This window comes from Bombyx mandarina, chromosome 03, assembly GCF_030267445.1.
Source record: "Bombyx mandarina strain Sakado chromosome 03, ASM3026744v2".
Classification (NCBI taxonomy): Eukaryota; Metazoa; Arthropoda; class Insecta; order Lepidoptera; family Bombycidae; genus Bombyx; species Bombyx mandarina.
Window position 1 is genome coordinate 10,107,953 of NC_143210.1, and position 57,869 is coordinate 10,165,821.

At 38.0% G+C, this 57,869-nt stretch overlaps 2 protein-coding genes across 3 annotated transcripts; both read right to left on the reverse strand.

Annotated features, from left to right (window-relative positions):
- Window positions 1–27,732: 27,732 nt before the first annotated feature.
- On the reverse strand, window positions 27,733–29,499 carry LOC149503300 (uncharacterized). The gene has a single exon (XM_089738765.1). The coding sequence runs from the start codon at window positions 29,497–29,499 to the stop codon at window positions 27,733–27,735; it is 1,767 nt and encodes a 588-aa protein (XP_089594891.1).
- Window positions 29,500–33,892: 4,393 nt separating this feature from the next.
- LOC114242370 (uncharacterized) lies at window positions 33,893–56,624 on the reverse strand. Of its 2 annotated transcripts, none has more exons than XM_089740082.1 (3): window positions 56,489–56,624; window positions 35,086–35,272; window positions 33,893–34,606 (listed from the first exon to the last, which is right to left on the reverse strand). In XM_089740082.1, the coding sequence occupies exons 1-3, from the start codon at window positions 56,527–56,529 to the stop codon at window positions 34,247–34,249; spliced, it is 588 nt and encodes a 195-aa protein (XP_089596208.1). In that variant the 5' UTR covers window positions 56,530–56,624; the 3' UTR covers window positions 33,893–34,246. The 2 variants fall into 2 exon arrangements, with proteins under 2 accessions (XP_089596208.1, XP_028029299.1); XM_028173498.2 differs by lacking the exon at window positions 56,489–56,624 and adding an exon at window positions 36,622–36,903.
- Between the last annotated feature and the right edge of the window lie 1,245 nt (window positions 56,625–57,869).

The following is a 57,869-nucleotide window of genomic DNA, read 5'->3' on the forward strand; positions in this document are numbered from 1 at the left end:
TTATCCACAGGATTTCACTACCTGTAACTATTTTACAGGATTATACAAAGGCCATTCTTATTGCACTGTGTACTGCTTACTTTTACTTGTTTTTGTTTTTAATGCAGAAACACATAAAAAGCGTTTCTTGGAAAATGTCAAGTAATTTTTAAATGTCAAACTAGCCAGAAGCGAATTGTAACGGTATCTTAATTGTACCGTGTACTATGGGCACACACAAATGCAATATATTCACTTCCTTATCATTGAAAAAATTCATTCATCTGAATATAAATATGCGGTTTATGGGTTGGCGATAATTTTTTTTTTTTGGGAATGTCAAAATCTTAAGGTAAGAGAATGTGTTGGTTTTATTAATTTATCTTCAAAAAAAATTAAACACTATGAGCTTTCGAGAAATGTCATATGAATTTCCAAACAGTTATAAGGCGGTTGAAGGTCGCGTCTTGGTCGTATAATTATGGAAGTAATTGCAGTACTAGGTCCGTAAATATCACACACAGCATTTACGTTCGAAGCAGTAAGGTTCAATTTCGATTATACCAAAATAATTGGGTGTTCAAGTAATAATACCATTATTGACGATAATTTTGCTGTATCGATTACAAGTCACATTGGATTGTAGATGATGGTTTAATTTATATAAAAAAAAACTTTGTGCAGTACCTGTTTAATTAAAAAAAAAAAGCTGTTGTTTATTTACGGCCATTGGTTATCTGCCGTTATAGTTTTTCTCAGTTTTGCTAATAATATTTAATAATAACTTGGCGGGAATTTTTAAAAACTGCAATAGAATTTTTTTTAAGGTCCAGAGAAGCTACGTCCAGTATTCGTGTTCTGTTTCTCTTCACTCGTTATGTCTAAGCTTGAATCATAAACGTGAACATAATAATATACAAAATTGACAAATTACAAACAAACAACACAATATCACAATTTAGGTTCCCGCTAAAATTTTCGTTCAAATGTGTTTTACGAAAATAGCAAAATTTTCGCTTATTTATTCGGCTGTGCATTATATTTAATTTGAAGTTTTCTTTAAACATGCCAAATAACAATGTTAATAAATGTATTTTACTTAACTACCAGTGGTATAGCGATCATCTTGAAACTGGGAAAAAGTATTAATTAACCTTAATAACGCCAATGTAACACCATTTTGTAAGTTCAAGGAATATTTTTTTCAAACTTATGTTTCAATATTCGGTGCTCAGAGCAAGTAATTATATGTATTACAATTTAGGGGGATTAATTAACTTGACATAGCCTTAAACGTAGACAATCGTTCATATTCCATATCAGAAAACGACTATAATAATTTACACACACAAAAAAATATATAAAAAAGATGGTCATACGTTTTCGTGACATTCAATTTAATCGCAAATCAAATAATGGCACAAGATCGTGACTCAGTATTTAAAATTCGAACCCGTTTCCCGCAAAAAAAAAAAAAAACTCCGTGGCCCGATAACCGAGCCGCACCAAAAAAGTAAACAGTATCATTAAGCACACAAAATATGTTTTCCATTTGCACAGACGGTTCGAGTCGCTTATAATTTTGTATACGAGTGTTTACTCAGCAAGAAGTGCTGCGGATCGGCAACACCTGCCGTATTTTCCCACGAAAGCGTTCGGATGTCTTCGGGCACACTCGGGTAACTTCGAGTGCCCTGACGTAAACGATCTAAAAGATTAAAGAAAACGGTCGTTAATTATTACACTGACAGTGTAAATTCAACTTTATTGCATACATTTGAGATATCATTTAACGAATCAAGAAATGTCTGTTACGACTTTTAACAAGGAAAATGCGTGATTATGCATGCGTGTTTATTATTATCGTCACGCGTACAAATCAGTGTGGCACGACCCTAAACTATTTATTTTCAACTTACCGAAATATTCGTGAATAGTAATTGAATATTAGATCTATTTATTATTATAATATTGACACATATTATTCGATAATTTGACAAGTTTTAATATTAATAATACTTTAAATCATTGAAGTCGTTATTGATTTTGAGTTCATAAAATACACAGAAAGTTTAGTGAATTGCTTTTTTATGTGTAGTGTTAATTTGGTGAAACAAACCATACAATTTTATAGGAATGTCGTGGATTTGTATTTTATGTAAATCTAAAATTTAATATCCATTGCCATATGTATGACGGGGCAACACTTTGAAAATGTCTTCACTGATTGGGCTGCTTAAATTTTTGTGACTTAGATTTTTTTTGCGTACATACTGCCTGCTACCTAAAGAGCTTATACAAGCTTCATTTGAACTAGTTAGAATAGTTCCGTGGGGTCATCGCGTCCCCTTGCGGGGGCGCGGGCCTCCGGGGGGTCATGTAACTCCCTCCTTATCGAGGTAGGGGTGATGAAATTGCTGGTATAGTTCAATATGTGCAGGTTTGAGCATCAAGTGGCATGCTGAGATGGAGGTGAGGACGTATACCTCTTCCTCTTCTTTCTTCCCTCCATCTCTTCATCTCTCCATCCCCATCTTCACTCTAAACAGAAAGAGTTTTTTATACATTTTCTTTTTGGTCAGGAGGAAATCGCCAGACTTCCGCCCTCCACTAGGGATGGCGGGCGGGGCATAACAGAGTCAAACCGACTAAAAACCTCCGGTCGCTCAACGATCCACGTCTGAACCTCGCATGAGACAGAACTAATCAAAAATAAAAGGGGGGAAAGTGAAGCGTTTAGTGCGGAGCACATCTCCGCCATCACCTTCCCCTCTTTTTTTAAACCATAATTAATATTTCATGAGGTTTCAGATAGGATACAGATACCGGTTAAGTACTCTATTTTAAGATTTTTAATAGTACATTTATTGAATTGTAAAACGAAAATTGTATTTACCACATCTCATCTTAAATATCGCCAGATAATATCATATCATAAAGTTACAATATTATCTAGATACGTTTTAATTTACAATCATTAAATTATTGTAAACGGTTAATAGTTCTAAAAAACAAAAAAACGCCCGAGGTACTGTTTCGCTACAGATAGCAACACCAAAAAAAAAAAAAAACTTGCATCAGCTTATTTCAAGATCTCGAGGCAGTAATGAAGATCAATTTAAAAAAAAAACGCGCACACACACAAAACAATGAAGTTAATGTGATATTTATAAAACTAAAGTACGATCCGTTATGATAAATAAATAAATAAAAAAGCGCTTGAATTGAAAAAAGTTTACTGTCGTCCGACCAGCTCGCCTTGTGGACTGAAATAAACGGCCATTAAATAAATAAAATGACGGTAACCGTTACTATTAACGGTGGTATTACGGTGAGCGTTCCCGCTGCCGAGGCTCGCCCACTCAAAGGATCGACACGAGTCGGCTAATTAATTAATTATCTGTAATTTCGTATCGCTTTACGCGGTGTCCCGTACGATTTTATCTATTTATAGTTTTATTAAACTAGTAATCGTAAATGGATGTGTTCTTTTTAAATCAAACGCTCTGGTAGATCGACATTTTTAGCATACGTATCTAGCTGTATTGTTTTATATGATAATTGCGTTGAATTGTCGAATTAGCTCAATAATGGTGAGTAAGAGGTTGCAACTTGAACTCCGATTCACACTTTGAGGCCGATATCTCAATCGTGTTTCGTAATTGTCTCACACACTTCAAGTCGAATATTTATTGTTTCACTGTTTTTGTTTTAAATTACTTTTATGGATTAATTTAGGGTTTTTCGTTATGGTCATTATTTTATTTGCGACGATTCGGATACTTTACAATTTACATGGTCACAGACGACAAAAAAATGTAAAGTAAAATAGAAATAATGTAATGACAATACTCCTCCTTGCATCGATAATCGTCAATGCTGAGGGTCGTGGCCTCCTCTAATAAACTCCTCGTGGATTATGAAAAAAAAGCGGAATTAAATCGTAAAAGTTGTTTTAAATATTTATGTCCAAAATTCGCGAACATCGAAGAAAATAGTAATATATCTATCAGTTAAAGTTAATAAATATGTACCAATAAAAATGCTTACTTTCCGAAAAAAAAAATCAGTGCCATTTTGTTGCACTGAGTGAAATAAATAAACGACCTTATTAACAAAACGCATCGCAACTGGCTACCGAAGCATAGAGCATTCTAGAAAATATATTACAAAAAAAAAAAAACACCTGTTTATTGTCTATAGTAACGTGACCACTTCCCATAACGCTTTTCAACTTATTTTCCGCGCGCTAATTAAAAACCAATATCGGGCACGCAAAAACTTAACGGCGCACCTTCCCGCCTACAACATCACCTGCCGTCTTCTCCCACGGTACGGAACTTACGCCATTACGACTCCGAGTTAAGCTTTTTGCAATAAAAAAAAAAATGTTTTCCTTACTTCAAGTAATTTTTGAACTCGTTTTATGAAGAGCTTTTAACGATGCTGTTCTTGATAAGCGTCCACGCTTATTTTATGTGCGACCGAGGCGCCGGCAGTAGCTGTTACGCTTAAAATAATATATTGATAAGGATGTGTGTTTTATTACGTTGCGGTGCGAATATAGTTTGTAGTTAATTAACAATTTTTAGATAACGTTATGTTTATTTAGACTGATTGATTGAATTTTGATTTATGATGCATTCAACACTTGAGATATGGTGATGGGTACTTTAAGATACATATTATACGTGTTACGTATATTAATACGTGAAGTAAAAACTTTGAACCGCTTTTTACGAAAACTGCGCGGCCGGAGGTGTATGAAATTTCCCACACTTATAGAGAAGATAGAGAAGAAATACAGAATGTTCATATTTTTTCAAATTATGCATAAACAATATATTAAATGAATAAAGAAAACATTATACACACACTACCATGTATTTAATATAACACGCATGCATACTATTTGTGTATGGTGTAACTTTTCTTGTTGTTTATAGTCTGTGGTCAAATTGAGAATATATTAAATATTATTTGTCCAAAGTGTTATCTTGGCGAAATCCGTGATTATAGAACTTCAATAGTGTTTGATAATAGAACCATAATAGTGCACAAAATTATCATTTCACTTAATTATAGTCGAGTACTGGGGGACCACTAGTAATATTAACGCGTTTAATTTTGTATTGACGATTTTGTTATGGCGTAACTCAAAAGCCGTTGCTTTGAGATTTTGTTTTTGGCTATCTATCTGCCGGTAGTCTCGAGGGGCTATTGTGACTACACCCTGAGTAGTCGGAGTCACGGGGCTCAGTCCGGAAGAATTTGCTAACATTTGCCATGGCAAAAGCGGCGCTTTGCTGAATCTAACAAGGGATCTAACACTGAGAAGATTCGGCGAGAAACTCGATGAGTAAAACCGAGTTAAATCAATTTTTGTTATCTTATACTTAGTTGTTACTGGCGACTTCTGCCATATGGTTGAGGAAGAGTATCTGTGTAATTTTTCCCTTAGTATTGAATGTTTTTTAACCTAATACTATCAACTACTATGTTAAATAATAATGTCGATCCTTTATTTCTTTTCGACCTGTGAGAAGGACGCACAAACAAACATTTTTCACATTTATAGTATTAATAATTAAATTAGCATGGAAGTGTGGTTATTGCAGACCTTTCACGTTTAATCAAGAAAGGCAGCGTAAGTCCCGTCACGTACTTGTGACGTAACATCAACAAACGTCTCAATTACATAGTATTAAGTAATTCTAAATAGATAGGATCATTGGGGTCGTTTACGAGACAGGTTGACACAGATCATACTATCCATATGTAGCATGCTAATGCTAAATACTATTTGCTTATATATAAAAAAAGCTTAGACTTTTTACTACAACAAAATCGCAGGGTTGTGACTGATCGAACAAAGAAAATGCTTAATGCTTATTAGGCAGCGAGTAGAACATTAGAACATCTGAAATTTGTAGGGCGAAATCTTTCAAAAATCAGCGAATGAATCTTAAAGTTCACGAGGATTTAAAATATCGAGCATGTAATAGTATAATGATTCACACAAGTTCCCTCCCCATTCCCATTATTCGACTAAGATCTCGAAAAGCAACTGAGTTATCGAAAACATTATTAATTGCACCCCACCATGATCTAACAAGGCCAATAAGAAAGGGCAAAAAAAGCGAAGGTATACAAAAAAAAATTTGGAAATTTGTGACAGGTGTCGTATTGTAGTCCTTAAAATATGCATCGGTTTCGTTATACTCTTTGTGTTGAAAAGGGCCAAAGGAAAAACGTAATACGAAATTTGCCCCAATTTTTTTTTTCCAAATCTTTTGTTACTATACCTGACACTATGATGTCTTTTGGCCATAATCCTTGGACATACATTGTCATGTCTGTTTTTTACGAATATACGTGAGCCTTTGATTATAAGGCTTGACGTAAACCTTTAGGTTTTAAATAGATTGAAAGTTTTTTAAGGCGTATTTTTTGCGATCGTTCTTTAAAATGGAATCAAATTGATTTATATAACAGTCTGGTCACACAGTATTTTGACGTTATATGTGTTGACTTAGAAACATGTAGAACTATACCTATTCTGTTCCTGTGTCCGTATTATCATGGAAAAATGACCGAAGTCAATATCGCGCTAACAATAATTTCAAGAAATCACTTTTCCCCGCTAAATGTTGAGCATAATGTATTTTCGTTAAATTATTCCTTAGTGATAGTATTCTATGGCAGATTTCAATGCTTAATACAAAAAAAAAACAGTTTTCCGTGTAATTTTCTTCAAATTAATCCGCGAAAACCATCACGCCTAGCTTTGGGTCGGCCAACGATTGGCGTCCGACTGACCAATAGAATCGTTTGTTTCGTATGGCGGGCGTTTGCGTTCGCACGCCTCCTTCTATTTTTGAATTTGAATAGAACCAAACGAACGAGTTTCTATTTTAAAACCGTTATTGTGTTTCGCACGTCCGACCTTGCGTCATAAGCGTTTAGAATAGAACTAGTACAAACTGCTATTTGTTTACTAACTTCTATCATTAGTGACAGGCTATTTTAGTCCAGTGTGGGACATAAACCTTTTCCAAGGCACGCTACTCGATCAGACCCTGGGTATTTCGTGTCCACCTACTGCCGGCTTTTCTGCTTATATAACTAACTAAGTAACTTCTATAACGCTATTTGTTCGATAAATACTAGTGTGTTCTTTACTTAAAAACATGAAGCTAATACATTCGAATCATAAAAAATGCATACATACATACATACGCCTCGCTTCTGAAACTGTAATTTATTATTGATTTCTCCACTATTTAATGGATGTTGTTGTATATATAAACCTTCCTCTACAATCACTCTATCTATTAAAAAAAACCGCATCAAAATCCGTTGCGTAGTTTTAAAGATTTAAGCATACATAGGGACAGTCGGACAGAGAAAGCGACTTTGTTTTATACTATGTAGTGATGATACTACAAAAAATATTGTTATTTTAGAAGATTCGCTTAAACGGTAATAAAATTACTTTTAAACTACCTTTTGTAAAGTCTCACCATCAGCCTTTCTTTCGACATTGTGCTTTTGTTATAAGTACTTATAACTTTTTATTTTCACCAATTATTCAAACGATAGTCGAGTGTATGTTTTGTTGGAGCAAACAATACGATTTAATTAAGACAACCTAGTTGCTTCCAAGGTGTTTCAGTTTCGAAGTGTCATCACGTCATCCTCTTCTTGCCAATAACTTGCCAGTTCTAACGTATTGCTCTAGTAACACACTCCAGTCTGACAGCGTCAATTTTCTCTTCGTCGTTTGAAATCTGAAAATTGAGAATCAAACAATTATTTTTCTCTTCAACAACTTCTTAGATTTAATACAATAACTTTGTACTTGTGGAAGATATGGTTCGGAATATGTCGTGATGTGAAATTCGGTTTGAAAGTGCGTTTCGGTTTGAAAGGTAGGGCAGCCGTTGTATACTATACTTGAGACCTTAGAACTTATGTCTCAAGATGGGTGGCGCATTTACGTTGTAGATGTCTATGGGCTCTAGTAACCACTTAATACCAGGTGGGCTGTGAGTTCGTCCACCCAACGAAGCAATAAAAAAATAAAAATAAAAAATTGTAAATTAATAATGCAAAACAATATGGAGATATTATTAATTTATTAATGAGGCATTATTAATTTACAAAAACAATATTTCGCACTATAATCCAATTACCCGAATGTTCCGCATCTATAACCATAGATAATACACTTAAATTAGTTAGGTATAGATAAGCAACTCAAGCACTCAACAAAAACGTTTACGGGCGTCGGCCACTAGGTGGCTTCGCTTCGATTAGTTTCTCATTGCTCCTGTAGATAGCAGTAACATATTACCTATCCTATATTTTATTTTTAATGAAGGATTTTGTAAATTTTCAGGAACCACCAATTGATAAAATTTAATCAATTTGACTATAACAAATAAAGACTTGTATAATTTATTATTTTTTATCTTCTGTGTTTAATATATAAGTTTAGGGGCATTCGCTACAAGATGTCGCTAGTTTCCATACAAAAAAATATTTGTCTTAAAGTATCGCGGTTTCAGGACCCTGTCCATAAAGAACTGACAACTTTTTCCTTAGATTATAAGTTAGGTTAGTTTTCGTTATCGTGTTGTTTTGTCCTATATATTTTGTAAGCAACATTGTGTACTTAGCACATTCGTCTTGATTAATAGTGCGCACATGGCTTATGTTACAAGCTAGATTTTTTACTTGTTGTTATTTATTGTGTATCTTTATTTAACTTGTAATGTGTATTGTGTGCCTAATGAGTAAATAAATAAAAATATTTGCCCCTCGAGAAATCGACGTAATCCTATGGATGTCATACAAACTCAATTCCCCACTTAAAAAAAAAGAAGTAAAGAATATATATTCAAAATTTTAATCTTATTAATTTATAATTAATTTAAATTTTAATTAAAAAAAAAATTGAGTTAAAACAAAAAAAATGCCCCCTGAGTTTGTTTCGCCGGTTCTTCTCAGGACTGTGGCTTTTTTTGGAACCGGTGGTAGAGTTAACATTGTTATTTATATTTTGACATTCAACAAGTGTGTTGTACTGACATCTAAGTTGAAATAAATGATTTTGAATTTGAATTTGAATGACTTCAATCAAACAGGAATTTGTAGATTTAAATGAGTTTTTATCTATCGAGATTACAATCTGTATTTATTTGAACGGAAGCTAATTCCAATTAGAGATGTTATCGATCTAATATAAGCATGTCCTAATATAATAACTTATAAAGTTATGGACTGTGAGCTATTGGGTAGGTTTGAATAAATAAATATTGTGTGTTAATGTAATTGACCAATAAAAAACTTTTATTTTTATTTTTATTGCTTAGATGGTTGGACGAGCTCACAGCCCACCTGGTGTTATGTGGTTACTGGAGCCCATAGACATCTACAACGTAAATGCGCCACCCACCTTGAGATATGTTCTAAGGTCTCAAGTATAGTTACAACGGCTGCCCCACCCTTCAAACCGAAACGCATTACTGCTTCACGGCACAAATAGGCAGGGTGGTGGTACCTACACGCGCAGACTCTCAAGAGGTCCTACCACCAGTAATACTTGTAAGTACTACGCCATTAGATAATATTGTTTTGTTAAATCTTTTACCCCTTTCGGTAGGCAGAGGCTTGGCTCTGCCCCTGTCATTGCTGAAGTCCATGAGCGATGGTAACCACTCACCATCAAGTAGGCCGTATGATCATCTGCCTAAAAGAGCAATAAAAAAAAATTCATACTCCTCGTGAATTTTCCGAAAAAGTTAACAAATAGTCATTTCATTTCACAGCGCTGTCTTGGGAATAAGCACATAAAAATACTTCTAGCAAAATATTTTAAGCGGCTCCATTTGTTTGTGTTGCTAAATAAAATGTAGTAAGGAGTGGGATCGCGATGCCACTAAAATGGTGAAACGTTTAAAATCTAATGGAGAAGAGCCTTTGCACAATTAGACTGAGACTTCGAGCTCCCATGGTGGGTGGTGGGAATCGCGTGATGACTATACCCATCTACAGTTACTTATTTATTTATACTTTATGCACAAAACAAAACTTGTACACAGGCGGACTTATGCCATGGGCATTCTCTTCCAGTCGACCATAGGGTGGTGCAGAGATAATGCATGGTAGGTGCATTAACAAAAGAATAACAAACAACAACAACAAAACAAAAAAAGAAAAAACTCAAAACAAAAATCATCCCTAAAATAACATCTCAGTATTATAGAATACACATAATGTTAAATATAGGTTCTTATATAGATTACATATGACTTTGTATGTATAAATAAACATACTATAATTTAATATACCTATGTATAAAATAGTAAAATACATACATACACATAATTACACACAATATAATATATATGTAAAGTAATAATATACTTACTGTATTATGTATGTGTATAGTTACTGTATTATGTTGTAGGATATCCCGTGACTCTAGATAACAAATCGGACAGACTAATTATTTTCTATACTAATATTATAAAGAGGAAAGATTTGTTTGTTTGTTTGTTTCGAATAGGCTCCGAAACTACTGGACCGATTTCAAAAATTCTTTTTCCATTAGAAGCCGACATTGTCCCTGATGAACATAGGCTACTTTTTTGATAATTTTTTTTATTTCATTTTTTTTGGTTTCATGTGTGTTTTAATGTTTCCGAAGCGAAGCGAGGGCGGGTCGCTAGTTACTAATAATTTAGATTAAATCAACTACTAACCAAAAAAATACTGTCAAATCATGCGACTCCATTAGACTAAAACCTAAACCACATTTGTTCGTAGCAAAAGTTTTCGAAAACAACTCTTTATGGAATTATGAAAACATTCTCGTTAGAGCATCGGCATGTCTATAAAACATTCATCGGATGTCACGATGTTTGATAATAAAATCACTATAGTTATTAATACACAGACATTCTATAATACTTGCGATGGTCAGAAATAATGAATGTTATTTATAAAAATAAGCGGCGTCGCATCTTACGTAACTTGCCGAACGACGCTTCTTTACGTATGACGTCATTTGAGGCCAAAATAACTGAGATCCTGAATTGCGTAATTGTTTTAGAATTATTAGATTTTATTCAGTGAAACAGAGTGTGTTGACCGCAGTTATTTATTTTGAACACAAAGAGTACTTTGATTCAAGTATTTAAATAAATGTAGCCGACTTAACCTAATATGTGTAATTATTCTAAGACCTAATAGGTGTATGGCTCTAATAAAGAATTAAAAAAAAATGTAATGAAGTTGATATCGAGTACATCATTAGGTTTATTACGTTACATTATTGTCATAATTAAAGTATTTTCAAATTTAATTCTTCACTCAAAGATTAACAAATCTTAGTTTAGGTAAACAAACTTTTTTTAAACGTATGAATGTTTGTTTACTAAAACTAGCGTCATCTAGTGTAAAAGAAAAGAACGACAATGGTTTCGAAAAAGCACCCGCTAGTGCTTTGAAGCGCTAGTGTCGCTCGATGCCTCACATCCCTGCAAATGAATTATTGTGATGAACAATAATATAAAATAGATAAAACGTTCAAGCCAATGAAAACCTGATAGAAATAATGTGATTATTATGTACTACACTATTTTTGGGCTTGTAATGGGAAAAATATTTTTCCGAATTAACGCTTAAAATATGTAAACCTTTATTTTATTTTATTTGCACAATCACATAGCAAAGGTTCAAAGTTGTCCAAAAAAAAATTGCTTACATTTAGAGATCATCTAAGACCTATTGAAGTTTTAAAAAAAATTGCCTGAAAGTCCTTAAAATAACGCCCTCTCACGACGGAACACGTAAAGAATGAATCGTAAGCTATGAACGCCACGAGCCAAACTAATACCTCTATCTTTTTCCCTCTTTTGAATTTTGTACTTGCTTCTCTTTTACTCATGCAGCTTATCGCTTCGATCATTGATCTTTGAAATTCGAATGCGGTAAGTTGCGCGCGCGCAGGCGCACGTCCACCGAGGCCGTCCCGCTCGCACGTACTAGCCACGCTTACCGTTGTCTCGTGTTTCTTTTATTGCCGTTTTATTATTTCTTGTAGATGATCACGCGATCGCGAGCTGTCGCTTGGCGCGCACACGTCATGTCTTCTGTCTCCGTTCGACTTGTAAGTTACAGTATGACTGTGTTTCTTTCTGTTCGGCGCATGTCGGTTCGCTGCCGTGCGTCGATGTTTTGGGAAGTGCACCCGCCCGGCGTTCCCACGGTTCACCTTCGGCCGACTTCCTTACGAAAAAAACAAACAAGAGCACTTTGTTGAAGAAAATCGACGTCTGCCGGTCGCGCTGAATGATTAATACAATTATGAGCGCGCACGCTGCTACCTACTCGACTCGATATTAATAATAATAGATCTTGGTAGGGACACGTGGTTAAAATCGGACTTAGTTAAGCAATTAACGGACTGAGTTTTTTGATAATTTAATGTGACACGATAGTAAAATTGTAATTTAAAATTTTATGAAATTTTTGTTTTTTGAGTTTATGTATTAAGGTGACCGTGTCCGTTCATGTTATGAAACTGTTTATATTAATGTTCATTATTAGAAACAAAAACAAATGTATTCGACGTTTAGCAAAATTCCAAATTTATTTATGCATAAAATTTTCTTATTTGTTGATATTTTGGAATAATAAATGGTTATTTCGAATTAAGACGACACAACATCGATATATTACCATAAGGTAATACCATACGGTAATATATCGTTTTGTTGTTGTATTGAATCGATATATTACCATACGGTAATATATCGATATATATACGAATTGATAATTGAATATTGAATCGATATATTACCATACGGTAATATATCGATTCAATACAACAACAAAACTCGTCATTACGTAAAAACAACTATAGGGAATCCGTTGACATAGAGATCTATTACCTAATTCTTGTATTAATGTCTATTTCTATATACATTTTAGGGTAAATAGATTTTTTGTTTGATATTTACATTAATTTTCAAATTGGACAGTAACATTAATCGACATTAGGATATGTCTTGTCTACAATAATTAATATTTGAAGTTTTTTTATCTTTTTGAAGTATAGGTAATTATTTTAGGCTATAATGAAAAAAAATGGCCGAAAAATGGTGTTTGTTTTTGAGCTATGTAATGACAATTTGAAATGTGGTTTTTTTCATCGATAAATGAACGGGCTCATGTCCCAGTGATATCAAGTAGGAAGTGGAGGCATGACGTCAAAATCTAGTTTATGGTTCAAGTTTAATCACAACTTATTTTACAGAGATTAATAGCAAATGCTGGTGCACTGCTCATGAAGATAATTTTGTCGGTTCATAAGCGTATATAGGAATGCTTCGCTTTTTCGTCTACTCATAGAATATTATATAATAGTTACCGTTAAAAATATTTATTGTTTGATAGGCATCTTTTTCGCACCAGATTTTTGTATTTTTTTATTAGGAGCGTAGGTATTTCTTGCACAAATCATATTATATTCGCTTTAACTTACCTACACGCTTTTATATTTTTTTTCTAAATTAAAGCTACATTAAGACTTTCTATATCCCTGACAACGTGCATACCAAATTTTATAATAAACGATTAACTAATTAAGACTTTAAGCCGTAACAAACAAACACACTTTCGCATTTAGGTATAAATTTTGTATGGTTACATTTTTTCTTCATTGCCCTAGTTAGATAGGAGTACACAGGCTTTCTAGATAGGTAAGTGGTTAGCGGTGCCCAGAAGATATCACACTAGCTACTCGCCTTGGGAATTGGGGTGTTGGGGAATCTTCAGGTCATGAAGGCTTTAGAAATAATCTAATACGTAGTCCCTATTTGAAAGTTAAACTAATTTTCAACTACAGAGGGACGATGTAATCTGACGAGGCAGTTAAAGTATGCTGGTGAGGAAATTTCCTGGTTTTTCTTTTTGTCTTTCTTTGGTGCTTAATGTTAAAATGTAGGTCTTCAAATACCAAAAAGATAAAAATATTATATATTTTTCACCTCAGCAGCTCAAACATGCCGCTTTTGCTGCAAGACAACAGTGAACAAAACGCGATTTTGATTCGAGCGTGGGTCAAAGTAGTTTTTTAATTTTTCAATCTTCGGTGTCACGAATTGACATTATTCAGCCATAAATTTGAAACATTCGAATTTTACTGTGCTCTGTCTCGAAGCAAAGAAGTTTTTTTGCATCTCGTGTTGTTGCGTCCCTCACTACGCTCAGGATTCTAACTTTGAATCGCTCGCTACGCTCGTAAATCAATCATAGAATCCTTCGTTTGCACGGGACTCAAAATCAGCACTTGAAACAAAAAACAACTTCGCTATCTTGTTGCACAAATAACTATTGTTCGTTCTTCTCTGTGTTTTTAGAGCAAACAGGCAGTATTTAAAAAAAACTTACTACAACCCAAATCGGTAAAATGCAAGCTCTAATTCTTCAAAACAAAGCAAATCTTGTCTGTCTATACTAATATTATAAAGAGGAAAGATTTGTTTGTTTGTTTGTTTCGAATAGGCTCCGAAACTTCTGGACCGATTTGAAAAATTCTTTTTCCATTAGAAGCCGACATTGTCCCTGATGAACATAGGCTACTTCTTTTTTTTTTTAGTTTTTTTTTTTGGTTTTTATGTGTGTTTTAATGTTTCCGAAGCGAAGCGAGGGCGGGTCGCTAGTTAGTAAATATGTAACATGCTTCGTTTGTGTATGATGTGTGAGTCGGTTAAGCGAGGGATACAGTTGGCGAATCTTTCTTTTGTGTGGACATTCATTATAAGAACGAGAACAGCGTAAGAATATTGTGGATATACAATGTATTGATATATATGAAAAATATAGATTCACTCACTATTTGGACAGTATCTGTAGCACTTAAGCGCCCTTGTTTGAATGACGAGATAGCCGATATATGCGCAGCATATCGTTGCCAGAATAAATATTTAGTGATGTTGTTCTTCATACCGAATTTTTGCGAAATAGGATCGGTTTTTTTCTCAATTTTCAAGGTGTAATTCATTTGGCTAAAGTTATTTTTGTTTGTTTATTGGTTTAAGTATGTTATTAGATAATATAAGCGTTACGTGATAAATACTGATACAGTGAAAGCTCGCTCTTGGTACAAAGAAATAAAAGCTATTATTGATTTGCATGAAGATTGCTTTTACGTCCTTACGGATCCATCAGATCCAATAACCTTTGCATTAGACGCCTTCAGCTCTAACACTAGGAGCAGGCTTAGGGACCCCGGTAACCGTACTCGTCGAACTCGACAAAGAGTTCGACGTGCAACCTAACCCATGCATCAGCTCGCTGAGTTTCTCGCCGGATCTTCTCAGCGGGTCGCGATTCCGATCCGGTAGTAGATTCATTCGCGAAGCAACTGCTCTTGAGCTGTTAGGTCTCCTTCGGAGGCGCTCGGGCAGCTGTAAGCAAATCCCACCCCTTCTGGCTGAGCCTTTGCTCGCCCACCTGTCCTGGTGAAACTAGAAAGGCATCCGGGCCACCAGTAATCCTTCAATCATAAAAAAACAGAAAAAAAAAGAAGATGTTTACTTAGAGACGCTATTAGAGCTATATGCAATATATAAAATAATATGCAAACAAGTATATATGCAAACATCACACATCGCTAAAGCCAGGACCAGAAGATTTTTTTGGGATGGAGGGATTGCTGTTTGCCCAAAGGTCTTTGCAACTTCATTGGACCAGGTGAGCGAACTAAGGGGATACCTCAGGATGGGAAGGTCTGCTTACAGACCCAGTTCCCTTCGCTGTGAATGTTCAACCGTAATCAAATAATTTCATACCTAATCAAAAATAATTTTTGGTGGTTTTTTTGTATACAAGCCTAGCAAGTCCATGATCTCAGTTATACAATGCCAATTAACTTAATAGTTCGAATAACCGCAGCTACTCCAAGAGGACGTCCGGTAATTACAGATACTATCATATTCATTTACGATTCAACGTCTCTGATGTGGCAAACATAGAATTATTTACTCTTGCATTAAATAAGCTTTACATTATTTGATTTGTTCGTATTATTAGTGTTACATCTTGATCTTCTGACGGATCAATAATCGTTTATATCGTAATTTCACGTCCGTGAAAGCTCTTTAAAGGTCACTAAGTTTGGAAGTTGGGTGTCAGTTTGGAAGTTGAGTGTCAGTGAGGACTATATTTTATACATTCCTTTCTTATTGCCAATATACATAATACTTAATTTTATTTTCAGAAATATCTGCAAAACCAAGCTATCTACATTCTGTTAGCGCATACTTTACCACTTTGGACAAATTGCTCACTGAAAACCTGAGAACCTCGAAAAGCTAACAGTAGTAGGTCATGTCGGCGGGAAAAAACCACGGGATCGATTACTAATCTTTTGTCAAAACTGACAACATTACTCAACGGCATGTCTCAAGAAGTGGATGAGGAGAGCCGCAGACCGGGCTCAGTGGTGTGGAATGGGAGAGGCCTATGTCCAGCAGTGGACGACTGTGAGCTGTTGATGATGATGATGATGATGATGATGTCTCTACCTGAAGCAAAGTCTACAGAATAGAAGAAGCATGTGGAAAGGAATCGAGTAACGAATGGCCCGAGAGAAAATCTTCAATCTTGGATACTATCTTCAGAAATTAAGATACCGACACAGAAGAAGAAGAATACTTTAAAAAAAAAATGATTTTTCTTTTAATCATCTAAAATTTTAGTGGAATGACTCAGATCCCTGACGGTCCGCTCATAGCTTTTTGTTTTCATTAATGCATGTCCATATTAGCACTGACGCGAAGCTGGCATGTGTGCCACTCCCAATACCCCCGTTTTCGTAAGATCTCTTGAGGGAGCAGCGTTCCCACGGACGCTCCACACGTGGCTTTTTATGCTCATACCACTTATGTTTTTTTCGGATTCTTTTTTTTAAATTACAAGGCTTAATAGTCTCGTGCTCGCGGCCCACTGTATCACGCACGCTTTGTTCACTCGTTTCTGATGATCATATACCCACGTAGTTAATTCCAAGACACTGAGACAGATATTGTATGACTTATAATTTGCGTACTTACTGGTGGTGGGACCTCTTGTGAGTCCGCGCGGGTAGGTACCACGATTATTTCTGCCGTGAAGCAGTAATGCGTTTCGGTTTGAAGGGCGAGGCAGCCGTTGTAAGACCTTAGAACTTTATCTCAAGGTGGGTGGCGCATTTACGTTGTAGATGGGCTCGAGTAACCAGTCAACATCAGGTGGGCTATGAGCTCGTCGACTCATCTAAGCAATAAATAAAAAAATAGTCTAGTAGTCTTTTTCTTCTCAGTGGTTTGTTTGGCAGAGTGTTCGTGGTCATCATTTCGAGTGGTGGTGCGCTTCACAAGACGTCGCCATTCCTCGAGTACCGCGGCCCTTCTAGTGCACTCGTTGATGAGACCGTTTAGAGCTGTATTTATTTGGTAGGTCCATCGTAGCGGTGATCTGTCGCACGGTCTTGTACCCTCAATCATTCCGTGCACCACAAGGCGCTCAACTGAGTAGTCACCCCGTCGCGACACATGTCCGAAGAAAGTGAGAATGCGACTCTAAGCGATTAGGGAAAGACGCTGCTTGTGTTGCTTATTGTAGTACTAGACGATGACCGAGCTTTGCTCTGTTTTTTTTTTTTTGATAACGCCATCTTGTTGTGTCTTTAAAGCAGTTAGTTGCGCTCAATTAAGAAAAATAGAGGGGGAGTAGGATTAGAGAGACTAAAAATAGTCGGGAAGAGTTGATTATTGAAAACACGAATAAAACAAGATTCTGTGAAAATAAATCGTAGCTAGATCGATCTATCGCCCCCGAAATCCCCTGTATACTAAATTTTATGAAAATCGTTGGAGCAATTTCCGAGATTCAGATTATATATATATTTACAAGAATTGCTCGTTTAAAGGTATAAGGTAGTAGTAGTAGTTCGATTTTCGCGACTCGTAGACATGAAACTGCTTTTACGGCTTAATCTCGCATTTTTGTGGTCATTATATCGAGGAGTGAAAAGCTATTTGGTTTAAACGACTATACGCTTAATACGCGACATTTATCTTTGTAATTAAATGTCCGTTTTATTTGGTATTATAATAATTCGATGTCTTTAATTGAACTTCAATTAAGTTGACTCCGTTCAAATATCTGAAGAAGTTTTTTTGTCATGATATTATTCGAAAATTTAAACTTTAAGTGGCTCTTTTGTGGAATTGCAAATATGTCTCTTATTAGCCTATCATTACTCGATATCATTTCATGAAGGTCACGGGAATCAGCTGGATGCAAGCTATGCAGGAGCGGTTATTGTGGCGAACCTCTGGTAAGGCCTATACCCAGCATTGGACGTCCGTGAGCTTAAAAATAATAATTGTAGGCAGCGGCCTGGCTCTGCCCCTGGCATTGCTGAAGTCCATGGGCGACGGTAATCAGTCACCATCAGGTGGGCCATACGTTCGTCTGCCTACAAGGGCAATAAAAAAAAATTACCGACTACACATCGATTTCATTTGAGCAAATCAAACGTAAAAGTCTAGTAACACTTTCATCCGAGAAATAGAAGGGGAGACTTTTTGGCGGGAACGCGAGGAGTGAAGTTGTGTGATTTGTTTTATTTTGTCTATTTAGTATTTCTTCAGCTTTAAATGTGTAATAACGATGGTATATTAACGGTTTAATATCTGTGAAAGTGCACAAATATGGGAAAATGAAACAAATCTGCTGGACGTAGCTTTTAGGGTTCCTCCAAAAAGTCCAAAAAGTCCAAATCTCAGTAAATTACCACCATTTTACTGAGATTATATTTCATCCCATATAATCTCATTTCATTTAATTTCATCCCATTTGATTAATATCTCAAATTAATCATCTTCATTTCATGTCACTCCATATTATCATTTTTCATAAAATTAAGAATATAAATTAAAATAAGACATGACTTAAAGGTCTCAGTTACCAGGTCATAAAATCCCTTAAAAAAAAAAGGAAATAGAAGGCAGTTAGCATAAAATTCAAATGTCAACAACTAATAATTCTCTGGTTCGTGACCACGGAAACTGTAAAGTATTCCAAACGTCGGTGGTAATGTAATGAAAATAAAAAGACCGGATTAAACCGTAATACTAGTTTTAATATGTCTATAATATGTTACTATGCTTTCCGTTAAGCGCCCATAATTATTAAGTATTGTCAATCGAATCAGGAAAAGCTTTTTTCTTAATAAAAAAAAACCGTAAAATGTACAATAAACAACAACAAATGCTTTTCTTTAAGCGCCCATAATTATTAAGTCATTGTTGTCAATCGAATCACGAAAAGCTTTTTTTTTTAATTAAAAAAAATCTTGAACTGTCCTGATCCTGAACAATAACCTTTGATGATTAATAATGAAATTTAAAAATATAAACTTACATTATGAAGTCAAGTGCATAAATTTATTTCTTGTTAGGAAGTTTATCAATGTGAAAAAATATCGATAAATGTATTCAAAACTTCACTTACATTAAACCTTTGAATTAATTTTGAAGAATAATGTAGATAATCGTAAAATAGCAATAATAGCGTTTTATTTATTTTATGTTTATTTTTATTGCTTAAATGGGTGGACGAGCTCATAGCCCATCTGGTGTTAAGTGGTTACTCGAGCCCATAGACATCTACAACGTAAATGCGCCACCCACCTTGAGATATAAGTTCTAAGGTCTCAGTATAGTTACAACGGCTACCCCACGCTTCAAAACGAAACGCATTACTGCTTCACGGCAGAAATAGGCAGGGTGGTGGTACCTACCCGCGCGGATTCACAAGAGGTCCTACCACCAGTAAATACTGTCCACTAGTAAGTAATTTGTATGATGTCCATAACCAGTCTCCTCTAGTTATTGACAGCAGCCTTTTGTTAGATATATATGAGCTGATCTAATAAATATACTTATATCAATGTTTTTGTTTTTGTTCGTATGTTACTGTGATTGCTTTCGAATGTCGTATATTGATAAAAGCATAAAGTAAAATTACATCTTTTAGGTTCAAAAATAATGATTACAAAAAAAAATCCTCTACAAATTCTTACTAAAACTATGTATTTACCTTTTTTCGACCAAGTAATATCGGATGTGGACATCTTTTTAACGATGTCGCCCTACGACGATTTGTCGTACATACGTTAATATTTAAGTTCAATATAACGGCAGCAATCAGAATTAACAATTTCATTAACTCTCGTTTCTTTTTAAATCTTAAGAATCTAAACATCAAAGGTCTTATCTCAGAATTTCGTTTAGAGCGATTTAAACTATATTCTCTGGTCTTTAGAGTCGATTCGTTTTCGTATTTCGAGTAATTAAGTAGTACAAGAGCCTTTAAGGCGATAAGTGACAACACCTGTCCGCTTTTCCCACAGTTAGCGGATGTCGAACGTCAATTTATCTCAAAACACGTTAAGACACTTCGGTAGTGTCTCAGTCCGCAATTACTTTTGCTCCCACAGTATTCAATACTTTCAAATACGTTTAAAGCTAACATGCGCTAAAAGCTAAGATTTACAGCACTAACTAAAGCTATATTTAACAAAAAAACTTATATTAAAAAAAAAAAAATATTAAAAAAAAAAAGACATGCCCGCTTAGTTTCTTCCCAATTTTTCTCAGGACGGAGGCTAGTACTTGTGAATTGGCGGTAGTTCTTTTGACGTTCAACAAGTATCTACTTTCATTTATGTTGAATAAAAAAAATTTTGATTTGATTTGATTATCTTGAAGTCTGAACATAACTTTATAGCAGTCTTCTCTAAAGGTGAAATGCAGAAATTAAGTTACAAGAAATAAGCACGTTGCTACGATAAGTGATTTATCCACAGACATAAATGCGATACAAATTTAATAGATTCCTGATTAATTTTACAAGTCTGAGAGCTTAATTATTTAGTAGAAAAAATTATACCATCAAAAAACTACATTTAATTACTGGTGGTGGGACCTCTTGTGAGTCCGCGCGGGTAGGTACCACCACCCTGCCTATTTCTGCCGTGAAGCAGTAATGCGTTTCGGTTTGAAGGGTGGGGCATCCGTTGTAACTATACTGAGACCTTAGAACTTATATCTCAAGGGAATGTATATGGGCTCCAGTAACCACTTAATACTAGGTGGGCTGTGAGCTCGTCCACCCATCTAAGCAATAATAAAAAATTGTCGATGTATAACGCCATGGTAGTCCATGAAATAATAAAATGAAAATAATAAACGGGAGATTAAACAGTAAAAGTGGTTTACGTCGATGACCTGCGTACCGGAGAAAGCACTAACATTTATTCCTCTATGTTTATTTATTTTACGCACGTATTCGGTATAGAATGGTAATTAATATCACCTACCGTCCAACGACTGAACCGTTAACTATTTAATTGAAGATTGAACATTGAACAGGTAGATAGTTCCATCGATGTAATTAATTAATTATCCCACGCATTATTTACGTGTTGTGAAATAGGACCACCCATCCGTAAGATCGTTAATCAAATTAAATATGAAATTTATAGCAATGTAGGGATGTGAGTTTTTGTATTAATTAACGCCGTGGGCGTATTCGATGTGTGGTCTTTTTGATGATGACGAAATCATTGGGATTATGTATTATTTTTAAAATAAAGCAAAAAAATCATTTGCAAGTTGAATATGGTATGACATTTCACTAACACGCGTCCCAGTACCGATGCATAAAAAACAGAAAAACGAATAAAATTAGTTAATTTTATCTTTTTGGTATTTGAATATCTAAATTTTAATGTAAATATTTGTAACAATAAAATACAAATCAAAGAAACACCGAGAGAAGAAACAGAAATGTCCTTCCCTATGATACCATGATGTGGATTTAAGGAGATATAACCCAAGAAGGGTTAACGTCAGACGGCGACTGATTGTAAAACTTATGCCAAATTCCTATGCAGTATGATAAGAGAACATGCTGCGACGACCCGACATAATGTGAGATAAGGACTAGAAGAAGAATAATAAGTATTCTGAAGTAGTAGAAGCAAGAACTGAATATCAAATGAATCATAGAATTTAGAGTTGTCGCGATTATTTGGGTTTATCTCTCAAATGGTCGTAAAATTTGTGAAAAGATTAAATGACTTACAAATTAACGATAATGTCACACTATTTTGTTATTTCAGTATAAGTTAACAAAGTTCAGTCCTGTTTACATCTCGACGTTTTGAAATGGGCATTTTTAAAATATTAATAAAATATTGTTAGATATACTAGATAGAGACCAGAGTATCTGTATACCGATATTTGTCGATAATAGTCGATACGCGCACACAAGAAACTATGATAATCTTTTCTAACGAGAGCTGCTCGTAATTAAGAGCCGGAAATCATCGGCGTTAAAGCTAACGATGTGAAATGTCAAACAGATAGCATCTACACTAACTTATGCACGAAGGAAATTGCCTCTGAAAGAACACCGAAGGTTTTCTGTACGAATTTGTTGGCAGTTACATAAGCCGCTATGCTGTACTTGTTTAAAATTATCGGTACAACATATTAAGTGCCCCTAGTTAAGAGAGTTTAATATAACTTTAACGTGGGCTATATTCCTAAACTTGATATCAATTTTACCAAAAACTACGTAAACGGTAAGACGGTGAGAGACGGAAATAGAGAGAGAAAGTATTCTTTATTGCACACTAGCCAACCCGGCAGACTTCGTAGTGCCTCAATCGATAAATAAAAGGCATAAACTTTTGTACAAAATAAACTTTAAACAAACAAAAGGAATCCGTCCGATGGGGGACACATCAAAGGAAAAACAAAATTGTTATTTTTATTTCATATTTATTTATTTATTTATTATTATTATTATTATTTCTACCTTTTAAACCTTCTCTGAACTTCCACAAATAATTCAAGATCAAAATTAGCCAAAGCGGTCCAGGCGTTTTCGAGTTTTAGCGAGACTAACGAACAGCAATTCATTTTTATACGGGTGGCCCATAAGTCCTTTGAAAAGTAAAATTTGAATAAAACGAACAGGGCGCGCGTGAGTGGTGCAGGGGAAGCGGGGGGAGTAACTTCGGTTTCTGGGAATTTAGTCGCGATGGAGCGTTTTACCGGAGCGGATCGTGCGTTTTGTGTGCGCGAGTTTTATAAAAACGACAATTCGGCAACCGTTGCGCGGCGTAAATTTCGAGAACACAAAGGTTTACACAACTTTGACGACACTCCAACTCTTCAAACGATTAAGAACTGGGTTGCTAAGTTCGAGGAGACCGGTTCGACGTTAGATAAACCGCGGTTGGGTCGCCCAAGGACGTCACGTACGGAACAAAACATAGACACAGTGACACAGTCTATTCGCGAAAATCCGACACAGTCAACTCGTAAGCGCGCCAGAGCATTAAACGTATCCAGGACATCGTTACAACGGATTTTGAAGAAAGATTTACATATGCACCCTTACAAAATTCAGTTGGTTCAAGAATTAAAGGAAACTGACGGTATTCAAAGACAAAATTATGCGAATGAAATGTTGAATCGGTTTACTTCCTTCAATAACATAATGTTCTCTGACGAGGCTCATTTCCATCTTAACGGGCATGTTAGTAAACAAGATTGCCGCTATTGGAGCCCCATCAATCCAAAACTTAAGCATCAGAAGCCCTTACATAGTCCGAAAGTGACTGTTTGGGCCGCTATGTCAGCCCATGGTATCCTAGGGCCTTACTTCTTTGAGGATGGCAGAGGGCGCGCAGTTACTGTTACGTCGGAGCGATATGTGGCTATGATCGAAGAGTTTTTGATACCAGAATTGCAAAACTTTTCAGGCTTTAATGCCAGGACGTGGTTTCAACAGGATGGGGCCACTTCTCACACCTCTAACACTGCTATGCCCGTTATCTGTCAACTTTTTCCTGGCAAAGTTATCTCTAAGAGAGGAGACATTTCCTGGCCTCCACGTAGTCCAGATCTGACCCCGATGGATTTTTTTTTGTGGGGCTACCTTAAGGCTAAAGTATACGACACAAACCCGCGGTCAATTGAGGCCCTAAAAGAAAACATCCGCAGAGAAATGACAAGCATTTCAGCAGTGACGTGCCGCGCAGTCATCGACAATTTTAGACGTCGTTTGCAAGAGTGTCGTGATCGCAACGGATTACATTTAGGAGATGTTATTTTCAAAAAATAATTCCCGTTTTTTAAGCTTTTTATGTAAATAAAAATTTAATTCATAATGTAATTAGTTTTATTTTAATAAATTTTTTTTCATATCAAAGGACTTATGGGCCACCCTATATAGATTTCATATTTATCTACCTTTTAAACCACACACACAGCTTACGTTGAAAATCAGCCATTAGGCAGTTTGATTTGTACAATAGTCTTATCGCTAAGAGCGATCTTGTATTAATATAATATTTTTTTTATCACCATACTACACACTACAAAACAAGCAAACTTATTGGCAAATTACCCAAAGCGTGAGAAGGGACATCAATAGGTATCACAATTTATTATTATTTATGTAGAATTGGGATCGCGGCATAAAATAAAACATTCCATTGTTCCAAAATGTTCTGTTATTATAATTAAAAATTATCTGAAACCTTTTTTACGCCTTGCTTATTCAACCGTCTTCGCCATCTCCCTTTTCTTTGCCATTCCGTCTGTCATTCTCTATTCTCCTTCTCTTAGTCACATCTTAACGCTCCGTTTCATACGTTTCAATCTTACTAATCCTACATTTATATATGAATTTTATAATTATATCTGCCGTGAAATAGTCAAGTGTTTCAATTAGCGGGGCGGTACATCCGATATACATATAATTCAATTGTGAATTCGCCTTCATGTCTCAAAATAAGTGGACTTGCGTTTCGACGTCAATGAAATGAAATCGTACAACCATTTAATATCGGAACGTTTAAGTACATAAATAAAGAACCTCTATAATAGTTTCAATAATTCCGTCGGCGAGTAAGTAATTCGGAAATGGGTCTTCGAGTGGTGGTCATGTACTAAAAACAGCTTTCGAAATCGGCCCTTGCCAAAAGGAAGAAGCTATGCAAGTTCCTTTTTTTTTCTCCTACCTATGCTGATAGCCCTGAAAGGCCATTTCAGCTTCGCCTTGACGTACAGGTGAACTCACGAGGTTCGAACCGGAGTGTCGCTAACACTGGCCCTAGCAAGAGCAGTGCTTCGCAGAATCTACCAGCGGATCGGAAACGCGACCCTTTGAGAAGATCCGGCGAGATACTCAGTGGGCTGTGTCTATGGGTTAATTTACTCGTCAAGACCTTCGTCGCAACTCGCAAGCGACGGGTTCAGCGGGGACGGTGATCGGGCAAGTTCCAGGATGCCAACGGTTACATATGCATAGAACACCCTCTTGAGAAGCTATATCGCCGCGGATGTTTGTGGCCATCTCAGACATCGGTTGTTCTTTCTCAACTTATTTTTCTTCTTCTTCAACCCACGTCCACTCAATGCTTAGTGTAGATCCCCTCAAACTCACTCAACTCTTTTCGGTCTCTTGCCTTTTGCATCCATTTCAGGCTAACTATTTTAAACTACTTCGCAAAAATCAGTTTATCAAACGCGACATAATTTTATGAAGAGTTCTAATTTAACATTGTAAACTTTACAGCCACAAAGAAATTTACATGTCACTAATAAATGAATAAAATCGCTTGTGCCGACTATTTGTTAGCCACTTACGTGTATTTTATTGCCGGCTGGCTACTCGACAAACGAGCTGAATAATAGTGAAATATTTATTTTTATCACACTCAAGTTGCGAGTTAATATCGGACTAATCTCATTCTGCAACACTACCAAATGAGTCTTACGCACACGGAATACAACGCCTTTTCGAGGGTTCGTATTTAACTGTCATTTTTTTTGTATTTTCTATCATAAAAAGTAATGTTCCTTTGTCGAAATGGTTTAATAATGTTTTTCTGGCATATTTAAGGCCACACTTGATGCTATGTAAACGGATCTGATATTCAACCTGTTTTATATTGCTCCAGAATGAATGTTCGCAATCCATGTGGTCCCAGCAATGTGTGAAACAAGCACGAATTAAGAACGACACTGCCGCCATAAGTCGAACCTCGTATATAGAGTAGTAATGTTTCAAGGCCGCTTATGAAAATATATTCAAATATAATCGGTAGTTTAGACACAAGATCATATTCTCGATTTCGATAATCGAGTCGAATCGAATATAATCGATTGCTGTAGGTTTCGACGAGGTCAGTCACCTATGGGTATTTATTTATTTATTTATAACTTCTTATACTATAAAGTATAAAGGCGGACTTAATGCCATAGGCATTCTCTAACAGTCTACCTTAGGGGAGTGCAGAGATGAAGCTTGGTAGGTGTAGTGTGAAGGTGATATTACTGAAACATAATAATATGTGTATATATAACATACATAATATTTATAGATACAAATACTCGTACTTAAATAAATACATATACATAAATATATAGATATACATATATATATACATATACGTATCATAAATATATACATATAAAAACATATATAAACAAATATTATCAATTAGATGACTCTGCTAACTCTCTGAGAAACAGTTCTCGAACCTTCGTCTTAAACGCTTCACGTGTAGTGGCCGACCTTATTTTGAGTGGGAGCGCATTTCATAGAAGAATAGACTGAATAGTGAATGAAGAGTGTAAAAAGTCAGAACTATGTGGAGGACAGCGAAGAAGAAGATTGTGAGATGAACGAAGATTTCGGCTGTGGTCAGACCCTAAGTATTGAAAGGAAGTAGTTAAATAAGCAGGTGGATTTGGGGAGTGCAACAAAGAGTAAAGAGTACTGAGAGCACGCAAGCTACGGCGTTGACGAATGGGGAGCCATTTGAGTTGGGAGCGATAAGAAGATACGTGATCGTATTTCCGAAGATTATAAATAAATCGAATGCAGTTATTGAGAAGCCGGTTAAGTTTATTGAGTAGATCTGCATTCAGGTCAAAATAGCACACATCACCATAGTCGATCATGGGGAAGACCAAAGTTTGAACGAGCATTGTCTTGGTCTCGCGCGGAAGGAAATTCTTCAGGCGGTAAAGCATACGGAGTGTAAGTGTAACTCGCTGACACACGGAGATGACCTGGGCTCGCCAACTCAGACTGGAGTCAATAAGTAGGCCTAGGTCCTTTACAACTGAACACCAGTTGATGGTTGAGCCATCATATATAACCGATGGGACATATGCCATATCCAACCGATATAACAAGCGTTGACTTCCAACAATAATAGCCTGACATTTGGCGGGATTCACGCTTATGCCGAAACTGTCAGACCAGGATTTAATGTAGGACAGGTCGTTATTTATTTTTCCAACTGCCGAAGACACACTATCGACTCCAGCCTGAGCATAAAGCTGCAAATCATCGGCATATAGATGGTACGCACATTGAAGATTTTCGGTAATGAGATTAATAAAAATTGAAAATAGTAGAGGAGAAAGAATGCCGCCTTGAGGAACGCCAGAGTGCAGATCACACCAACTAGACGAAGACTCGTTGATGTGTATCGACTGCTGACGACCTCGAAGATAGGACGAGAACCAATCCAATGCTCCAGATGACATCCCAAGATGGAAGAGAATGGATAAGAGGATGTCGTGATTGACGTTATTAAAAGCGAGAGAAGTCTATCAGAACCAATACCGTAACCTTTGTGTCCTCCATACCTGCTCTAATATCGCCAATCACTTTAAGGAGTGCGGTAGTAGTGCTGTGGCAAGGTCTGAAACCGGACTGCAATGTACTCAATAAATTGTGTGAATGAATAAAGTTAGACAGTTGTTTGTGCGCACAAGCTTCTAAAACCTTAGATAGGAAAGGAAGTATGGATATAGGTCGGAAGTGAGTAACAAGGGTAGGATTCGGTATTTTAGGAAGAGGAATGACATAAGCCTTACGCCATTGGGAGGGAAACATGTTGGTACTAAAGGAGAAATTAATGATGTGGGTTATGGTGAGAATAAGATGGTCTAAAGCTGTGGTAATCATGCGACGGGTGATTTTGTCATAACCAACAGCATTAGATCTAATGGATAGGATAATCTTTTTAATATCATCTGAAGTCATTGGAGAAAATTGGAAGGGGTCAATGTCTGGTTTAGGTAACCCAGCTATAAATTCAATAGTGAGACTTTTGACTTGATGATCAATGCCGGCAGATGCGCTGAAATGCCTGTTAAGGTCATCTAAGGCAACGGTCCCCTGGAAGTCTTTATTCTTCTCTCTACCAATACCCAGAGTCTTAAGGAACTTCCAGATATTAGCTGAAGAAGCGGAGGTTATATTTTCGAGAATATGGCGGCGCTTAGCGTTCCGTACCATCTGATTACACCGATTCCTCGCAACCTTAAATGATGTACAGTTTTCCTCCGTGCGGCGTCTCCTGAATTTTGCCAAGGCCCGATCCCTACGCTTCATCGCCATCCGAACCTCACTCGTCATCCAAGGTGCTAGAGGACGTTTCAACTTGAATTTCCTGACGGGAGCATAAGTGTCATAAAGTGCCTGGAGTTGAGCGTTAAATATAGTCACCTTCTCGTCAATAGATGTAGCTGCCGTCAGTTCATCCCAAGTAATTTTAGCAGCATCCTCACACAACTTGCGTCCATCCATGCGACCAAAACAACGCACGCGCAAAACCTTAGGCTTGGATTTGGGAGGTTTAAGGACGTAGGATAAGTAAATGAGGTCATGATGGGAGAAACCAGGAGCAGGAAACTGACCGTGAGAATGAACAAGATTGGGAGTGGAAGTGAGTATTAGGTCAAGCCAGGTATCCTCTCCTTCAATGTTGTGGTGAGTGGCTTGTAAAGGGAGGATGTGTAAACTGACTGACTCAACAAGGTCAAGGAGTTTTCGGGAACGAGTGGACAAAGGGACAAGGAGGTCGGTGTTGAAGTCTCCCATGATGATGTGGTGTGCGTAATCTGACCCTAAAGATTCCAGAGTTGAGTCAAGACTGGAGAAGTAATCAACAGAGGGAGGACAATAAACCACACCAAGTAAAGTTTTGACTCCCTTGACCCAAACCTCAAGGAAAAGGTATTCAGCGGAATTGGAACTCGTGGAAGAGGAAGAGGCTATGACTTTATAAGAAAAGGAGGCTTGGAGATAGATAGCCACACCACCCCCTCTCCTGTCCACCCGATCATTTCGGATTAGAATAAATCCAGGTAGGGGGTATGCGGCGGAAGGAAGATGAGGTTTGAGCCAGCTCTCAGAAACAAGGACGGCGTGCACGTTGGCGTCGGTGAAAGTTACATCTAGTTCACTGTAGTGACTAGCTATACTTTGCGCGTTTACATGACAAACGTTAAAAGTAGCGCGATTTTCAAGATTAAACTTACCACGTATCAGTTCCCTAGTAGTAGCAACCATCGAGCAAAAGCTGTCATCACTGCTAGTAGAGGAAGCAGATTTATTAGCAGAGTAAAAAGAGTCATCATCTGTATTCATAATAAATTAATAAAACTATTTAAATTTAAATATATGTATATATATTAAAGTAAAATAAATATGTATATATTTATTGAAATAAAACTTTAAAATAAATATAATATATTGATATGGCGCAGATAATAAATAAAATTCCTATGAAATTAATTCCTATTCCTATGAAAATATTTCCTAAACATTGACATTCAGTTATTTATTTACAAATCAGACAACATCTGTTATTATTTTACGCATGTAGTTACTAGTTCATCTTTGGTTATATTTTATTTATGTATCGTACGATATTTATTTTTTGTTTTCAATGATTTCATTATTGCGCATCTCCCACTGTAATTTTAGCCTATTATGTACTTATTTCATTAGCATTTTTATTTCTTCCTAGCTGGTCTGACCCCATGTCACATTAATTCGGATTAGTTCCAAGAAAAAAATTGAATCAGCATTTTCCACTAGAAAATGTATGAAATAATGCGTATTCTTAGCTAATGGAATAGCCTAGATTTATTATTACAAGTCGAATAGCAAATGTGAGGCTCCAAAACTAAGTAAACCACCGCTTACCGATCAAATAATATTAATTTAGTGGCGTCTTGACATTCTCAAAGTAATCGAGTAGCTTATTTATCAATTAACGAGAGGTCCCGCAGTAGTCGAAATTCGACTATAATTAATTGGAATTGTAAGTTTGTACACTATTATGATTGTATTTTATACTTCTATAATCACAAATTTCGCCAAGACTACACTATAAGAAATATTAATAAAGACAAACAATATTTAATCTCAATTTGACAACAGACGTCAAGAACAAAAGTTTGACAATAAATAGTATGCATGCGTGTGTGCGTCAAATACATGGTACGTAGTATGTGTAATGTTTTCTTTATTGATTTAATGTATCTTTTATGCATTATTTAAAAAAAATATTAGCATTGTGCACTTCTTCTCTATATTCTCTATAAGTGTGGAAAATTTCATACTCCTCCGTCCGCGCAATTTTCGTAAAAAGGGGTAGAAAGTTTTTGCTTCATGTATTAATATATAGATAAGCCGAATTGTCCCAGCATGTCAGTAATGATTAACGTTAATTCCAGTATCTCGAGATACAATAAAATTAATTGCGATCCCCGGCAAATTGAATTGACCGCAACTTTTAGTGTTGTAAGTCCCCATCCTGCAATCACGGTCGACAGCCGATGCATTGAAACAAATGAATCGTAAAACACATTGTTATATGATCGTTAAACTGGTAATAATGCGTTTAGGGCGTTATAAATTTATACAAGAGACCTGAGGGGGCTATTACGAAACTGTCGCAATTGTTATCGGACAAAAAACCGATGACCACTTGACGGACTTCATGATAATTTGAACATACATTGAGATCATTCAACCTCATTTTGGAATAGACCAAAGGATTAATTACGTGGTTACGTGTGGTAGATAGAGCATTGAGGGCTAGCCTGACATCTTGACCGTTTGGGCTGCCAAGCATTAATGCGACTTGGAGGAGAATTGTTTTCAACACACCTTTATTATATTGGTATGTATGTAATGGAATCTTAGAACGTCATTTTCGCAGACTTCCGATTTACTTCATAATTTTGCACATGCATCAGGGACTCACTAATATCCTGAAAAGAATCAAGAGATTTAAAAAAAAAATCGTTAATCGGGTTTGCTGTTTCGCTCCAAATTTCTAGCTGGCAGTCTGTAGCATTCTCGTTTGACTATAAACGATCTCTCAATTCGTAAGTTTACTGAATATTACTTGATAACTAGTCGTATTCTCTTTTCGGCTTTTGCGAGACGAAGATATAATTGAATATGCAATTTCGAAAAGGGCACATCTCTGGAAATGTAAAATGTTCAGGAAATGCAAAAAAACTATTTTATAAAGCAGTGTAAAATTAAAATATTAACTTTTGAGATCTATTTTAGTGTTAATTAGCAATTGAAAATTACTAGAATTATTATAAAATGGGTGTAGGTAAGCCTCAAAACTACGACTACTATATGAAAGAACGTATTTGACAAAATATGCGACATGTGCCCTTTTCGAAATTGCATATTCAATTAAAACCGTAAATATTTACGGTTTAAGCTCGTCTTTTTTATTCAGTTTTTTATAGCAGTAAAGTCGAACGTCTGTAATAACGTAATGACAATAATAAACGCGATAGTAAACTGTAAAAGTACTTTTAATTTTAATTAGTCGCCTTCGTTCAAAATGTGCACGATTGCGGTCGAGTTTACGAATTACCCCTCACATTGGACACCCGTTTTATGCTTTTAAAATTACATTGTGCACGATCGTTAACAAGGAAAGTTCATTGATATCAATAAAACTTTCTTCAGTGTTGGCCCGGATGGGGTAGCGGTCATACGTGATATCCATGTTTACGATCATTGCCCGTAATATTCACCATATCGTTTATTAAATAAAACCTCCCGTGGATTTATGGGTTTAAGTAATTCAATTATCAAGAGTTTCCTTCAGTGCTCCATCCGTGTTAGTGTTCGTGCGTAGTGGGTTTGCCAGGGATAACTTTAGCCGTGTTTTTTTTTACCCTACCTATTTATTAGCTGGTTGCCTAAGGGGTATCCCAGCTACGCCCGGACGGATAGATGAGTTCACGGGCTCAACCTGAGAGAATTTGCTAACACTAGCCCTTGCAAGAGCAGTGCTTCGCAGAATTCTACCACGGGATAGGAATCGCGACCTACTGAGAAGATCCGGCGAGAAACTCAGTGGGCTGTGTCTATGGGCTAATTGGCTCGTCGAACTCTTCATCGTAATCGACGAGATCGACGAGGACCCATGTACTATACAAGTCCGAAATGAAATTTTCACCATAGTATTTTACGAGCGCTTACAATATTGTCCTAATTGTAACGGCTTTTGAAGAGGTCTTAACGGTCTGAACGAACGGCCCAACTAGTTTAAAGGAAGGGCATGAGGTCGAATCTCAATTTGAATTTTCTAACGGTTCTCCCACCCTTCAAATCCGTAGTTATGATTGCGTCACGACAAAAAAGGTACTAGATGCCCTACTACCAGTAACTACGGGTTAGCGATCTCCATATCGAAGCTGGCTATTATACTTTGAATCCATTAGTCGTTTACGACACTCACTGGAAGAGATGAGATGGTATCGTTTTGGGCTGAAAACGTACAGATAATAAGAGTGCTGTGAAAGACAAAATAATCTCAAATTTTTGTTTTTTGTAATTTCGATAAGTATCCGCGGTAAAGGCCCTTCGAATCCCTATTTTAAAGCCCTATACAATTTAATTATAACGATATCTAAAGTCGAGAGGCCATACCATTTAATACGTACGATAGATATATTATATTTACACCCGTTAGGTATATGACGTTTGTAAGCACATGTTATCGTAAAAAAATTAGGATACATAGCTATTATAAATTCAGAACTAACCTAACTAAAACGTACGATAGTGTTGTCTACATTTCTTTGCCTGGAAGTGTCACACTGTAATTATAATTTAACGGCTTTGTGCTCTTAACAATATTCTTCCTCAAAATCGTAAGTCACCTTAGGTTAGAATTTAGAATTGAATAACATCTATATATTAATACATGAAGCAAAAACTTTGTATCCCTTTTTACGAAAATTGCGCGGACGGAGAAGTATGAAATTTTCCACACTTATAGAGAATATAGAGAAGAAGTGCACAACGCTAACATTTTTTTTAAATAATGCATAAAAGTTACATTAAATCAATAAAGAAAACATTACACACACTACATACCATGTATTTGACGCACACACGCATGCATACTATTTATTGTCAAACTTTTGTTCTTGACGGCTGTTGTCAAATTGAGAATAGATTATATATTTTTTGTCTTTGTTAATATTTTTTTATAGTATAGTCTTGGCGAAATTTGTGATAATAGAAGTATAAAATACAATCATAATAGTGTACAAACTTACAATTCCAATTAATTATAGTCGAATTTCGACTACTGCGGGACCTCTAGTAATGGTAAAAGCGGAACAACAATTAAAGGATTATTTAAGACAGTCGTACTCTTGTAGCGGGTGTCTATCATAGAACATCCTACTTACTTATATTTTTTATTTTAACAAATGGAAAGTCTTCTACCGGGCTGGCGAAATTGCTCCGTAGACATGTAATTTGTGCAAGCTTATCTCGAAGATATCGTGAGCGAGGTTCAGGCATCTGCCAAATATCTCGTATTCTATGATGGCGACATCCATACTGCCATATTTATATATATAGAATACTATAGAGCAAATATTTAACTTATTATAGTAAAACAATATTTCCAAAATTAGATCAAATTTATTTGAGTTTTTAATAGTGCATCCTTATAAAAATGTCAATTTTTTTATTTCTGAGAATTACTCGATATTCTCAAGTCTGTGGTACAGATCTCTGCGCGTTGCTTTTGGAAACGTGCTCCATTAAGAATGATTTAAACGTCAGCGCTGATCTGGCCCCGGGCAATTTGTTCAATAAACAGCCAACATTAGTGCTGCGACAAATGATGCGATTTATTACGTAAATAGTACCCATTCGATACGCGCTGCTTTCGATTACCTACGTTCTTTGTTTTCCTCTTATCGAATTGAGACATCGAATTGAAAACGTATCGATTTTTCGTCATACGTCTGCGTTAGTCGTCGGCGGGTTCTGGTTTGACCGTCATATTAGCGTATTTCATTTCGATCTCTTGTTTCAAAGTCTCTATCATCTGCTGGTATGTTTTACATTTTTCGGTCAAGTATCTGTTTTGGCGTCGAACTTGCTTCAGGCTGTTCGAAAGATGTTTCTTTGCTTTCATTTCGGTGAACAAACGTTTTCTCAAGTAGAATTCCGCGGAGGTGACTGCATTACTAACTTCTGGTTCGACTAATGGCTCCAAGGACTCGGCTAATGGATCCGTTATTGACTCAGGGACGTGTATAACGTTTGGATCTGCATTCGGTATTGTAACAGGATCGCGATTAACGAATTCTGGCTTCACTGGATTGGACTGGAATTTTTTTTGGAATTATTTATTTGTGGACTGTCTCATAACTAATCAGAACTAAAGTAGTGATAACTAGCCGAGCTTCTACTACTACTACTACTTCCCTAGTACTCAATTAATTTCCTATCTAATTTTGTACTTCAAAATCTCCTTGTTTCTACCTTAGGTGGTAAGGCATGTTATTGACCTACAGCGATGGGTATCCACAAACTGTACATGCAGCAAAGCACTCACGCGTCCGATTTGAAGCATGGTATACCAATATTCGGAAATAAAATCTTATGTCTTAGGTTACATTCCCGCTGTTAAGCCTGGGCTTCGGTAATCACTAGCCAGCATCAGATAAGCCGTAGCTTCTAACTTAGTGAAGTATAGAAGGACTATAATGGAGCAATATGACGTGATAAAGTATGTAATTCCTGAGGCACACTACGGGTCATTTTAAATTAAATAAAATTAAAATGTGATGAATGTTTTCTTACGTTTAAGCTTGGTACAGCGTTGGGTTTTAAAAATATCCTTCCATTATCCGATACGTATTTGTCTTCTTCTTTGAAATGTAACGAGCAAACGCAGGAATGATCCGATGGATACCATGTCTCTTCTCTTCTGTCATTTCGAACGAATTGTATCCATAAATCTCTATTCTTCTGATCCGGTTTGAGGAACCTTCAAAATGTAACAAAAGTTTATGTACCTAACGAATTTCAATACATATATTATTACAAAATTGCGCATAATAAATAAAAATAAAATTTTGAAGTCGTCGTGGCCTAAAGGATAAAACGTCCGGTGCATTCGTATGTAGCGATGCACCGGTGTTCGAATCCCGCAGGCGGGTACCAATTTTTCTAATGAAATACGTACATAACAAATGTTCACGATTGACTTCCACGGTGAAGGAATAACATCGTGTAATAAAAATCAAACCCGCAAAATTATAATTTGCGTAATTACCACCCCGCCTATTTTCTGCTGTGAAGCAGTAATGCATTTCGGTTTGAAGGGTGGGGTAGCCGTTGTAACTATACTGAGACCTTAGAACTTATATCTCAAGGTGGGTGGCTCATTTACATTGTAGATGTCTATGGACTCCAGTAAACACTTAACACCAGGTGGGCTGTGAGCTCGTCCACCCATATATACGCAATAAAAATAAAAATAATAATAATAATAATAATTGATTTATATGTAAAGTAAATAATTTAATGTTCCTACTACTAATTTACTGATGTAAATGTATTCATTAATAATAATTAATATAACTGTTTATCACGATTAAAAACTGTGTCATAGACATCCCAGATTACTGTTTCAATTATAATATGTTGTTTTAAAGTTATGAATTTTGTGTCGATAATAAGTAGATAGGTACTTTACCTAAATACACTAATTCATATGAATCAAAATATAAATGAACTAGGTATTACAGGAAGAAACATTGCAATCCATGGATTAGAATATTCAATAAGTTAATTTGGAACATAACAAAGCATAACCAAACAAAGATGAAATGTATTTAAAAACCATTTTTTTACTATAATCATAATTACGATTCAATACCATCAAATATCTCGCTCCTCTTAGATTAGCATATTTAAAAAAAAACTTAAGGCATATGGGAAAAATAATTTTATATATTTCTTGTCCACAACTCAGTTTGTTCTCATTTAACTTGTAACAGGTAAATGACACGTACAATAGATAAACCGCATATGACTACTTGATAAATAGCACGTGAGTAGTAGTAATGTTTCAATTATTTTTTTAATAATGTACAGTTTTAACGTTGCCTATATAATGATTAATCGAAAAGAACTTCCCTGAAATACTAAATATACGAATTAAAAACATTGAATTAAAATAAAGTGAATTCCGTTTGACACATCTGAATTATTACGTATATGGTTAGTCTATGGTTAGTGAGCAAGCGAGGACGGCCAGTCGCCGCCGCGCCACGCTCTGTTTTCATAACGCTTGTGTTGTTATTTGTTTTAGTAAATATTTCATTAACTTACCGATGAAATGATACTCCACTACCTCTGTTCGATTTTCTTGAATGGCTCCTACAGTATCTCATAACACAAGACGGCATTTTAAAAGTATAATTGGATTTAAAGTCTGTAAAATAGACGCGTGTAGTCTCCCCTGCAGTTCAAGTCTTACTAAAATCGGTAGCGGTCCGTTGACATCACTGCGAGGCGCACAAGCGCGAGGTCAGGGGGAGGGGGGCCTCTCTTTGAACGTTTTATTATACTACAACGTACTCGTCATAGAGTAATTAGGTGCGTACTAGTGATTTTAATGATAAAATAAATTAGCATCCGAGATGCACATAAATTTTTTTTATTGTTTATTAGACACAACACACTTTAAGCACAATTAGGGGTTATTTTCATTTTTTCAATTACTTTACTTTTGATTTTGGTCATTTCGAAACAAATAATTTTAAAACGATATGATGTTGTCAAAAAATTATAAACTACTATCCCTTGCTAAATATTAATAAATAAAAAACGTGCAAGTAATTCAATATTTCTAAAAAAAGTTTTGGGTTTAATTTAGCTAGAACTTTTCAAATTAGTTATTTCTTTTTAAAAATTATAATATATACAAAATCAATTTTTTTCTTGGAAATTTATGAGATAAAGCGTACTAAAAATAGCTTCAAGGTTTCACTGTTTAAAACAAATCACTGTTAAAAGGTATATTTATATATTGAATCTACTACAGGTAGATACAGATCAACAATCGTACTCCAGCCTGTAAAATAACTTACACCTATTTATTCATCATTTTATTTAATACTGAGAATTTTTCAGCGTTTCAATAATGATATTCCATGAAATACATAAACATTATCCGGAAAAGGTAGGAATGTCATTTCACATTCATTTCACATCAATTTCACATTTCATTTATGTTGGTCACATAAGAATACTAACATTCATTTATCGCGCGATAAAAAACCCACCCTATTTTATTCATTCATTACTAACAAAATATTATTAAATGGTTTTTAAAATAAACTGAAATAAAGTATAAATAAATAAGCAAAATAATCACATCGTGTTTAAACCATATCCAACATCAACATTTTAATATCAGTCCTCAATACTGATGGGTAGAATGAAAAAGTGAAACAATGCAATAAAACATTTAGAAGCGCCATAGTCTAGTAACATTATGTTAATGTAATATTATATTATCTAATGTTCGGAATTCGACAATATTCACTGACACATAAAAATTGCAACACATTCTTTTTTGTTTTATTATTGACAAATAAAAAATGGTATTGCTTAACTGTTCTTCCTATTCATTACTTGAATAGAATAGGAATATAAAAATAAAGTTATTGTCTTGGAAAATAAAGACCACTGGTGTTAGTTACCATTTTTTTTTTTTTTCCTACCTATGCTGATAGCCTTGAGAGGCTATTTCAGCTTCACCCTAACGTGTGTAGGTGAGCTCACGGGGCTCAAACCGGAGAGTTGCTAACACTGACCCTAGCAAGAGCAGTGCTTCGCAGAATCTACCACCGGATCGGAAACGCGACCCACTGAGAAGATCCGCCGAGAAACTCAGTGGGCTGTGTCTACGGGTTAATTCGCTCGTCGAGCCCTTCGTCGCAAGCGACGGGTTCGACGAGGACGGTGACCGGTGCTTGTGATGCCTAAAAGCACCGTTCATGGATCGGGAGGATCCGTAATGACGTGCTTTGGGCGACGTCGACTGTTTACCATTCGGTCTATAGGATCGGGTATGTAGTTTCCAGCGGCCACGACAAGAGGGTTCTCATGTCGTGCCGCCTTCTCGAAATGGCGCAATGATGCCGACTGTAGATACTTACTGACAGAGTCGAGCTCCAGGTCATCGTGGAGATCCACGTTCCTCAGGAACCATGGTGCTCCGACGGCTATCCTGCAGAATCGGGATTGAATAACCTGAAGGGGCTTCAAGTTGGTGCGGGCTGCGTGAGCGAACACTACGCTTGCATACGTCATAACGGGGCGTATGCAAGTTTTGTAGAGAGTTACCTTATTACGGAGGGACAGTTTGCTTCGCTTGCAAAGCATAGGGTAGAGACGTCCTAATATGAAGGCGGCACGGTCGCGTACCGTTTTAATATGGGGACGGAATGTCATCCCTCTGTCGAGGGTGACGCCTAGGTATTTGACTTGCGAGGCCTACTGTATGGGCTGGCCAAAGAGAGTGACGGGGCTAACGGCGGAGGTGTTTGCGCGCCTATTAGGGAGTGGGATGCTCGAAGTGGTATTCGGAGGGCGACCCCTTTTGAAGAGCACCGCTGTGCTTTTCGTGGGGTTGATGTCGATGCGCCACTTCCGGAACCACTGTCCCATGGTGGCTACTGCGATCTGGAGTCGCCGATGAAGCAGCGACATCTTCCTACACGAGTAGTAGATAGCCGTGTCATCGGCGAAGAGCGCTAGATGGGTCTCCGGAGACCAGGGTATATCATTGATATACAAACTAAATAATAACGGGGAGAGCGCGGAGCCTTGCGGGACTCCGGCAGTCAGATGACGGGGGCGAGAGCGAGTTCCCTCTACTCGATATCGAAACAAACGGTTCGACAAGAAGTCTCGTATGATGAGCACGAGTCTGTCTGGCACTCCCATGTTGTACAGTTTGTAGATCAAACTAGTTACCATATTCCCTGCCCCTTTTGTATATACGGGTGATTTCCTTTATTATTTAATTTGTTTATCTGTTTATAATGAGGGCTGGGTATGTTGGGATCGTACAGCTTAATACTAGTTGTTGTTGTATTTATTTGATTATAAATAATTTTCACGTTACCTACTTAAATAAACTTACACGTGTAAATTTTCTGGAAATTAAAAAAACGTGAGATTGCGAAAAAATTACCTAAAACTGTTCACAGCTATGTCTAATTTGCTGTAAATATCTAAACACACTCACGGCCCACCTATCGTTAAGCGGCGACCTTTAGTTATTAGTAATACACGTTTTTTTTTAAAGATTGTAGGGCCCAGCAACGAGACCTTTAACCCGAATACAAGTTTTTTTTCCGTATTCATTACATTTAGTTTTCAATACAAAAAAAATCATTCAATTTAGAACAGTTAATTCCCGAGTTAAGCCGAGCGAATCCGCAGCATACCCTTGTGTGCATAGCCGTGATAATGACCACACAAATTATATTTTCTACTTTTGCATTAATGTTTATTTTGGCACGTGTTCTTTATAAATAGAAGTAGGTTACATGAACGCGCTACACGTGTTGCATATTGCTGACGTTATCGCATACTTTGGACATAGGAGTTTTATGCGACGCATTTTGCAATTGTCACTCTTTTTATGTATAAAACAAGAAAACTTGTCGGTAAGTTTTTATAAATTAATTAATTTAGTTTTAAATAGTTCCATTTCTAAAGGTTTGATAGATCGTTAGCATTAGTTAGCTGATTGAGCCGTGTTGTGAAATAGTTTGTACATAAATGTCAAACAGGCCCTCGGAGAAGGCACTTGTGTTATAATGTCCAATAAAATTTATCAACGGTTTTACCGTGAGCTCAATCAACGTACTACAGCAATGAAAAATAGTATAAATCAGTGAGGTTTTCAGGCTCACATTAATGACAAGTACGGAGTGAACACTACAGACGAACGCACGAGTCATTACTGGTTTGATGGAGCCCACTGAGTTTCATGTTAACTGAAATTCATGTTCCGCCGGATGTTCTCAGTGACCCACTGAGCGATTCCGATATGATGATAGTTTTTTTTTATTGCTTAGATGGGTGGACGAGCTCACAGCCCACCTGGTAGGCAGCGGCTTGGCTCTGCCCCTGGCATGGCTGAAGTCCATGGGCGACGGTAACCACTCACCATCAGGTGGGCCGTATGCTCATCTGCCTACAAGGGCAATAAAAAAAAGTGCTTACTGGGGCCCATCGACATCCACAACGTAGATGTGCCACCCACCTTGAGATATAAGTTCTAAGGTCTCAGTATAGTTACAACGACTGCCCCACCCTTCAAACCGAAACACATTACTGCTTCACGACAGAAATAGGCAGGGTGGTGATACCCACCCGCGCGGACTCACAAGAGGTCCTACCACCAGTAATTACGCAAATTACGCTGCTCTTGCTAGAGCTAGTATTAAAGAATTGTTCTCTCAGGTTGAGCCCGTGACCTACCCGTCCACGCATATCTGGAATAGCCTCTTAGGCTACCAGCGAATATGTAGGGGAAAAAAGGGTTTGAAGGCTTCCGACATGGAAATTTTTATTTAAAGTCAACAATGAATTAAAGCCGATAGTCGAGGCTGACGATACTCAATCTACCGCTCATTTAGTCGCAGCTTTCAATGTTAGGATCAATATTGGTCCATTTACGTCAAATTGGCATGGTACAAAAACTTGATAAGTAGGTGCCGCATGAACTTGCTTGTGTTCCTTAACAGAATTTCGAACCGCAATGTTACTTGCAATGAAAAATACGATTAGTTTTGATAATCGTAAGCGATATGCCATACCCCAAATTTACTCCTTAACAAGTTATGGTCACTGTTTGGTGGTCTAGTCCTGGTATAATTCAACGTAGCTTAATACCAAATGGCGCCAACATTACTGCGAATTTGTAATGCGAGGAACTGGACACAATTACTGAGAAGCTCGCGAAGCTCCAGCGGACCTTGGTTAAGCACTCTGACAAGACTGATACGACAAAGGAAATTAGATAAATAATGGAACTTAAAAATGCGAGATTTAACCGTAAAATTAATTGTAATTATTGTCTAACGAAAATTGAAGGAGTTCTCGGCGCACTTAGACGACGACATCATGACATCATGACGTCAATACCGCCACCCACCCGGAGACAGGAGGCCCGTCTCTATTGTAGATGTTCTGACGTTCAAATCGCCCTACGATACTTCACCCCGAAATTCTCCTCGTTATATCTACGACAGCCACATATCATCCGAAAGTCGCCAACAACATTATACTGCGATACAAAAAAAAAAAAAATACTTAGGTTAAAAATGAATACGCTTAAATATAATAGAAAACTGAACCATTTTTCTCCGGGCAATCATATTAGTAGTGATCAAGCCAAAGATCCAAAACGATTGCATTGTCATCAGTTCTTGTTACGTCAATTTTAGAGTTAAACAAATATCTTTAAGTTAATGAAAATTTATATTACATACGTAGACAGATCACGCTAATAAAAGCGTAATAAAAATAATCATAAAGGCTCCAAGTAGTAACTATGCGATCTATAATTATTATGAAGACAAAATTCTCATAATATACAGTACTAGTTATCAGAGAACAAAGCCGCCGCGCCAGTGATTCCCGCCAGCGAATCTGACACTTTGTTTTATGTTAACCGATCGACGTGACGTTAGTAAATACCTACGTGTCCTGTTTCGCACGTCCGCTCCTGGAGCTCCAATAACGAACTAGTGCGAATTTATTTTAAACACCTACCAGAGTAGGTAACACGAAAATGAAATTCAAATTTTTTTTCGATGACGCGTCCTGCGTTTTCCGGGCCTTCATCGCGCACTTACTGTTTGTATTTGCTGCCTTTTTTGTTTGCTTACTAGAGTACAATATCTTGGGATTTACGTTTTGAAGTACCTATATGGGTTGTGATAACCACTTAACACCAGGTGGACTATGATCTCTCGTATAGTACCACGGGGCATCGCAAAGTTGCCGTCGCCTAAAATATGTCTTGTCGAATCACTCGGATTAATTTTCGGTGCTTTTAGGTCAAACTCGTCGATTACGACGAAGTGTTCCTTCGCAGGCTACCAGTGAATAGGTAGTCAAAAAAAAACAAAGATAAAATTACTTATTAAATTACCTAGCAAACAAAAATTATCATTACAGTGCAAGGAAATAAACAGCATAATAAGCATATTAGAATTAGTGCCTCTCCAACTAAATAAGGCAATACAGTTGGGTTAGTTCCATTCAGTGGACGATGACATGTACCGTTTAGCGTTTCTTTGTTTGATTCTTTGTTGGTGGGAATTTACTGAGGGTTCAATGGGCTTTTTGGAATAAATCAGCTCCAGCAATTTTTTCATTTCCCCTCAAATTTTTTTTTTTTTTTTTTTTTTTTTCCTACCTATGCTGATAGCCTTGAGAGGCTATTTCAGCTTCACCCTAACGTGTGTAGGTGAGCTCACGGGGCTCAAACCGGAGAGTTGCTAACACTGACCCTAGCAAGAGCAGTGCTTCGCAGAATCTACCACCGGATCGGAAACGCGACCCACTGAGAAGATCCGGCGAGAAACTCAGTGGGCTGTGTCTAGGGGTTAATTCGCTCGTCGAGCCCTTCGTCGCAAGCGACGGGTTCGACGAGGACGGTGACCGGTGCTTGTGGTGCCTAAAAGCACCGTTAATGGATCTGGAGGATCCGTAATGACGTGCTTTGGGCGACGTCGACTGTTTACCATTCGGTCTACAGGATCGGGTATGTAGTTTCCAGCGGCCACGACAAGAGGGTTCTCATGTCGTGCCGCCTTCTCGAAATGGCGCAATGATGCCGACTGTAGATACTTACTGACAGAGTCGAGCTCCAGGTCATCGTGGAGATCCACGTTCCTCAGGAACCATGGTGCTCCGACGGCTATCCTGCAGAATCGGGATTGAATAACCTGAAGGGGCTTCAAGTTGGTGCGGGCTGCGTGAGCGAACACTACGCTTGCATACGTCATAACGGGGCGTATGCAAGTTTTGTAGAGAGTTACCTTATTACGGAGGGACAGTTTGCTTCGCTTGCAAAGCATAGGGTAGAGACGTCCTAATATGAAGGCGGCACGGTCGCGTACCGTTTTAATATGGGGACGGAATGTCATCCCTCTGTCGAGGGTGACGCCTAGGTATTTGACCTGCGAGGTCCACGGTATGGGCTGGCCAAAGAGAGTGACGGGGCTAACGGCGGAGGTGTTTGCGCGCCTATTAGGGAGTGGGATGCTCGAAGTGGTATTCGGAGGGCGACCCCTTTTGAAGAGCACCGCTGTGCTTTTCGTGGGGTTGATGTCGATGCGCCACTTCCGGAACCACTGTCCCATGGTGGCTACTGCGATCTGGAGTCACCGATGAAGCAGCGACATCTTCCTACACGAGTAGTAGATAGCCGTGTCATCGGCGAAGAGCGCTAGATGGGTCTCCGGAGACCGGGGTATATCATTTATATACAAACTAAATAATAACGGGGAGAGCGCGGAGCCTTGTGGGACTCCGGCAGTCAGATGACGGGGGCGAGAGCGAGTTCCCTCTACTCGATATCGAAACAAACGGTTCGACAAGAAGTCTCGTATGATGAGCACGAGTCTGTCTGGCACTCCCATGTTGTACAGTTTGTAGATCAAACCGTTATGCCAGACTTTGTCGAACGCCTTCGCGACATCGAAGAAGAGGGCGCCGGTCGGGATTTGTTTACGCCCATTTAGCCCTATTAAGATGTGCTCCGTGAGGCGGTGCACTTGTTGTACGCACGAGTGCTTAGCGCGGAATCCAAACTGCTCGTCTATTAGAATTTTATTCGCGGTAACGAAGTCCCAGAGGCGTTTCCGAAGGAGCCGTTCGTAAATTTTGCCTATCGTCGGGAGGAGACTAATCGGACGGTAACTAGCGGTTTCGTTTTTCGGTTTGCCCGGCTTATGTATACCGATAACGTCCGCTTCTTTCCACACCGCGGGAAAGATGCAGTGCGTCATAGCGGCATTTAAAATGGTAGCCAACATTGCTATCAGTTGGACTGGTAAGAGTTTAAGCGCGCGGTTACGGATGCCGTCGGAGCCGGGTGCCTTCTTAGGTTGGAGGTTGTGGATCGCTTCTCTAACTTCGTCAGTGGTAATGGGGGGTAACGCGTCCGAGGGCGGTAGGGATGCTCTGCGCTCGACCTCCCTGTCGACTAACTCGGTGTGTTCGGGGTCCGCGTATTGAGTGCTGGTGGTGCACTGCTCTTGCAGTGCATCGGCCAGCAGCTCAGCCTTGTCATCGTCATCGAAAGCCGGTGGTTGGCCTGAAGGGCGTACGAGGGGAGGCATAGTAGCGGTAGTTTCGGATTTGAGAGTCCTAGCTAGTCGCCAGTATGCTTGGTGGGAGGGCGCGAGTTGTTCTAAATAACTATGCCAATTATCGTTACGCGCGTCGCTTAGGCGGGAGTGGACTTCGCGTTGTAGACGACGCATCCGAATCCGGTTTGAATGCGTGGGAAGCCGATCGTAGGCCCGGATTGCCGCGTTCCTAACTCTTAAGAGATTCCTAAGTTCGGAGGATAGTCTGATGCGGTGGAAGCTGTCCTCCACATCGACTTCTTTTGAAGATCTAATGATCGCGGAAGAGATGTGATCGGTAATGATGTTTATGGATTCGACGGTGTCCTCGGGGGATAGATTCGAATCCAGGCCGTAAGGGAGGATTGGCGGAGCGGCTTCGGCTAGGCACGTGCCCAGCTTATTCCAATCCACCATGGTCCTCGTAACAGTGACTGGGTTGTGAGGGCGACCGAGCTGCATAAGGACAGGTCGGTGGTCTGAGTCGAGCTCTGACAGTGCTTCGATGGAACGTAAGCGCAGAGTTACGTTCCTAAGCAATGCCAGGTCTATAGTGCTCGGACGGAGCGCGATGTTATACGGATAACATGTTGGAGTTGGGGGACCGACTACTTCAAAAGTGAGGTCGTCTATAAACGCGTCGAGACGCCTACCGTTAACGTTCGTACGATGGCAGTTCCACCTAGTGTGGTGGCAATTTAAATCGCCTGCCAGGATGACGGAGTCTCCCATGCCGAACAGTGACTCGATGTCACTGCTCAGGAGGGGCTTGTCCGGGGGGAGATAAACGGATGCGATGACGATCGGCTGGTGTCCCGTCAGCGAGATACGGCACACTGACGCCTCGATATGTAAGAGCGAGGGAGTATCGAGAGGGACAACGTGCAGGGCCCGCCTATAGTAAATGGCAGTCCCGCCTTTGGAGGCGGTGAGTCTGTCATTCCTAACCATGACGTAATTCGCGACTTTCGGGTCACGACGCGAGGGCTTCAGACAGGTCTCCTGCACTAACAAAATATCTACAAGATGATCGCGGAGGAATTCGAAAATTTGATCGCGTTGCCGCGCGAGTCCGTTAGCATTGTAGAATGCTAACGTAAGGGAATACGGTTCCCCTCACTCATGCACCTTCACAGAATCTAAACGGTTAATAGGCCACCAAAGTTATATCTTAAAACTTGACGAAACACTAACAAATAAAAAATAAAAAAAAACACATACACATGTAACTATACTTGAGACCTTAGAACTTATATCTCAAGGTGGGTGGCGCATTTACGTTGTAGATGTCTATGGGCTCCAGTAACCACTTCACACCAGGTGGGCTGTGAGCACGTCCACCCATCTAACCAATAAAAAAAAAACATAACTTGATTCTAAAAAATTTTACACGTACTGCTTAACTCAAGAAATTTGAGGTCTATCTCTTCTAATTGATAGCCGAAAAGACCGCTATCCTTGTCAGATCCTCTAGCTTCAATGCGGTCATCTCGGCTCGACCACGCATGTTTTAAATATTACCCCAAAAACTCTCGCTGAGCTCTATAAAAATGGCTCAATGGGTCTTATAAAAAAAATTAAAGCTACTTCGACGTTATATTACATTTAAATTTAGAACTGGCAATCTCCAACTTCCTGGCCCAGGCGGCATCGAGTTACCGTGGTAAAAAAACTCACACAAAATTTGCCGTCACATTGAAGTGAATAGACAATTAGTGTCATATTGCAAGTCAACGACATATTCCGTTATCGTTTGATCACGATTGAAAATTGTGTTAATAATATGTTTCGACTTAGTTCTGACTAAGTTTTGCGAGTCGTGGACATAATTAAAATGACTCCGACAGTTTTACATTTATGTCGCGTTTGTTTTATTGTCATCATCATTCCTTCCTATTACCCTCTGCTGGGGTGTAGGGCTCTAATCAAATTTTTCCATTTACATCGGTCTTGGGCAGTCTGTTCTAGCTTCTCCCACGTCATGCCCAAGACCCCTAGCTCCTGCTCCACCGAGCGACTCCAAGTTGTTCTGGGGCGGCCTCTCTTCCTCTTGCCAGACACTTTCCAGGTCAGTGCTCTCTTTGATAGGTGGGTATCGGGCTTTCTCAAAATGTGACCAATCCAATGCCACTTCCGCGTAAGGATCTCCTTCTCCATTCTTGTTTGTTTTATTGTGATTGACCAAAAATATGTCCGTGACCAATAAAACTAGCAAGTATTCGAAACATCAGAAGTTATAAAATATACCGGCGGGGGAAAGCGGAAATGTCGTAGCTTGCATTTTGGGCTAAATCACTGTTTAGCATATGCTTGTTTAAAAAAAAAACGCTTTTTTTATTGCTTAGATAAGTGGACGAGCTCACAGCTCACCTGGCGTTAAGTGGTTACTGCAGCCCATAGACATCTATGACGTAAATGCGCCACCCACCTTGAGATATAAGTTCTAAGGTCTCAGTATAGTTACAACAGCTGCCCCACCCTTCAAGCCGAAACGCATTACTGCTTCACGGCAGAAATAGGCAGGGTGGTGGTACCTACCCGTGCGGACTCACAAGAGGTCCTACCACCATACTTCGAATGGTCGAGGTTTCGTTTTCCTACGATAAAATTTTTCATATTTAATTTTTTCATCAAATTTTATACTGATTTTCAACTTTCTATCTCTATAAACATAATATGAGTTTTTTTAAATCGTTTTATGGCTCGGATGTAAAGTTGGGTATTTCAAGTTACGACAATTCTCCTTTCTTCTCTCGATATTTTTCCATAAACAATAATGTTATGGGAATACATATTATTAGAGGTGGTTTGTGTAGTCAATACTACTACTACTGCTTACTACTACTACTGAGCTGGCGCTATGACCCCGAAGTGGGTCTTGGCCTCCGATAATAAACTTTGCCATTCATCCCGGCGCTGCGCAACACCTTGCCAGTCCGATACTTGGAGCTCCCGTAAATTTCCTTCCACAGCGTCAGACCAGCGGTACTTGGGCCTCCCTACGGGGCGGCCTCCCTTCGGTACACCCGTGTACACCCGTTTCACAGCCCGATCCTGCCGCCACTCCTTTGAACCTCGTATTTCAATGTAGTCAATAGTTATAACATAATTAAACTTATGTCACCGTTATAGATAAGCTCTACGCTAGGCGTACTTGGCTGTGTCCCTTGGCATTAATAATGTTCTTTACGAAATATAGAAATCGCTTATCTTTTTAAACCCCCTTTCATCTATATATCTATATATATATATATATATATAAATGAAATGCTGTTCGTTAGTCTCGCTAAAACTCGAGAACGGCTGGACCGATTTGGCTAATTTTGGTCTTGAATTATTTCTGGAAGTCTAGCGAAGTTTTAAATGGTAGATAAATATGAAAATTCTCGGAATTAAATAAAAATAACAATTTTGTTTTTCCTTTGACGTGTTCCCCGTCGGACGGATTCCTTTTGTTTGTTTTAAGTTTATTTTATACAAAAGTTTAGGTATTTTATTTATCGATTGAGGCACTACGAAGTCTGCCGGGTCACCTAGTTGGCAATAAAAACTAGTTTAAGTAACACAGACAGTACAATGTAGTTTTAATTCTCTAAGTACCATTGCATTTGAGTCAACAACGTCTCGATTCTGTGCATACCTTATAAAGATGTTGGTCGTGATCGGCCTTAAACAATATGACCTGAAATCAGTTGATCCTTATATCGCGATGCCATTTCAAACATCAATATTTTATATGTTATACGGCCGTCTGGTGTAGTGGTAAGTGACATGGTCACTGCACAAGGTGGTCGCGGGTTCGAATCCCGCCAAGGGAGGACATTTGTATGATAAATATAAATATGCATTTTCCAGGGTTATGGATGTATATTAAATATATGTATGTGTATAATAAAAATATTACATTTATTTCCGTTATCTGGTACCTGTAACACAAGTTCTTTACGAACTTACCACGGGACCAGTTAACGTGGCGTGATTGTTAGTAAATATTTATTTATTTATTATTATTATTATGTTACGAATATATGAATCATTATCACACTAAATTTGTGCCATAATAAATATCCTCATAAGTGTTTACTATTGGTTGGGTAAGATAATGGCGTGGGTAATGGTACAAGCCCTTGCTTTTGCTCTTTTTTCCCTTTCTATTCGCTGGTAACCTAGAGAGCTATTCCATTTACGCCCGGACGGGTAGGTGAGCTCACGGACTCAACGGGAGAGAATTTGCTAGCACTAGCCCTAGCAAGAGCAGTGCTTTGCAGAATCTACTAGCAGATTGGAATCGGGACCCACTGAGTAGATCCGGCGAGAAACTCAATGGCCAAACCGTTTGCTCGTCTACCTTCGTACACAAGAACAAGACGGAATCTCGATTATACTTGATTTAAAAACTATCGTAATACTGGAACGCGCAAATGGCCCGCGTCAGAAATAAGCGGAGTATCCACAAAAACCGCTTCTGAATACGTCCCGTTGACCATCCACGGTCGTCCTCGTCAGTTTGAGAGCAGCTTTTACAATTTGTGACGAACTGGTATCGTTGATAGTTAGAAGCGATCGGTGATATGTACAGTTGCGCCGGCGTTTGTTTGGATATTTTGTTTGTATGGCGCAGGCGTGGCGGTAGGCGTGAGCGAACGTTGACTTAAAATGTAAATTTTTCTATGTAAACTTTTTATACGGGGATGTGACGAAAAGATATGTCACAGGCAACATTATCGCAGCTTTCAATGTTAGCATCAATATTGGTTCAATTGCGTCAAATGTGCAAGGTACAAAAACTTAATAAGTAGGTGCCATGCCTTGTGTTCTTTAACAGAATTTCGAACCTTATTGTAACTTGAAAATGAAAAATACGATTAGTTTTGATAACCGTAAGCTATGTGCCATACCCCACCCCAAACTTGCTCCTTAACAAGTTATGGTCACTGCTTGGTGGTCTAGTCCTGGTATAATTCAACCTAGCTTAATACCAAATGGCGCCAACATTACTGCGAATTTGTAATGCAAGGAACTGGTCATAATGATTGATAAGCTCGCGAAGATCCAGCCGGGCTTGGTTAAGCACTCGTCCCCGCTGCTTCCACATAATAACACTCGACCGTTGACTTGGCGCATATAAAGTTTTTTTTTTTAAAGCAATGAGATGATAGTAGAAATAGATAGTAGAAATGATAATAGATTAAAGACTTAAGATAGCAATGTAAACTTTTTTCTTCTAAACATTAAATGTATTTGTTTCGAACATCGAATGATAGTACTGTTTCTGGAATACTCTGTATAGTAAATCACTTCTGCTATTTCTTCAGCGAAGTAGTCGTGCATTTCGATTTTAAGACTATCGTAACACAAAACTCTCAACAATGTATGTGACGTGAACTTATTCGCTCATCAATGTCTGTATTTATGTCAATACTTCTTTAAAATAAAGTCTTTTTTTTTATTGCTTAGATGGGTGGACGAGCTCACAGCTCACCTGGTGTTAAGTGGTTACTGGAGCCCATAGACATCCACAACGTAAATGCGCCACCGACCTTGAGATATAAGTTCTAAGGTCTCAGTATAGTTACAACGGCTGCCCCCACCCTTCAAACCGAAACGCATTACTGCTTCACGGCAGAAATAGGCAGGGCGGTGGTACCCACCCGTGTGGACTCACAAGAGGTCCTACCACCAGTAAAGCATTTTAACCACTGATTCTAAATATATGTACGTTTTCAATTTAAATCAATCGTAGTGCCTCAATCGATAAATAAAAACAACCGACGGGGAATCCGTCCGACGGGGGACACATCAAAGGAAAAACGAAATTGTTATTTTTATTTTTTATTCCGAGCATTTTCATATTTATCTACCTTTTAAACCTTCTCTGGATTTCCACAAATAATTCAAGACCAAAATTAGTCAAATCGATCCAGCCGTTCTCGAGTTTTAGCGAGACTAACGAACAGCAATTCATTTTTATATAGGTACTAGCGACCCGCCCTCGCTTCGCTTCGGAAACATTAAAACACACATGAAACCAAAAAAAAAAAAAAAAAGTAGCCTATGTTCATCAGGGACAATGTCGGCTTCTAATGGAAAAATAATTTTTCAAATCGGTCCAGTAGTTTCGGAGCCTATTCGAAACAAACAAACAAACAAATCTTTCCTCTTTATAATATTAGTATAGATATAGATATATATAAATGATTGTACTCGAAACATGTAGGTAGATCTTTCTGCCCCTGATTTGACATTAACTTACGTGGCTTGCGACTTCCAAACGTCCGTTCGACGTTCACACCTGTTTACCAGTACTCCATACAATAAACATTCTTTCCATATCAAGTGCGCTAAGTAAATATTAACGTTTTAATGTTGATTTTTATAGATTAGACTCGATATTCTGTATTGCGTCAATATGGTATCGAAACGAGCAAGTTTAGAGGTCGATACACCCGAAAGTTTTTCAATGTTTGTCTATCAATTCCTTGGAAAATCTGCGTTACATAAGAGAACCAAAAAGATAAAAACAATTTTATGCATAGTATTATACCTTTTTTCTATTACTCCAAACAGAACATATTATTGGTTTACTACTAAAATATCCTACCATTAAAACCGTATTACTTCGCAATAGAAATAGAGAGGGTGATAGGACGTACCTAGTATACCTAGTATAGACGTCCCGTGCCGGTAGTTCTAAAGCGAGCGAATAATAACTGCTTGACGATAAACATACTTGGATTGTGTAGGGCCTTAAACACCATCCTTGGGTCCACGGTTCCCAATATCTGCGGCCTGTCCAGTCCAACATATCCTGTACGAGTTTTGGATTATGGCTCAAAAACAAAAAAAACTCACTTGCAATCGAGATTGTTGACCTATGTTCTAATTGCCTTAATTTTACATCAATCAATGTACCGTGGGACTTCTTAATAATTTTGAATTTTGAAGAAAACTGAATTTGCATGGTAAATTCGTTTCTTTTATTTGTCAGTTTTTTGTTTAAAGAAATTTTATTTGAAGTACTATTCGAATGGCATCAGCCCACCTTAAACTCTTCGTTTGTAGTCACCACAGATTCAGAAATGGAATAGAAGTCTCAATTGTGAAACGGCTGACCCATTCGACACTGGTGGCAAGTTTACGTTGCGGCAGAAATAGTGATAACATGCCCATGTGTGATGGCAATGCGTCTAATCACCAGTTAACGGTTAGGAATCGTACTATGCAAGTATAGTACCTACTCACATTGTCCGGTAAAGAACTATGGCAGCTTTCGCTATACAACATTTTACCTGATATCTATTTGAGGTGTCTTGAAATGAAAAATGCTAAAAAAGTTTCGTTTATGTCTTAATCTAAGACGTCTTTTAAAACATTCAGGTAAAAAATTGCCATTTTTCTTTACAACATTCAAAGAAAATATAAGGTGTTGCTATTACTAGTCCAAGACCACACAATTCTTATTAAGCATATAATATAAGAAGATTATTAAGATGGATGAAGGCAGAAGACGAGAACGATGAAAGCGGTTTTACTGGTGGTAGGACGTCTTGTGAGTCCGCACGGGTAGGTACCACCACCATACTGCCTATTTCTGCAGCGTTTCGGTTTGAAGGGAGGGGCAGCCGTTGTACTGTTAAAAAAATGAGACCTTAAAACTCATGTCTCAAGGTAGGTGGCGGCATTTACGTTGTAGATGTCTATGGGCTCAAGTAACCACTTAACACCATGTGGGATGTGAGCTCGTCCACCCGTCTATGCAATAAAAAAGGCAGAAGTCGGACCCTGACGCGCTGGATTGACCTCATCACCAGCGCGACGAAAGCCACCACAGCACAATGTGCTCGCAATGCCAACAGCCGCTTTTTTTTTGGCCCACCTATTCTAGTAACCTCGAGTTATTCTAGATTCGCCGAGCTTTTAGGAGAGCTCACGGGGCTCAAACCTGACGACGTTGCTAACACGAACCCTAGCAAGAGCCGTGCTTCGCAGAATCTACCACCGGATCGGAGACGCGACCCACTGAGAAGATCCGGCGAGAAACTCAGTGGGCTGTGTCTGTGGGTTAATTTACGATGACCGGAGCCGCCTCCAATGGAGGAACATCGCTCATCGTGCGACAACGAGACGCAACCCTGTCCATCGACAGGCACGACTGTTCTGCCCCGAGTATCCGACCAGAAAGAATGCATATATCTGAAAGGCCGTATCACCACTTGATTGCGGTGCGCGATAATATGATGTATTAGTCAAAACGGTATTTCATTCTTGTATAAGAATATCGTATCACCCGTGCAAATAGACACATCGATAAAGATCCTAACAACAGAACAGCTACGTGATGACCGTCACAAAGCTTTAGTCTTCGAATGCAATGTACCTATTGATATTTCAAACGTAATGAGGACTTCATTTAAAAGCTGTTTTACACAGAGTTTGTTAATTAATAAAGAAGAATAATAATAAATAACTGCGAACTGCTGCACTGCACTGCAGAGACTGACAGACATACTTATATACCTACGTTTAAAAATATGCATATATTGATAATAAATAGATAACACACGCACAAATGCACATACGCGCACACGTGCACGCACAAACACACACACGCGCACACGCACAAAAATACACACACGCACACACGCAGACGCACACACACACACACACACATATTATATTCCCTGTTCAGTTGTACGAACAGAATGAAAAACAAGTCATATAAAAATATAACAGGAAAATATTAATAAAAACAAATATTTTATTAGAAACAAAGAACACGATCGATCATAAGCAATTTTAGCATTCTCTTTTTGCATGCCACAAAAATAAAATCGAGTCGATTCTAGAAGTTTGGAAAAAAACCTCTGACATTTTCGTACGCATTTTTTTTTTTGCTTAGATGTATGGACGAACTCACAGCCCACCTGGTATTAAGTGGTTACTGGAGCCGATAGACATCTACAACGTAAATGCGCCACCCACCTCGAGATATAAGTTCTAAGGTCTCAGTATAGTTACAACGGCTACCCCACCCTTCGAACCGAAACGCATTACTGCTTCACGGCCGAAATAGGCGGGGTGGTGGTACCTACCCGTGCGGACTCCCAAGAGGTCCTACCACCAGTGAAAAACTTATATTAAATTAACACCAGCTTAAAACTTAAATTAAAACCAGCATTTACTTATAGGTATGCTAAAGCTACAAATATAACGTTTTTCTGACACTTCCTTAGCAAACCTTGATTCTTGCTAAATTCGAATGTCTTCAGAGTTGACCGGAAGATATTGAATTTAGCAAGCTGACTGTTAGTGGTCTTTAGATTTTTATGAGTGAATGAATATGGTTGCGCTGATTTAGAAGTTTAAGTTTTTATGAATTTCTTTCGCCACAGACCTTAATATTCGCTATTGATTTGAACTTAATACCTCTTCTATACCTCTCTTACCGTTTCTAAGAAAAACCGTAAAGAACAGATGGACAGACGCAGAACAAGGTGATTTTATTATGGTTTCGTTTTCCGTTTTAGGACTGGGACCCTAAAAATTACTAGATGCTCACTGGTGGTGGAATGTCTTGTGCCAGCATGGTTAAGTGCCACCATTTCGCATCCCCGATCCTGCGGAAAGAATGGAAAGCAGTCGACGTCGCCCAAAACACGTCGTCTCGGATCCTCTCGATCCACTAACGGTGCTTTTAGGTACCTCAAGCACCGGTCACCGTTCTCGTCGAACCCGTCGCTTGCGACGAAGGGCTCGACGAGTAAATTAACCCTCAGACACAGCCCACTGAGTTTCTCGCCGGATCTTCTCAGTGGGTCGCGTTTCCGATCCGGTGGTAGATTCTGCGAAGCACGGCTCTTGCTAGGGTTCGTGTTAGCAACGCCGTCAGGTTTGAGCCCCGTGAGCTCACATACTAGTTAAGATTACGCTGGAATAGACTCTCAAGGCAACCAGCTTAGGTAGGAAAAAAAAAAGCTACCATTTCGCTTATTTTGACCACGAAGCCGTCATGCGTTTCGGCTCGAAGAGTGGGGTAGCCTTTGTATTATAGCACTGAAACTTAGAACTCATGTCGCAAAGTAGATATACGTTGTTGATGTCTAAGGGCCCGCTAACCACTTTACACCAGATGACTCGCGAGCTCATTCAATAATAAAAGCAGTAATAAAAAAAAACATGCGTAAAATAGTAAAATATAATGTCATCTCATTTGTGAACCAATTTTATATAATGGCAATGCTTTAATGCTATTTTCTTACATATTACTGACCTCGACCTAATTTATAGCAAGCGTTAAGTAATGAAATTGAAAATACGATCTATTCTCCAACTTATTAGGTACTACAATAATAGATTAACTAATTAATATTTCGTGTGCGATTTTCAATTATTACAACATACAAACTGTTTGATTTCAGGCGACACTTTGTTCCTACCCTATATTGTTCTGATGGAGTTACAAATTCTAAATTACAAAAGTTATAGTCGTATTTTATACTAAATACGCTACAAATACGTGACACGTCATCTTCTTTCCTAGGCGGTATCGCTTTTCACAGAGTGGCCGTGGTCATCACTTCAGGGATCGGGGCAAGCTTCACAACACGCCGCCAATCCGATGATGAGCTATTTACCGCCGCTTTTATCTTGTCAGTCCACCTCATAGGCGATCTTCCTCGTGGCCTGGTATCCCCACCCCTCCCCCGGCCGCAAACACGTCATAATGATGGTATTTTTATTGATATTGTGACATTAAGCCACTCGTTTTATTTCCTCTTTGTTTTACGTCACGAGTAGCGGGAGTTGCATTTGATCCGTGTCAGTTATTTAGCTCACCTACGTGGTTTGATTTCGTTTACGTTTCATACAAAACACGCGATATTTAAGTTTATAACGTCAGCACATGACGTCATCCAGCGGGAATTTACTTCTATTGTCGTAAAATAGAAACGTGATAGAAAAAATAAGGAGCCAATGCCGGGTGGGTAGAGCGTCCTTCGTCCTTGCGTCAGCAGTCAACAAAGCACGGTGCTCACGCGCTAATGTATTCAACGCGGCGATTGATGAAGTATAAAATTTCTTAGTACCGTCTCACTCACAATGGAATTATGATAATTTATCGGTTGGCTTGTGCCGGCCGAGTGTGTGGGAACGCGCGCGGCACGGGCTTTCCCACGCTGCCTCCTCGCGGAGAACAACGTCTCATCAGACCCTAGTTAAGCTGTCACTTATGTCTTTATGCTTCAGAGTGTCGGATTGTTGTTGGCTTCGTAGAGTCGTAAACGCCTAGCGAGAGGTGCGTTCTAGTATATTTTCGCTTGTACAGAAGTCCGCGTAGTCGCTTAGGATGTTTCGTAGTCGATGCGCGTAAGACAGAATTGGAGTAAGTAGCGTCACGGCGGCTTCAACCGCACAATGGGTCGGTGTCGAGTCGACTAGCGGTGCTGGGAACGACTCACACCTTTACAAGGTGATAGTCTACGATATTGTTTCGGCTAATTAGGATTGATGTTTTATTTTTTCTGAAGTCTTTACTGTTACACTTCTCCTGATTTTACTACACTACTGATTAAATAAATTAAAACGTATATGTTATTCTTATTAAAAAAAGGAAAATTACGTTATTGATTGACCGTAATTAGTCAACTATTATCGCTTTTGCGACAAATGATTAAAGACGTTAAGTATATTTTATCGTGTAAGTCGATATAAAACACGCAATATGTTTTTCGATAAATATACATATTAATAAAAAATACCAAAGTCGTCTCTTCTCTAAGAACTTTTAAAATTAAATTGAAAACACTTACCTTCGAATTCGAGGTGCAATATCCCAAACCATGCCGCACATTTTAAATAAAATTGTGTTAGGTACTAAAATATGAAATGCAACAGTAATTTCTGTTCGTCAATCTGTCTACATGACCGAGAGGCGATAACACGCCTGCGACGAGGTCTTGTGTGCGGCCCGCCTAGAGCCTAGGGCTGTCAACAACGCTTAAGAAGATTCGTTTAAATATTCTCTGTGGGATATGAAAATTTAATTGAATGTTTAAAATAAATCTATATACGAGTATAAAAACTCCATCTTGATGAATATGACTTAGGTAAATTAAACATTTTTGCTAAGCTTTAAGTTATTAATATTGATGAAAATAAAAAAATAAATAAAAAAAACAGCGTCATTAAAATTAGACTCATCAAATAGAGCGTATATATAATATATAAGATTTAATGTATTCTTAAATTTTACTTGATGTTATGTGTACGAGTGAGTATTGTTGGTTTTCATTGCATTACCTACATACAGTTTTTTCGCAAGATAAAATACGTTTAAAACAATTTTTATAATAACCACGACGGATGATGTTAACACATTCATACGTCACTAAAACAGTGTAATTCGTTTTACTTTTATGAATAAAATAAGTAACAAACATTTAGTTTGTTTCGGAAATCTAATAAAATCTTTTTTGTTGATTTTAAACATATTATCCACAAAAGTAGCAAGTTCAATTGAAAACGTTAAAGCTGAATTAGATTTAAAATGTAAAACTTAAAAACTATTCAATGATTTCCTATAATCAAAATATTGTCTTAGTAATGTACGAAATACTATACTATAGCTTCTAATGTCACTGTTACTTTATGAAGTGTACTGTATATGACGTCATTGTTGACGAAGCGTAGGGGAAGCGTCTTGTCTTGCGTCTAGGTGTAGGGAGCGCGTGGGAACCCGTGCGTACCAGGTGACATCAGCCAAGACCCTCCCCGGATTAGTTCGAACAGCTGGCCTTGTATCGCCAAGCAACTAACGTTCTACAAAATCGATTTTATGTCGCTGAGAATTTTATTTAGCACGTCTCTTTACTGTCAGTGAACTTTGTAACGAAATTAAATGGTGATTTGAAAATTTATAAACATTACTGCTAATTATTATATTTAGTAAGCAGGATTTTATCTAAATGAATACTCTGATGAAATATGTTAATTCATATCAAACAGTCCGGATCATTTTAGCTGATGTGTTATTATTATATTCATTGCAGTTTAGCCCATTATAACTCCTAAAATTATGTAGGTACTAAGTAATACAAAGGGGAAGTAAAAATCACAAAAATGCAAATTGCAATGCATCGTCATTTTAAAACCAACAGAAATTACTTTTTCATAACACGAGTACAGATTAAT

Coding starts and splice junctions, on each gene's coding strand:
- LOC149503300 (XM_089738765.1), bottom strand. CDS start 29,499: ATGGTTGCTACTACTAGGGAACTGATACGTGGTAAGTTTAATCTTGAA.
- LOC114242370 (XM_028173498.2), bottom strand. CDS start 36,698: ATGCCGTCTTGTGTTATGAGATACTGTAGGAGCCATTCAAGAAAATCG. Junction 35,273..36,621: donor AGTGGAGTATCATTTCATCG/GTAAGTTAATGA, acceptor TACATTTTGAAG/GTTCCTCAAACCGGATCAGA. Junction 34,607..35,085: donor ACGCTGTACCAAGCTTAAAC/GTAAGAAAACAT, acceptor AAAAAATTCCAG/TCCAATCCAGTGAAGCCAGA.